Source organism: Papaver somniferum, chromosome 3, assembly GCF_003573695.1.
Source record: "Papaver somniferum cultivar HN1 chromosome 3, ASM357369v1, whole genome shotgun sequence".
NCBI classification, from domain to species: Eukaryota; Viridiplantae; Streptophyta; class Magnoliopsida; order Ranunculales; family Papaveraceae; genus Papaver; species Papaver somniferum.
Window position 1 is genome coordinate 121040667 of NC_039360.1, and position 72089 is coordinate 121112755.

The following is a 72089-nucleotide window of genomic DNA, read 5'->3' on the forward strand; positions in this document are numbered from 1 at the left end:
TTGCTCATCTTTGCAGGTTTGAAGGAGCGAGCAAGATTTTCGAAGTTTTACGCTATTATCAATACAGCTAGTGAAACCATAAATAGGTAAGAGTTGAGGATTACCATTTTGTTGCGAATTTGATACTGGCATATCCATGACTCTTATGTTTCTGGATCCATATAATGGTGACTTCCAGCAGTGACCATTCTTCTAGCTCTTCTGAGGAGGATTCCAAGATTCATAGGCCAGAGATGAAGATTTCTGCAGCAGAGGCACGTGCCAAAATGGATCGGTCACTGAAGAATGCTAAGGAGATAATAAATGATATGCCTCTCGGTAGTATGAAAGTTGTTCGTGATGGATTTCTGAAGAGAGAATTCGAGGATGAGAAGTTAGCCACTTATCAACAAAAAATGCGTCGACTTCGGCAGAAAAGGCTAGCAGCTGAGGATGAAATTCGATATCGTGTTGATGGTGTAGCCTCAGATTCAGATGGGGAGGAAATAGAATCTGCTTGGGAGCTTGTTGAACGCAAAGTTAACCCACACCCGCCTAGTATAAGGGTTGAGCGATTGGATAGAGTTGATTTCAAAGCCGAATGTGAAGAAGACAATTACTTGGATGCAATGTACGGCGACCCTGAATATCATCTAGAAGAATTTCTTGATTCTGAAAATAGCTCTAAAGAGGAGTCCAATAAAGACTCTACAGAAGATGGCGATTGCAGATACGGTGACGAGCCTTACGAATCTGAATCTGATGATTAAGTTTGCTTGCAAATCCTCCTGAGATCATTTATTTTCTGTTGAAGTAGATACTATTCTGATCATTTGAGCAACTAAACTATAGAGACGTTGCATTAGGATTTACTTTTTGAATAATAATCCCTTATTATGTCTTATGTTCAATCCTTCTCATGTTTTCAGTGGAATGATATGGACCTATGTCCATGTATGTGAAAGTTAATCAAAATCTTTGGAAGTATGATTGCACGAGAAAACTAAGGAAGCGCGCGATTCACACAGATGATCAATTCCTGGTCAGAGTATTGACCGCACACTGTCAGTCCCCAGTATTGTCGTTTTTCTTCCACATCACCAATACAATCTAGTTTGAAATCTAGAGTCTCAGTAAAAATCGTAACTGATTTGACCATTCGTAGAATATAAGTATTCACCGTCTTGTGTATTGACCTTCAACACTTAGGGTTTTTTAATCATACGACACATATTCTTCTACTTCTGTATATTATCAGAAGAAATTTTGATCACAATCATACCTCTCATTATTATCATGTCTGGTAGCAGTGTTTCTTCCCAAAAAGGATCCCTGACAAAACATGGGGTTGGGGCGTCCATCCCGGTAGGTTGCACACGTTTCTTTTATTTTCATGTAATCAGAATGACTAACCAAAGAAAATGATTTGTTGCAGGTCAATCAAGGGAATCGACTTTCTTCTTCCTCTTACAGTTTAAGGCCCAAGCGGACTGTTAAAGCTCGCTGGAACATCCGTGAGTTTCTGACTGAAAATTTCCTCTAATCAAGCGTTTATCCGATTTTACTGAAAATGAATATTTCGTCGTCGCAGGTTGATGTTCATGTTGTTGTCGAGGCTAGGAAGAGAAAGAATGGAAAGTCTGTGATTGTAACTGATGGTGATGGTGACAACCATGTTGACGAAAACTCAACCAATTTTGTAGATGCTGATTCCAGGGTTTCTGTTCATGAGTACCCAGCGTCTGGACTCCCATTCGATACTTCCATGGCCAACGCTTGCCCATACAATCAACTAGTCGGTAGTTTCATCGTCCCCAAGTGTTATACATCCCTTTACACAAAAATTTGGAGGAAATATGGACACATTGCAACTCTGTCGACTTTATTGACCACGGTTGTTGGGTTATTGCCCATTATTGATGAAATGAACAAGATAAACCTGCGAGATGTCAAAAACGAAGAGTTGTGGGATAATATGATCTCGAACTGTGAGACCCTGTGGTTTAATATAAGATGGCTCCGTCGTCGACTCGAGATTATCAAGGTTGATAGGGCGGCTGTTAGTGCAAATCTGATTTCTGCTACAACTGCCATCATAGAAGAGGAAAAGGCACTCGCTCTGGAGTGGGCAAGGGTTGAGAAAGTTGTCCAGGATTTGTGAGTGAAGAACGAAAACTTTCAAAAGAAGCTTGACATGGCCTTCAGTAAGAACTACTTGTTGTTGGATGGTTTGCTCTGAGTGAGCATTTGAGAGAGATTTTTTTTCCTTTTTTGTAGGTTTGAGGCGTGTTTTTGAATAAAATAGGATGATTGGAAGAATTTTGTGAGATTCATGAAATATATTTTGAATTTCGAACGAATGAGCATACTGCATACTCTTTGGAGGAATATAAATTACATTTTGAAATTTAACATATAATTGTTTGCTGATCGTTCAAGCATAATATGCCTTGAGCCACTTGCCATTGATGATGTTTCCTTCCACCCCTCCATTAGCATCTAAGATTTTGCAATATCTGCTGGATATTTCCTTAATGATTACATAAGGCAATTCCCATTTCGGAGAGAACTTTGGAGCGGACATGTCTTGTTGAATATGCTTTGTTGTTTTCAAAACCAAATCTCCTACTTGAAATGTTCGAGCTCTTACCATTTTGTTGTATGCCCTGGAAATCCTTTGTTTGTAAGTTTCCACATATTTTTCTACTTTGGCCCTTCTTGACTCGAGCATGTCCAATTCAACAATTCTTGAATTAGACACTTTCAGCTTCATCCCACTGCACTCCACTGGCTGCTGCAATTCTTGCATAGGGAATCTTGATCTCGGCTGGGAGAATAGCATCGGCGCCATAGACGAGAGAATATGGTGAAGTCCCAATTGAGCTTCTTGGTGCGGTGCGGTAGGCCTATAAATCCATGGGAAGTTCTTCATGCCACGTTCGTGGATTGTCATGAATTGTTCGACTAAGAATCCGGATCAAGGTTTTGTTGGTGCTCTCTGCTTGTCCTTTTCCTTGGGATAGTATGGTGTGGAGAAAACTTGTTTAATACCATATTCCTCGAGCAATTCTGCAACATGTTTGTTGGCGAAAGGAGTTCCATTATCCGTGATGATATGTTTAGGATCGCTGAATCTACATATGATGTATTCCTTTATGAAGGCTGCAATCGTGACTTTAGTGGTGCTTCGAAGAGGAATAGATTCAATCCATTTTGTGAAATACTCTGTTGCTGTGATGATGTATTCATGCTGCTTCGAAGACGCTGGATTGATTTTTTTCGATGATATCCAGTCCCCAGCTGTAGAAGGGCCATGCTCACAGAATGTAATGGGAGACAAGGAGTGTGAATGAGGTTACCATGAACTTGGCAATGATGAAATCTCCGAACATAGGCAGCCGCATCGTCTTCCATGGTCGGCCAATAATACTTCTCATGGATCTGGAGAAATAATTTCTTCTTTACTTGGTGTTCACCTTCATGCGTCTCTTTCAAGACTGTGGGAATTTCATGCCCGGCCAAGCATCTCAGAAGGTTCAAACCAAAGATTTTGCGATACAAAATCCCTTCCAGGTAGACAAACCGTTTGGCCCTCTGGGTGAGTTTGATCGCCCCTTTCTTCTCTGATGGTAAATCGTTGTCACGAAAATATTTTATGTAAGGTTATCTCCAGTCCCCAGTGTGGTGGATTGTTAGAACTTCCAAATGATGAGGTGGTGTCTAACAATTGGGACATGACCCTTGTAACATTCTCGACTGAGCTTCCATGGAGGGTCAATAGTACCCGAGCCTTTGAAATCTTCTGTAAAGTGTGACCACCAGGGTTTGTCCGTGTATTTTCTCATGTATGTGTTTGAGTAGATCGATCGCTTCCTCGTCTCCATGGAATCGTGACAAGGATCCATCAGGATTGCGATAATATAATGCTCCATGTAGCAGAAAAAGTTTTTTTTAACTCCTTGGGGCTGATTTTCCCTTCTGTAAGAGAACTGCTCAATTCATGATGATGGGTGCCCCCCAGTCGCTCGCTTGAGCATCTTCAACTTGAGTAAGCCAGGTAGATGATACAGAACGTCTTTTCACAATAATGGATTTCTCTGACCCTTCAAACTGCAGTTTGGACCCAAGAGTCGCTAGATAGTCAGCGTGTCTGTTGTTGGTACGACTAGTATGAACGATTGTTGCAACATAACAATGAGCTAATAATCGTTGCGCTTCGCCCCTGAATTGAGCGAGTGTTACTTCTTTGAGGGAGTACACGTCATTCATTGATTGACCAACAACTTTGAGTCTCCTCTTATCTCCATGTTCATCGCTCCTGCTTGCTTGGCCAAGGATAACCCTAGGAGGAAAGCTTCATATTCTGCTGAATTGTTGGTGCACTGGAAATCCAACTTGAATGAATGTGAGAAGACTTCACCGGATAGAGATACTAGTACAACGCCTGCTCCACTAGTATCATTGCTCGGAGTGGCGGATCCATCAAAGTACAATACCCATGTTTCTTCCTGAATGATTGAGATCTCTGGAAACTTACCGGGCACTTCTTCATGCAACATTGTGATGTCTTCTCCAGGAAAAGCAGCAAGTAAGTTTGCAACTGCTTGCCCTTTGATTTCTTTAGGCGGGACACATGCTATGTCAAACTCTGACATCTGAAGTAGTCGTTTTGCCGGTCTTCCAATCAGAGCAGGTTTCGACAATAAGAATTTTATGGGATCAACTTTGGCCACCAGCACAACTCTGTTTGATAGTAGATAATGCCTGAACTTCTGGACCGCGTGAATCAATGCTAGACACGCTATTTTGGATTTTCGGTATCGGAGTTGAGCATCCCTCATCGTACGACTGAAGTAATAGATTGGACGTTCGATGCCTTCTTCATCTTCTTGAGAGAGAAGCTCTACGATAGCGACGTCACTGGAAGCTGTGTAAAGTATTATTGGTCGTCCTTGCACCGGAGATTTCATGACAGCAGGTGATAATAGTATTTGATGTATTTTCTGGAATGTCTCCTGTTGAACAGTCGTCCATGTAAAACTTGCTCCTTTCTTCATCAGAGGAGTGAACGAAGCAATGAGTTGAGCCAACCCGGGAATGAAATACCGAATATAATTTACCTTGCCCATAAAAATCTGGAGCTCTTTCACAGTGCGTGGAGGAGGCATGGTAGTGATGGCTTCTGTCTTGTCTAGATCGACCTTGATTCCTTCTGTAGTGACCATGAATCCTATATACTTTCTGGAAGAACACCAAAAGCACATTTCAGAGGATTCATCTTTAACTTATATTCTCTGGATCTTTCGAAAACTTGTCTCAGAATTTCTATGTGGGATGCTCAAGTTTTCGATTTCACCACCACATCATCGACATAGTCTTCCACTTGGTTGTGCATCATGTCGTGGAATATCGCAGTCATAGCTCGTTGATAAGTGGCTCCTGCATTCTTCAGGCCGAAAGGCATCACCGTGTAATGAAAGTTTCCAATGGGAGTCCGGAACGCGGTCTTGTTAGCATCATGTTCGTACATCTTGATTTGGTTGTATCCGCTGTAACCATCCATGAATGAGAACATGTCTTGACCACTGGTTGCATCAACGAGCATATCAATGTTGGGCAAGGGAAATTCGTCCGTCGGGAAACATTTGTTCAGGTTCCTGAAGTCCACACAGCATCGGATTTGACCATTTTTCTTCTTGACTGGGACAATGTTTGCCAGCCATGTTGGATGTTGAATGGGTCTGATGAACCCTGTTGTTAGTAGCTTCTGGATCTCGACTTTGATTTGTTCCTCGAAATCATGTCTGAACTGCCTGGGCGGTTGCTTGACAGGTTTGGAGCCGAGATTAATGTGCAGATGATGAGTGACTCATTTGTCATCTAGGTCGGGCATCTCTTCGTACGTCCAGGCGAACATATCTTGATACTCTTTTAACATACCTATCAACAATCCTTCTCGTTCCTCTGATGAGAGAGCAGAACTGATTAAAATCGTCCTCGGGATTTCATCTGTTCCGATGTTGATAGTCTCAAGATCGTCAGTGGTGGAATCCGTGCCATCTTGTAGCTGTCGTGGTGCATCTTGAATTTCTTTGTCAGGCGATTGCTCGCTCTGACATGATTCTTCAGGGCGAGGAGACTTTTCATTGACCTCCCCTGCTAATTGCTAATATTTTCGTCGGAGATAAACGACTCTTCCTTCTGCATCATGACTAGTAATAAAGTTGGATTTCTTATGAATCGTACCTTGACCCTGACGACGCTTGAGCGGTATTGCAGATGGCTTGACCGATTTAGCATCTGGTGATGGTGGTTTGCTAGTTTTATCAATAGATTTACAACTTGGGAGTGGAGTATTGTAGATCTTTCTTGGAGGTTCGGGGATGCTCTTTGGTGGTTCCAGGAACTCAACATCATAAACCGGAGCATAAGGAGACGTTGAAGCTGCAATGCAGACAATTTTGTTGTTGAGCAAAGCTTTCATACATTGATGGTATGTCGAAGGGACAACCTTATTGTCATGGAGCCATGGTCGTCCGAGTATCATGTGATAATCAGGATATTTGTCGATCACATGAAACTTAACAGTAGATTGAATTGGTCCCACTTTCAGATCCACATAGGAATATCCGTATGTGTGACTCTGGCTTCCTTCAAAACCCGTCATCAGTATGGGATGATGAACGATTTTTCTTTGTGGAACTCTGGCTTCCTTGAGGGTCTTCATAGTGATGAGATTTATAGAAGCGCCTGTATCGATGAGAGCTCTCCTGAATTCGGAATCCTTGATAGAAACAGTTACGAACAAGGCTCGGTTATGTCCTTCTTCCGCCATTCGGTCTTCCTCAATGAAGGTGATGTTGTTGATAGAATGTTCAGATACCATGGACACTTCTTCAACTGCTAGAGATGACGGAACTATTCGCGCATCCGATGATATTTGGTTGAGTGCAGCAAACGTGTTCGTACGTTGATCTCTGGAGAAGTGCAGGAGTTCACATATATTCTCAATTAAATGTGTGACTTCCTAATCCACCGTCTTCTCATAAGTAGTGAAACTGTTGGCTTGAGGATGATGATTAGTTGAGGGATTATCCCTTAGTGTCAGAATTCCTTGAGCAGGGGCGCCACTCAAATCTGATGTCAACCTGACGAGGAAATTCAGTATGTTGTTTAGCTTCTCTTTCATGAGGTCCATGTTCCTTGTATGAATCTCATGTACTCGTCTAACTCGATCAAGGTCGGGATTCTCCGTCGACTGTGCCATCGATGGAGTGTTGGAAGGAGGAACATTTCCATTCGAAAGATTCTGACTGGAATTTGGAGTAGTTGAGTTAGACCTAAGACCAACCATCTTTATGAAAACTTGAGATTGCAACCGAGAGATTAATCTTCCACTATGGTCGCCAATCTGTTGATGGAGAAAAACAATTTGCTGGTTTTTAGGGATGGAGAGACGACCGAGCGGATGGAGGCTCCTCAACTGATCAAACTTCCTAACCTCAAACAGATGCACTGCACGGGTGTGCTTTAAGTTCGAGAGATCAATCTGTAGGACTCCGGCCTAAACCAAGACAATGGCCGTTTCAGAGTCAATCCGATCACAAAGAGGGAAGAGGGTTGATCTGTAGGAGGGAAGCTGAGAAGTGTGTGAGATCAATGATGATCAAGGATTGTGAATGTGTTTAAGTTTTCTGTGAACTGTTGATCTCAAATAAGTTCTGGTTGATTTACTGAATTCTTGAGAGTGATTGCTCGATAGAATTCTTACAAACGCTGTCTTGTTTTGTTCTGTTGTTCAATCGTGGATTTCGAGACTTATTTATATTGTCAGAATAGTAAACACATTGATCCCAGTAAGTGTGACGGTTTCTTGCGTGAAAGAGTGGGAAAGTGGGATATTTTGGTAAAATCAGTTTCATGTCGTGTGGAGACTTGATTGATCGTACACCCACTACTTTGCTAACTCCCTCAACCGCTTGCACAACTTACTCATGTTTGTCATCGTGGATGAACACACGTGTCGTAGGCCGCCAAACCAAAACCCTAATTAATATCCCCCATGTGACGTGATTGATGTCTTACGAACGTGGAGTATGCAAGGCAAACGTATATTTAACTAGTTAGTTGTTGACTTGATTAGACGGTGAGTCTAAGTTTCGTTGAATCGAGCATGATTGATGAATGCTCAACGATTCATGGATTGAACATGTCTGTTGAGACGTATAGCTCTTGAATCAACATGATGATAGTTTGAGCAAATATTACTCGTATGATAAATCGTTGAATATTGATAGTTGAATCAATATTACCATTCTGAGCAACGTTGCTCGCGCCTGAATAAAATTATTGAATATTGATAGTTAAATCGATATCCCTCGTTTGGGAAAATATTGTTCGTTTGAGCGAATATTGCTCGTTTGATGAATTATTGGTAGCATGACCAAATAAAATATTAATTAAAATATTGGTAGCTGGACCGAATATTATATAAGTAATTAAAATGTTGATTGCTGGATCAACATAAAATTATTAGTGTTTAAACTTTCTCAAAATTATAATTTGCAAAGCATTCAGTTCAAAACCCTAATTTTGATCGATTGCTCATCGTAATGTCCATGTCTCAGTCCTGAGAGTTTTGGTATTTTCTGGTGTGCGTTCGAGCAATATTTTGGATTTTCAGAAGAGTTTGATCTTTTGACTGAAATTCTTGATTTTGCTCGAATGAGCAAGCATAACTTTTCCCATTTGATCAATACTTTGAGAATATTAAAATAATAATATTTTAATATTTCTCGTGAGTAGGCTAGTCGATTACGTGACCATTTTACTTTTTGGCCTTTTCACCGTTTGAGCAATATTCGAGAAAATATGGAAAAACCAGGGATTTTTCTCAAACAGAGGAGTTTCGTGAGATGAGGGAAATAATAATTATGAAAACATGGGATTGCAAGGTGTGGGACCGGCCATGGCTAGGGCATGGACGACCGGCTAGGTATCCCGGTCCCGTGACACCTTCCCCTATTTTTATTATTTTTCATCTTTGAAGGAAAATATGGAGAAACCGTGAGTTTTGCTCAAACAAGGAAAGTTGCTCGAATGAAGGAGTCTTCATGAGATCATGAAAATAATAAAATAAGAAAAAATAATGGAAGAGGCGTGGGGACCGGCCACAACGGCATTTCCGAATGGCTGGTGGGCCCGGTCCCTAGGCGCTTATTTTGTTTTTTATTATTACTTTCTCTCTCCTATTTTGCGTGGGTTTCCTCGTTTGTCCAAATTTTTGAATGCTCGTTCGTGTATTTGGGTGCTCGTTCATGCATCATCGTTGAGTACACTGCACTATTTTCTTGGGGCTTACTCGGTGATAGTCCAGACGCCTGATTGTTGGATATTTATTAATAATTCATGAAATTCAATCGATAATGATTCATGAAACGGAATGATAAAATGAATTGAGTGTCTATTATAATCCATGGAATTCAGCCGGGGAACTCAAGGAACAGAGTAATGAGATAAAGTGGTTATCTATTACTAATTCATGGAATCTAGCCGGGATAGCCATGGGACGGAGTAATGAGATATAATAGATTATTTTCTAGGAATTCAGTTGGCGAATGACACTAGAGTTAATCTATGCAGAATCGAGATATGAGATAGTTGAAGCATCATATTCGTTCTGAGGTGTGTATAGTCAGGTAACAACGAACGGCGTGACGTCCTGAAGGCGTTCAGCTCTCTAACAAACAATTATGTCTAGAGAACCACCCAATCATCAAGATTCTATACACGGTCTCTCTACATAGTCAGGGAACAACGTGCAGCGTGATGTCCTGAGGGCGTTCATCTCTCTAACAAACAATTATGTCTAGAGAACCGCCCAATCATTAAGATTCAATGTAGAGGCGGGTCTCTCCATGTAGTCAGGGAACAACGAACGACGTGACGTCCTGAAGGCGTTCAACTCTCTAACAAACAATTATGTCTATAGAACCGCCCAATCATTAAGATTCTACATAAAGGTGATGATGAAATGTGTGAAGCATCGAAGACTCAGCCGGGGAGGCCTTTCGAGAAACATATTCATCGTAGCTCTCTGAGAGGAACGCGCACTCAGTCAGAGATCGTGAAGCGGTTCATAGATCATAAAATATGACTCATCGCATGCGTTCCTGAAGCCGGGTCAGAAACATGCAGTATCATGATTTTACGATTTTGTCCTTTGTCGAAAATCCACCATCAACAACATGTTTGAAATTTGTTCAATTTCACATTTTGGTTTGTTTCATTAGCTTTAGCTGAGATCATGTGGGTGTATCCATTAATTTGGGTAGTACGTGCAAGAGTCGATAAGACATCATAGACTATTTTAATCTTGCTACTTTCTTCTTCATGGTGTTCTATCTTCCTCTTAGTTTTTTTGGGAAATTTGGTGAATTATCACATCTTTGATTTGTCAAATATTTGATCACATTGCTAAATATGGTTAGTGATTTTATAGTTTAGGAACAAAACTGCTTTATACTAAGGTACAATAGATATTATCACCGAATACATGTTTAATTCCGTAAAGCTACTACAGTGGCACTTTATGTCTTTAGAAATAAGTTTTTTAGTTTTTTTTCCTAAGTCCAATGATATATTAAAGCAAAAAAATGTAATTACAAGAATTATACGGGGCTCAAGACCCCCACCCCCATGAACCAAAGGGGTTAAAGAAAGAAAATAGCTGTAAAGAAATAACAAAAAAAGAAGAAAAAAAGAAGCTACCAACGTCTATTGCCAACTCCTCTCAATTTTCTTCTTTGGTTACTAACTTTATATGGTTTAATCTTGGGAAAAATTGTAGTCATAATGTCCATATCCTCAAATACATTATAAAATTCATTGTCTTCATCATCCTCCTCATCCGAAGCATAAGCACCCGACACAAGCTTAATTGGAGATTGAGCCGTTTTCTTAGAAGACTGATTCCTTAAATCCTGCTTTTCCTTAAGATTTTCCTTTATAAAAGCAGGAATCCTAATGAATTTTATACGAATTCCATCATTTTTTATTTTGCTTACCTCATCCAATTCCTCTTTTGAAAGAAGCGAAATATCACGTTGTTCCTTTGAAGGCCTAGGGGACACTCCCATAGGAACCTTTTTACCAAGCTCGTAATTATCATCTTCAACATTGTTACCCGCATCTGAACCCTCATCTTCTTTATGGCTCACGGAGGCAGGCCCAAGCCCAGAGTCACGGTTAGGAGAAATTTCCAAACCGTAATCAAGATTGGAATTTCGGAATTTGGCAGCCTTTCTAGCGAATCTCCTTGCTTCCTTCCTAGCTATAATATCAACATCAACATCACCCCACTTCTGCGAACCAATACTATCAGCTGAATCGTCACTTGATTCCTCAATTTCCTGTTCACTCTCGTTTTCCTTATTCCAACTAATATCATCATTATCAATGCCTAGAATAACCACTTAAAATAATGGTTGATAGACGAACCAAATTTTGGTTAATGAACCAATAAAATACTGATAGCTGGATCAGTAGTAAATTCTCAGATATTGATAACTGGATTAACATGAGAAATACTGCAACTCGAATATCGATAGCTGAATCAATAGAAATATTGCCCTGAGCAATTAAATATTGATAGTTGAATCAATACTGCCAGAAATGGCGGTTCTGAACCTTGTTGGTCGTGACCCATTGCTAGCTGAAGCAATTAGGGTATTGCCAAATAGAGCATTGATGATTAAAGAAAGTATTGCTAGTCAGAACAAATATTGTTAGATCCATGAATAATTGGTAGCAAGACCAAATAAAATATTAATTAATTGAATATTACTTAATTGATTAGTTTAAATATTGTTTGTTGGATCAATATTAAAATATTGGTGTTTGAACATGTTCAGAATTATGCTAGACATAGCATTTAGTTCAAAACCCTAATTATGATCAATGGATGATCGACTGAGAGTCAACCGACGATTGAGAGAGGGACTGCCTCTACTAGTGATTGACCGGCCATATAGTATTTGGATGCTAGACTGAGCATTTACCAAACTCCTTTGTAGAGAAGTTGGTGAAAGGATGATTAATTGCTATTTAATCATTATTAAATTGTGCTTGACTGAGCAATAGGTAGTAGAACCTGATCATGGAGAGAAAAGGACCGACCAAGAGGTGTAAAACCGGCCCTTGGTGGTCGTGGGACCAGCTGACGGTGGGTGGATGACCATTCCTAGTTGCAAGAAGGAGTTTGAACCAATTATGGACTCTAGATGATTAATTATGTCAAAAATCATCAAAAGAGGTGAGACCGGCTTCCGCAAGCCAAAGGGACGGCCATGACCGGTCATGGTGGCGTGCCCTGTCGCCATGCTCTTCGCGGACCAATCCTGAGCATTTTGGTATCTTCTGATGGTCCAACGAGCATTATTTCATCCTTGTATGAAGAATTTGAGTTTAACTGAAACTCTTAATAGTGGTGGAAGGACTTAATATATTAGTGGTGGTTGAGTTTATTATCATAGGGAGGTAGACCAATTTTTTTTTTTGCTAATTCAAAGCGTGTAAATGATATTGGATAATGTGTATACATATTTGCAGTCTTAATACACAAATACATATATTCATGTATGAACTTATAAGACCTTTAAGAATTTTTTGATACTTTTCTAGCCAATTCAATGTGTGTAAAAGATATTTTGAAACGAATTGAAGAGCATGTTTCGAGAACATCAAAGATATCCATCTTAATGGAATTGTAAATGAAGTTGTTTTAATCGAATAATAAATCGTCGATGGAATTAGATAAGAAGTGGAGGGAAATAAGTACGGAGATACTAAAAGCTTCATGCCAAAAATCTTTAAACATGCACAAAAAGTTGGAAATGTTTTGGCTTCAACAAAAAGGTGTCAATAGTAATGATATCTTACACATCCTCAAATTAAAAGATGCGATGACAATTCAACAAGCTACATCCTTGTCTAAAACAACTATAGATAAGTATTTTTATTTTTGAGCATCCTTGTTCATTTCTTGGCAAAGATAAATCTACGACCAGGGTGAATTCTTACGGCTCTTAACTCATTGAAACGTGCATTAATTCATCTTTGATTTTAAGATTCCGACCAAAATAGAGAACAAGGAAAAATAAGGAAAGGTTCATAGTCTTGATCTTCAAGATTCACTCTCGCTTTCAGTTTGACCAAGTTTGCGTATGTTAGCGACGGTCAGGGTTTCATTCTGAATACATAAGTCTATGGCTAAGGTAATGATGGATTTCAAATAGTGATTGTAGTTGTAGTGGTAAAAAGGGGTCTTTTCAGACTTGTGAAGAAAACAATTTTTCTAGATTTAAATTAAACAGGCAAATAAATAAAATAGTTCAAACCTTTAGAGAAAATACCAAGACTAGGATTCCACCATTGAACAATTAAATAGTAAACTCTAAATAATATTCATGCAATTCTATCTTTAAAAATAATTCTAATATTTGCCTCAAATATATTTTTGAAGTAATAATTGTAATCACAAAGTATAAAACATCAAAAGTTTTTAAAACCCAGCATGCTTCATCAAAATAATTCACAACTATTCAATAAAAACTAATATTTCAAATTCAATTCCATGCAAATAATCAAATAATAATATTGCAATAAATTATACCAATCAATATGGATCAATGGCTTCCTCCGTCGTCTCGGCTAATGGGTTTAGCTCCTCATCCCAAAAACATAATCATAAGATGTATCCATGGCTTAATAATGTGTTTTTATTGATGAAAATGGTGTAAAAAGAAGTTTGCAACGCTGTATAAATGTTACATCGTCACTGTTACAATGCTATTGCAGCTTATAATCGACACAAGTGAACTGCAGTAGAAAAACGACACCTATTTCTCGCTGTAAGCACTGTTGAAGAACGACACTTCAGAAGCGTGTTCTTCGTCTTCTTCTTCCTCCTCGAGCAGCAGCAGCAGTAACAACAAATTCTCTGTAACTTCTTTGTTTCCGGCTCTAAACTCCTCCTAACTCTCCTCCTAAAACTTTCTAACCCCTCTAAGACTCGAAGCAATGCTTTATATAGCCAACAGAACCAAAATTCTCGTGCAAATCCGAGAGTATTTCTCTTTTTTTCTTCTCGAGCAGTTGAGAGAATAATCTCTTTTCTGTTGCTTTGTACGCGTCCTCTGGCCAGTTATTACGCTCCAAACTTCTCTTAAGACTTGAACAAGACTAGGTGCATAGTTATCTAGCGTAAAAGTCTTCCACAAATCTCTCACAAATATTTGAAAGTGAACAACACGGTACGTCCTGTTGACTTTGATTTGATCCATCTCCCGGTCATTCCAGCCCAATTGGTTGGGTGAATTGCTTATACTGATCTTTTTAGTCTAGGAAGTCCAGCCCATGAAAAGTCCGATGTTGAATTTCCTTAAAACTGCTCAAATTCGAACCCCTAAAACTGTTCTTCTGCAGAGTTCTTTTCCCGCCAAAATCCAGTTTTGAAACTTGAAGATGACCTCCCCTATCCAGTTCCGGTGTCCCTTTAGTACATGCCCTGAAATGGGTGCCCCTATCCAAATTAGGGGTGCCTTTAGCAATTCTTCTGGGATGTTTTCCGCACTTTTTCGGGGTTCCTCCGGGGTATTTCTGGGTACTTCCGGTACACTTCGGGGAGCTTCCGTATGCTATCTACGGAGGTCCAAATGCCATATTTTAGCCAATTCGCCACAAAGTCTTATTCTTCCAAAAACACCTACAAATAAATAAAATAACCAAATAAGTACGATATCGAGCACTAACAATATATACAAATGAGCTATATTAGACACATAAATGCGTCTATCAAATACCCCCAAACTTATTATTTGCTAGTCCTCGAGCAAATCAAAATACAAAATAAAATCCTAACTCACTGTCGCAGGCATCGTCGATTGCATTTAGCGTATGCAATAAGCCTTTAAACCCCTAGGTGGCCCTAGTGGCCGAGTTATAGTCTCGGGAGGGCTTACTAGAGATATACCCACAAAACCTTTACTCCTAATTGGTCACAAGTATCCAAAGAGCTATGAGGACATACATATTCTCAACCTATCTCCAAGTAACTAGAATGCCAGAGAAATTAAAGGTGTCAGCTCTAAAGCTAACTGAAGAAAAGGGGAGACACATCCACACGACTGCTAGATAAAGAGATATCCGCTATACAGCTAGATAAACATTGTAAGATGCGTCCGCTGCTTTACAGCTGGATAAGATTAGGAGAGAGATAAAAATGAGAGGGACATCTGCTATACAGCTGGACTAATTACGTGTGATGAGTTAAACCAGTGCTAGAAAGATCTTGTGCCAGATTGAAAGCAGACTAACAAAGCAACCAAAATGCATCTTTCTTCGACTCTCTCACAGTGCCCAGTAGAAACAACGCCTTCTTCGGTCTTCAACTGTTGATGATAAACTCTCGAACCCATAGAACCTTGACAATTAACTCTTCTCTTCGATTTCTTGCTTGACTTATAAATTTCTTCTTCCCTATGGCCTTATTGAACAAAAGAACGTAATGATTTCATTTTTTTTTTTTTTTTTTTTTTCATTTTTTTTTTGCTTTTTTTTTTTGTTTAAAATAAATAATAAAATTACAAGACAAAAATTTACATGGCCATGAGAGAAGGACTTTCAAAACTTAGATCTTCGCAACTTGTGATGTCTTGGTATCATGGATTCCAACAACTTATATCATTTGCTCTTATAACTTCAACTTTGATTTTTGAATTATTCTCTTCTATTGTTGCTTCTAAACCTAAAACGTCTTCACTTTCTTCATAGATTTTGATGTAGCTCCGCTTGTTGATGATGATAAGTTTCTACTGAGAGAGAGTCGCAATCCAGTAACTAAGACTACATTGTGAGGTTGCTTTGTCTTTCTGGCATTTCCTGACCTACTTGCCTTTCCATCATGTATGGTTAGGTCCATCACGGTTACCCTCTAAAAAGAACAAGTTCTCTCCTGAATTTCAAGGATCTCAATGTCTTTTTCTCTAATGTCTCAATAAGTTGTTATCTGTAGCATTCCAATTTCTATCTTTTCGGTGAGAAACAGTATGTAAACTTAGCTAACCGGATACCATGTGACGCTAGAAGTTTCAAAAGTGCAACTAAAAAGTTTCTCCCATACCCCCAAACTTAAATCTAACATTGTCCTCAATGTTTCGCATGAAAGAACAGTACCAAAAATATAAGTAACATGAGGAAATAGTAAAGAGAGAGTTCGGAAAGATAGTACCTGAGTGAAGTGAAACCAAAAACTGAATACAAAAATTATACAACATACAAATCGCCTCGATGGTCAATCAAGGGTAAACAGGGTCCTCCAGAGGGACCTCCTCAACATCATCTGTAGGAAAAGGCTCTAAAAAGGGCTTCAATCTCTGACCGTTAACCTTTGAAGAACTAGTACCATCTGATGTCTCAATCTCAATAGCGCCATGAGGAAAAACAGTACGGACCACAAAAGGACCTGTCCACCGAGAGCGCAGTTTCCCGGGGAATAGATGCAAACGAGTGTCATACAGAAGAACTTTTTGACCTGGAGAAAATGACTTCCGTAATATGTTTCTATCATGCACAATTTCATTTTGTTCTTATACTCCTTCACTATCGTAAGCATCTATACGAATCTCGTCCAACTCATTGAGCTGGAGTTTCCTATGGGCTCCTGCCTTGTCAAGTGAAAAATTTAGCTGCTTAACAGCCCAATAAGCTCTGTGTTCTAACTCAACAGGTAAGTGACATGCCTTGCCATAAACAAGCCGATAAGGCGACATTCCAATGGGGGTCTTAAACGCAGTACGGTAAGCCCATAAGGCATCAGTAAGCCTAGACGACCAGTCTTTCCGATTAGGATTAACTGTTTTCTCTAATATACGTTTTATCTCCCTATTGGAAACCTCTACCTGACCACTAGTCTGTGGATGATACGGGGTAGCTACCTTATGTGTAATACCATATTTCTTCATCAGAAGCCTAAAAGTCCCATTACAAAAGTGCGACCCTCCATCACTAATTATAGCTCGCGGTGTACCAAAACGTGTAAGTATATTATTTTTCAAGAACTCAATCACAACCCTATGGTCATTGGTTTTACACGCAACCGCCTCAATCCACTTAGAGACATAGTCTACGGCGACAAGGATGTATAGGTTACCAAAAGAATTAGGAAACGGACCCATAAAGTCAATACCCCACACATCAAAGACCTCAACAATTAAAAGGGTTCAAGGGCATCATGTTCCTACGGGAAATGGTTCCTAATTTCTGGCATCGTTCACAAGTAACGCAGTAACTGTGGGAGTCTTTAAACAACGAAGGCCAATAGAATCCACACTGCAATATTTAGCAGCAGTTTTCTTAGCACTAAATGACCCCCACAAGCATGATCATGACAAAAGGAAATAATACTGGACTGGTCACTCTCAGGTATACATCTCCTAATAATCTGGTCTGGGCAATACTTAAACAAATAAGGATCATCCCAAAAAAGTGCTTAACCTCAGCTAAAAATCTAGAACGATCTTGTTTACCCCAATGTTGGGGCATTCGACCAGTACAAGATAGTTCACTATTTGCATACCAAGGTAATTGGGTAACAAAGAACAATTGTTCATCAGGAAAGCTATCCCTTATAGGAAGGGAATCATCTGGGGAACTAACAACTAGCCTAGACAAGTGATCTGCTACAACATTTTCGGCACCCTTTTTGTCTCTAATGTCTGGAGAAAACTCTTGCAACAACAGAATCCACCTAATCAATCTAGGTTTAGTATCCTTCTTAGACAAAAGATATTTTAAAGCAGCATGATCAGTATATATGATGATCTTAGAACCTAAGAGATAGGGTCTAAACTTGTCTAAGGCAAACACAATGGCTAATAGTTCCTTCTCGGTAGTGGTATAGTTCAACTGGGCATCATTCAGAGTTTTGCTAGCATAGTAAATCACATGAAGTAACTTATTTTCTCGCTGACCTAGCACAACACCAATAGCATAATCTGAAGCATCACACATGATCTCAAAGGGTAGGTTCCAGTTGGGTGCCTGGACTATGGGGGCGGGGTGTAGTGAGTAATGACTTAAGCTTCTCAAAAGCCTCTAAACAAGCATCATCAAAGACAAACTTAACATCTTTTGCAAGCAAATTGCAAAGAGGTCTAGACATCAAGCTAAAATCCTTAATGAAACGACGATAAAAACCAGCATGCCCTAAGAATGACCTAATATCTCTTACGGTTTTTGGGACCGGTAAAGTTTTAATAAGGTCAACTTTGGCTCTATCCACCTCTATACCCTTTGAAGATACAATATGCCCTAAACAATTCCTGAACGAACCATAAAGTGACATTTCTCCCAATTAAGCACTAAATTTTTTCCTTACACCTAGTCAAAACTAATGACAAATGATGCAAGCACTCATCGAAAGACGAACCAAACACTGAAAAATCATCCATAAAGACCTCCAAGAACCGTTCTACCATGTCAGAAAATATGCTCATCATGCAACGCTGAAAAGTCGCAGGGGCATTACATAGCCCGAAAGGCATGCGTCTATACGCAAAGGTACCAAAGGGACAGGTAAAAGTGGTTTTCTCCTGGTCTTCTCTGGGGCAATAACGATCTGATTATATCCAGAGTAGCCATCTAAAAAGCATAGTGACTATGTCCAGCTAATCTCTCTAGCATCTGGTCGATGAAGGGAAGGGGAAAGTGGTCCTTCCTAGTGACCTTGTTCAATTTCCTATAGTCAATACAAACACGCCAACCCGTGGTCACTCGAGTCGGGATTAACTCATTGTTATCATTCTGGACTACAGTAATACCAGATTTCTTGGGAACAACCTGAACGGGGCTGACCCACTTACTGTCTGAAATAGGGTAGATAATGCCTGCATCTAATAGCTTAAGAACCTCAGTTCGAACTACTTCTTTCATATTAGGGTTTAGTCGACGTTGCATCTCCCTAGAAGGTTTGGTGTCTTCCTCTAAATAGATCTGATGCATACAAACAGTAGGACTTATACCCTTAATGTCTGCTATGGTCCACCCTAAAGCTTCCTTGTTGTTTTGAAGGACGGTTACTAGCCTACTTTCCTGATCTCTATCCAAGTCGGAAGAAACAATCACAGGTAAAGTCTCAGACGGGCCTAAAAACACATACTTCAGGGTATCTGGCAATGGTTTTAGGTCCAACTTAGGAGGCTCTTCTAAAGAAGGAACTAGGGTAGACTTAGAAACTGGTAGTGGTTCGAACTTAGGTTTCCATCCATTACTAGTATCTAACAAAGGGGTTGAATCTAACAAAGCATTCACCTCATTAATTACATTATCATCATCAAAATCAATCCCAAAGTGAGCTAGGCATTTTTCTAATGGATCTTCTAACAAAGTGTTTGGTAATGACTCCTCGACTAATGTTCCTATCATGTTCACCTCTTCTATATTCGAGTCATCTAGTTCAGAGGGTAGCTTACTAATATTAAAAATGTTCAGCTCAATAGTCATATTACCAAAAGACAAATTCATAATACCATTTCGACAGTTAATGATCGCATTGGATGTAGCTAAAAACGGGCGACCTAAAATCACTGGTATTTGGTTCTCTGGGTCAGGGACAGGTTGGGTATCTAGGATAACAAAATCCACTGGATAAATAAACTTGTCAACCTCTATGAGAACATCCTCGATCACACCACGAGGAATTTTAACGGACCTATCAGCTAACTGAAGTGTCATCTGGGTAGGTTTCATCTCACCAAGTCCTAGCTTAAGGTACACATGATATGGAAGTAAATTCACACTGGCTCCTAAGTCAAGCAAAGCTTTCTCAACACGGTACTTACCTATTGTACAAGCAATGGTAGGGGACCCTGGGTCTTTATACTTAGGAGTAGTGGTAGTATTCTGAATAATAGAACTCACATGACTAGCTATGAAGGCTTTTTCTGGACACTGAGCTTACGCTTTCGCGTACACAAGTCCTTAAGGAACTTGGCATAAGAGGGAATCTGCCTAATTGCATCTAATAATGGAAGGTTGATATTAACCTGCTTAAAAACCTCCAATATATCATTAAAGTTGGACTCCCTCTTAGTCGGAACTAGCAGCTGGGGAAACGGGGCTCTGGGAACAAAGCCGGGCTCATCAGGACCCTATTGGTCTCTTTGGAGACTCTATCAGTCTCCTCATTTTCTGGCTCAGAGGGTGAACTATAGCATGTTCACTATCAGGCATGGCAACCTTGTTATCAACTTTCTTTCCACTCCTAAGGGTTGTAACAGAGTTCACATGATTGTACGATTTCTCTCCTCTAGGGTTAGGATCAGTATGACTAGGGAACCTTCCTTCTTCTCTCTCATTGATAAACTTAGCTATTTGGCCGACTTGAAGCTCTAATTTAGCAAAAGACTGGGCACTATTCTTAAAATTCTGTTTGGTTTCCTCTTGAAAATTACCCTGGCTTTTTACTAACATTTCCTGGCTTTGTGATAGCATCTCCTGGCTCTTCCTTAATATACTAAGGGTTTCCTCTAAGCTAGCTATTCTATTCTCAGATGGGTTCTGGGTCTGACCTGAAGAGTTCTTAGTATAACCAAAACCTGGGGGAGGCTGAGAATTGCTAGACTGGCCTTGATTCTGGCCCTTAGACCAAGAGAAATTAGGATGGTTTCTCCAACCAGGGTTGTAGGTCTCTGAGTAGGGGTCAAACTTCTGACGGTTTTCAAACCTAGCATTGTTATAGACAGCTGCTTGCTCTTCACTAACCTGACCTTCCCAGAATGAGTTATCGGGCTCTATTCCACAACTAGAGACTTGAGAGGCTCTATTAGGTTCAACAAGGGACCTATTTTTAGACTGACCCATTTCTAAAGCTTCTAACCTTCTGGACAAAGCAGCAAACTTAGCATCTGACGCAAAACTCGTATCTACCATATTGGTGCTACTTCTATTGACCAAGAGTCTTTTAGGGGGTTCAACACAAGATTCCCACTGTTGGGATTTTTCAGCGATAGCTCCTAAGAAGGTAAAAGCATCATCACATTTTTACTAGTGAACTCACCAGCGCACATAGACTCAACCATGGCTTTGGTCGAATAGTCTAAACCATCATAAATAATCTGTACGAGTTTCATATTATCAAATCCATGGTGAGGACACTGAGATAGGAGATCATTGAATCGCTCTAAAAACCTATAAAGAGACTCTCCCTCTTGTTGCACACTAGCACTAATTTTCTGCCTAACAGCTGCAGTTTTATGCTTAGGGTAGAACTTCATATAGAAGGCAGCGATAAGTTCCTGCCATGTTTCTATGGATTCAGACGGTAGGTTGTTCAGCCAGGTCTTGGCTTTGTCTCTCAAAGAAAAGGGAAACATCTTAAGTTTCAAGACTTCATCGGTAAGGTCCTTTATCCTAATTGTTCCACAAATTTACTCAAAGTCCCTAATATGAAAATAAGGGTTCTCGTCATCCTTTCCTAAGAATATAGGGATCATCTGAAGAATACTAGGTTTTATCTCAAAATTAGCCGTAGTGGCTGGAAATTTAATGCACGAAGCTCGGTTGGTCCTAGTTGGGAACATGTAATCTTTCAAAGTTGCCATCGTTGGCACAACTGGAGTACTAGGGGTACTTTCGTCACGAAGAGACAGATTCTCAAAACTGAAGTTTCCAAAAACAGGGCTCTCCAAAGAAGAGTCTTCGATCTCCCTGCTTAAATCAGAAGAACTACTAGGTTTTTCACTAATCAATCGACCTAGAGTATCTCTTTTCCATTAACAAAATCGGGCATACACTAAAAAGAATTCAAAAAGAAATAAAAATCCTAACAGGAAGGTTTTAGCAATCACACAGCAGGCTGACTCGACTTTACCACAGCATACCTAAAGATTTCTAGCAAACAACAAGCATGATGGCTCCACTTAGATTGTTTCTAGACCAACTTCTAATCCTTCGAAAGGGAATTCGTTACAATTTAAGCAAACCCCTATGGAATCAATCCGAGTTAAAGTAAGTTGAATAGAGGCGAGGGAAGCTCAGTGGAGCTTTGATACCCAAAACCTCACCGATCCAATGCGGCGCAGTCACGCATTCAACTCGCAGAAACCGTCAAGAACTTTGAGGTGTGCTTAAAAGAGTAACCAATATTTTTCGAATGATTGTCCTGTTAAGCTCGATACCCTATAGGTCTCTTTCTAATCAATTTTAAAGCTTGGGTTCGCGTTAGGTTTTGTTCTCCTAAGCGGGCAAGAAGGGAGCGGTGATGAAATCCGAACCCTTATCTTGTTTAGGCCAGGCCTTGCCCTTTACTAGGAATATAAAAACAGTCCGGTTCGTCCTCAAACAATTATCACCTTAAGGAATACAGTAACTCGCTTGCAGGGATTCGCGAGTGTTTCGATTAGACTTACCTCCCGTACCAGACGGGCGATGAACCGTTGAAGTCGACTCGGGCCACGACTCCTATGTCGTGTGCGAACCCGAGGGGCCGAGGTGATATGTAATCACCGTCCTTCCCTGCACAGTTTATATTAAGGGTACCCTTCCGTAGGGTAAAAAAAATTAATGTCCCAAAATTAATGTCCAAAGTCCATAAAAAAAATACAAAAGAAAAGAAAGTCTAAAAAAAAATTACAAAAATAAAAATGTCTCTTTTTTTTCTCTCTTTTTTAAAAAATAAATAAAATTCTTCTTCTTTGCTCCTTTTGCTTTGCCTTTTACTCCAAGTCTTTAAATGTCCACCAAAAACTTTGGCAAAAATTTCTTTCGCTCCAACTTCAAGAATCTGAAAGAAAAAGACAAAAAAACCAGAAACGTAAAGAAGAACAAATAATAAAAAAAATAAATCTAAAAAAATGCTAACTAAACACAGGTCCGCGTCGGCGGCGCCAAAAATTTGATGGATTTCAAATAGTGATTGTAGTTGTAGTGGTAAAAGGGTCTTTTCAGACTTGTGAAGAAAACAATTTTTTAGATTTAAATTAAACAGGAAATAAAAAAATAGTTCAAACTTTAGAGAAAATACCAAGACTAGGATTCCACCATTGACCAATTAAATAGTAAACTCTAAATAATATTCATGCAATTCTATCTTTAAAAATAATTCTAATATTTGCCTCAAATATATTTTTGAAGTAATAATTGTCAAAAGTATAAAACATCAAAAGTTTTAAAACCCAGCATGCTTCATCAAAATAATTCACAACTATTCAATAAAAAATATTTCAAATTCAATTCCATGCAAATAATCAAATAATAATATTGCAATAAATTATACCAATCAATATGGATCAATGGCTTCCTCCGTCGTCTCGGCTAATGGGTTTAGCTCCTCATCCCAAAAACATAATCATAAGATGTATCCATGGCTTAATAATGTGTTTTTATTGATGAAAATGGTGTAAAAAGAAGTTTGCAACGCTGTATAAATGTTACATCGTCACTGTTACAATGCTATTGCAGCTTATAATCGACACAAGTGAACTGCAGTAGAAAAACGACACCTATTTCTCGCTGTAAGCACTGTTGAAGAACGACACTTCAGAAGCGCCTGTTCTTCGTCTTCTTCTTCCTCCTCGAGCAGCAGCAGCAGTAACAACAAATTCTCTGTAACTTCTTTGTTTCCGGCTCTAAACTCCTCCTAACTCCCTCCTAAAACTTTCTAACCCCTCTAAGACTCGAAGCAATGCTTTATATAGCCAACAGAACCAAAATTCTCGTGCAAATCCGAGAGTATTTCTCTTTTTTTCTTCTCGAGCAGTTGAGAGAATAATCTCTTTTCTGTTGCTTTGTACGCGTCCTCTGGCCAGTTATTACGCTCCAAACTTCTCTTAAGACTTGAACAAGACTAGGTGCATAGTTATCTAGCGTAAAAGTCTTCCACAAATCTCTCACAAATATTTGAAAGTGAACAACACGGTACTGTCCTGTTTGGACTTTGATCCATTCTCCCGGTCATTCCAGCCCAATTGGTTGGGTTAAATTGCTTATACTGATCTTTTTATAGTCTAGGAAGTCCAGCCCAGTGAAAATCCGATGTTGAATTTCCTTAAAACTCGCTCAAATTCGAACCCCTAAAACTGTTCTTCTGCAGAGTTCTTTTCCCGCCAAAATCCAGTTTTGAAACTTTGAAGATGACCTCCCCCTATCCAGTTCCGGTGTCCCTTTAGTACATGCCCTGAAATGGGGTGCCCCTTATCCAAATTAGGGGTGCCTTTAGCAATTCTTCTGGGATGTTTTCCGCACTTTTTCGGGGTTCCTCCGGGGTATTTCTGGGGTACTTACGGTACACTTCGGGGAGCTTCCGGTATGCTATCTACGGAGGTCCAAATGCCATATTTTTAGCCAATTTCGCCACAAAGTCTTATTCTTCCAAAAACACCTACAAATAAATAAAATAACCAAATAAATACGATATCGAGCACTAACAATATATACAAATGAGGTGTATTAGACACATAAATGCGTCTATCAGGTAAATCCTACGGATCTAACTTATTGAAACGTGCATTAATCCAGCTTGCGTTTAAGATTCTAACCACGATAAAGAACAAAGAAAAATTAGGAAATGCTCGTAGTCTTGAACCCATTCAGTGATCTGATTTGAAGATTGGTTTCCCTATTGTAAAAACGGGTCTCCATAGGTTAATTTGCTCATTCGTGTGCTTGCTGTTTACCACTGCCCAAAATTGAATTTAACCATCCACATGGATAAGCAAATTATGAGATTTGGGTAGTCCCATCGGACTTGCTCTAACGAACCTCGGGGCTGTTTTCTTGTGTACGCATCAGGCGACCCCATAAGGGCTGCCTATTGGTGTTCGGTGCCTATAGAAGAATTTTTCGTGATCCCTATTCCCCTAAATCTATCTATAAATAGTGCTTTACTCTTCCTTTCTTTCACTCTTTCCGCCTCCATCCATCCACAGTGAGAAGACGGGAGATCTAGAGGTAGAGAAAGGGCTCTTCTACTTCTTTTCTGTCTGTTGGTTTGGAGTTTGGTCTTTGGGATAGTTGTCTTGTGTTTGGATTCGGTTGACCTTTGTAGAGCGTTTCAGATTTGATTGAGAGATGTCTAGATGTTATCCATACCCACCGCCTTTTCTTCTTGAATCTGAAATAAGAAAGAAGAAGGGTGATGAAAAATCACTCTTCTTAACGATGAAAGATGAATCCATTAAGAAGGTTTGTTAAGAGTTTTTTAGATTTTTTTTTGTATTTTTTTTGTATGAATCTGAACACTGTTAATGTTCTAACCCTCAAAAGCAAAAAAAAAAAAAAAAAAAAAAAGAAAAAGAAAAGAAAAGAAAAAGAGCACAGATGAGATGTATGTAAGAAATCAATTCCATTGTTTTATTGTAACTTGTATTTAATTGTGATTAATCTTTGTGTGTTTATTTTATTAAATATTATTTGTGACAAAATGCCGTTTACTAGCAATCTAGCTAGCTTGATTCAGGGTTTTTGCCTAACTGAATTAGTATCCTTATTTGTTTAACAATTTACAGCCATTGGGTGTTGTAATATGCCTAGAAATACTCATGCTACCGACACTTGTTCAGGGCATGAGAAACAATTGGTTAGATTCGGAGGCATACTTGAGTATGCTTATGGCCTCTTTTGTGGTCTTTAGGTTTTCTTTACTAATATATTTGACCCCGTTAAACAAAACTTAGCAGAATGCTGATGACACGAAGCTGTTTTGATTATATTGAGCATATAATTTAACAACTGAATTGATATGGAGTTGCACATCACATTGTGTTGCATGCTAATTGAATATGTGTTCAATATATGCCTCGTGGGTTGTTCTTGGATGTGTTTTTCGTCTTCCTTAGTTGTCATCTTTGAAAATTGATGGTTGCTCTGGTGATTTGACTCTCCAGAGAGAGGAGACAGAGAAAGTGAGGAAGAAAGAAAGGAAGAGGGAGAACAGAGAAAAGAAGGAGAAAAAGAAGAAAGTGCAAAACATCAGGGTAAACAGTGAGTTTGAGAATAAGGAACACACTCATAAGGAGAGGTGCAAAGATGAAGGGAGTAAGATAGACCATAATGGACGCAACCATCCAAAGAGAAGAGAAGATGACGAGGAGGAGGTGGAGAAAAGCGGCCTTACTGAAGAGCACGACCAACCTGCTAGCCTTCAGAATCTCGGCGACATTTCTGATAGCTCCCAGGACAGCAGGAAAAGGAAAAGGACGCATATACCAGTGCCTAACCTTGGTGAGTGTGTGTACGTTTTTGTATTTTGGGAGAAGGCTCTCCTACTGCTTGTTGCCCGTGCCTGTTATGCTTCTTATATGTGCTCTGACATTCTATCAAAAACTCTATCGGTTGATTGAATGAAGGGAATGTGCTTCGATTCCGCTTGTCGCTGTCTAAAAACAAGGATAATAAGAACCAGATAGTGGTACTACCGCCATCCAGCATGGTTGAAAAGTCTTCTTGTTGTACTTCTGAAAGACTTGAGGGAGTTGTGCAAAATGGGATTGATGATAACAACTCTTGTAGATCAGTCTCGTCACAGCTGTGTTCTACCTCAGGAACAACTGAGGTTTTACTAACAAAACACAAAAGCACTGAAACAGCTGCTATGGCAAGAACCAATTGCTTTGATGAGAGTTGCTTTCTTGATACAGTGGAGGATACACAGTACAGAAATTTAATTGAGAACTGGACTCCTCCTTCCCAGAGTCTGGCAGTGTGCTGCACTGACTTGGATGATCAAGATTGGCTATTTGGTTCAAAACAAACAGCGTACGACAGACACAAACTAGCCTCATCAAAAAGGGTTAAAGCTACTAGTAGTGTTGAGGAGAAGCCTATGGTTTCACCAGGACTGTGGCCATCTGCTTGTTACCTGGCTGATGCTGATATGTATGCTTTACCTTATACTATCCCATACTAAAAATTGTTATAGACTAACTAATTGTGTCTAATTCTTTTTTCATGTCCTGGCTGCTGTGTACTGCCCAATTCTGTAGCCAAGTATTTTGGCTACTTCTCTGGGATCATTTACTTACCATGATTCTTTTATTAAGTTAATAGGATTAGGAAGAAGTTAGTCGGTTATAAAGAAAATGGTGATCAGTCCCAAATATTGCTCACGATGTTTCCATGATGTATTCGTTTCACAGAAAAGAAATCAATTGTTTGTTGTTTTCGTATTATTGAAAGCAATAGTAACGATAATGAGTTTAAATCCTGATGCTGTCTAAACCAGTCAATGGATGGTTCTTGCTTCGTCCCAGGACCAAGTTAACATGGTGGTTCAGTTTTTGCATGAACAACAGAAACAGAATCAGAAAATCATTTGGTTTTCCCAGTGAAAACTATCTCACTAGGAGATGGATATATTGATTAGAAGGATGCTTTCAATTAGGTAAATAAAATTTAAGAACAAATTTAAAAAGCTTTAAAGCTAGACCGGATAAAGTCATTATTTCTTTGTTGGCTGCTGCTGTTGAAAGGAGTTCAATAAACATGACATGCTTCTCGACTTTCAACCCATCATCGCATATTTTTGAGTCCAGTTTCTTGCAGTGGAATCGTATCGCAGTTTGTCCGTCTTGCACATGTGTGCAATTTCAGGAACAAGCGGGTCATCAGGGTTCGGATCCGTCAGAAGTGAGCATATGGAGAGAAGAACCTTCGAAATAGTGAGAGCCGGACTCCACTGCTCCTTTAGTATGTCCAAGCAGATGTTTCCGTTGCTGTTGATGTTTGGATGAAACACCTTTGTCCTGAAGGCAACCTGCAGTATATATCCGTGAAGTATGCCATCAAGATACAGATCAATCAACAAATGTATATGCAGAGAGATTTTGTGAAAGACATGTAGTCAGTACCTTAGGAGGCTTGAAAGGGTAATCGGGAGGGAAGTAGATGGTTACAAGGAAAACGCCACCGGAGTAAGGGCTGTCATTAGGGCCGATGATGGTTGCTTGCCAGTGAAACATGTCATCTGCAACTGGACCTGCACTGCATGAAGTAGGTGGATCTCTCTGCAAATCTTTGAGCTCCTTGATTATTCTCTTTGAAGCCATTAGTCGAGATGCTGATAGTTTATAATTGCTAGCTTCAGTTCTCTACAAGTAACTATCTGAGATATCACAGTTTTAAACTCCAACAAGAAGAGGAGGATTATAAGAATGTATTTATAAAACCAATAAACGATAGAAAATATCGTCAAGATGCTTGCGCTAGTGCTAGCTGGTGGCGGTGGTGGTGCAAACTGAAGACCACAGTATCGAATGAAATGGGAAAGTTAAGGTCCACACGATGGATTCTCTTTCTCTTCCAATAAAGAAATTGAAGGCAGAGAATGTTGAAGAAGTAGGACCAGTGTTTATTATTCCAAAAAAAACAACCTTGGTATAGGGCGGCATGGTTTGGTAGTGTGGCGGCATTCTAATAAGACAAAAGTATCATTACACGATCATTCAAGGTGTCCCTTATCAAAAAATTGGATATGACAAATTAACCCTCATAATTGATAACCTAGTTTAGGGATGATAATCAAGTTTAATGTTAATGATTAAATTCACTTATATTAACTCAAAATCAAAACAAAATCAGATTTTAGAGTTTAAAAAAAAAAGTTTGGAGATGGTAGAGAAGTTTTAACCTAAAGTGAAGGTCAATCTCAATCAATTGAAGAAATTAACCAACAAAGTGAAAACCCAATGCCTGAAAATGACAAGGTATACTTCTAAATTAGTCCCAACTAGCTTTTTGTTGCTCAAATACGTAAAAAAAATTCAATTTCTTACATTTTAAGGGCTAATTATGGTTGGCATTTCGCTCGTAACCAACCGTAATTCATAGTTACGGTTCGTAAAAGATGGAACTACCAACCGTAACTGGTTAAATTTGGGGAAAAACCCAATTGTAAAACCAGTTACGGCCGGTAACCAAATGCTCGATACCAACCGTAACTCAGTTACGATTGGTAAATAAAAATGGTTACCAACCGTAACTGAAGAAAATTTTCAGATATAAGAACATACGGTTGGTAATTGAACTATTACCAACCGTAACAACATCAAATTCTCCAGTTACAGTTCGTAATAGAGTTAAAATCAACCGTAGCTCACATAAACCCAGAAATTTGAATTTGAATTTTCACCTAAAACCCTAATTTCTGATAGAAACTAAACTTAAATCGAACAAAATAAACTAAACCCTAACTGGGTTTTTCATAATATACCTCATATAAGTCATTACACTTGATTAATTTTCGAATCGCTGATTAATCGAAGACGATGAAATTTCCAGTTTTAATGGAGGTTACAGTTGATGGAGGAGAAGAGAAGATGAAGAAGAAGATGAAAAAAAAAACTGGTTTGATTTTTTCTGATTCATTAGGTTTAAAAAAAATTGATTTGATTTTGGTTGATTTAAGGTGAAAAGGGTAATCTAGTCAATTTACATCCCCTTTAGGACATCCATGACCAACTAAAGGGACAGTGCCTCCCCTCTACTAAATCATGCCTATACCAAAGTTTGAAAAAAAAATATTTGAGAAAGGAACTAATCAAATCAAATAGTGGCGTCTCCGTGGGATGGTTCCTAACTTCCTAATGGTTGGTCCATTCAAACAGCAACTTCGTTTCTCATCACAATTCTAGTGCTACTTGATGTTTGGACGAGAATAACAAATTAACAATCTTTACATCCACTTGCAAGTGGACACCGTTCTTTCTAGCCGTCCTTTAATTGTTATTCTTACCACTATGGGCAAGAGAAACCGAAAGAAGAGCCAAGGAATCCATACATACACCACACGTCTGTTCGGAGTCTGTTCAAAATTCTAAAATCGAAGATATATTTTATCCTGAAGGAAAAGAGAAGGAAAAGAGAAGGAAAACGATATTATTCCTTCTTAGCCTTGCCTAACTGGAGAACTCTTTTTTGTCCTTCGGGTGAGTAGAGTATCCTGGAGTCTTGAGTCCATTAGTTTGACAATCCGGGATTCAGGTCCATCAGAAGTAAAAAGAGTGAATCTCAAATTCAGAAAACACAAGTTGCAGGAAACTAAACCGAAACTCAACAACACATTCAACTATACGGACCATAGCCATGATTTTGATTTGTGGAAACACAAACCGATTTAAAAGAAGAAAATATACAGATACAGAAGAGTATAATAGACAAAGGAGCCAACCAAAAGCCAAACAAAGTCTTCTTGCCAACAAATTTTAAACAACAATGTATACAAGATATGTCGAATTTAACACAACCACATGTAGTTTCTTAGTAAGCTGCTTTCCTAGAACACAAATCTAAAACATAAAACGTAAAGAACGAAATGTATTCCATGTTACTACGTAATGTAATGCGTCATCAGTTACAGGTCACCAACAAAGACGAAAAAGCAAGAAAACAATGCCACAACCACCTGATTTGATGCCTGCATTTTCCACAATAAGCACTTCCTCTTTTTTTAAGTACCCATCTTCGTTGACGGACACTGCACACTAACAACGCCTGCCTGCTGTTGTTTCCTCAAGGAGGGGAAAATAAAATGACAATGACAGTGAAAGACCAGATGGACTATTAGTTGGTTATTCTTTTTTCAATTTTTCCTTCCACGGTTTTTTTCCTTTCAATCACAAAATGGAGCAGCCTCCCTTTTGCGCTTTCTTCTTCTTCTTTTGCTTCGGTGGCTGGAGCACCACCTTAATTGCTGCATCGAAGACTGCCTTGACATTCTGCAAAAAACAAAAGACCCATAAAAGTGTGTGAGTCTGCATTACTCATTCACCCCTGTCCTAACCGAAATCCCAGGTAGATGTAATAGAGAACAGATTTTACCTGTTGTGTCTTAGAACTACACTCAATATAGTAAGGAGCTCCAATCACCTTCTTTAACTCCTCTCCCTTCAACAAATAATGAAAAAAGCAGCTGAGAAATAAGGACTTCCTGTAAGGCTCTTTTGAGATGAACCACACATCAAAACAATAAAAGGTTTACCTGAGCTGTAGTAATAGGGACGGCACCAGGGTGGTCAACAAAGAATTGTTTATCATCCCGGAGATCTACATGCCACAAATACAACAATTAAAAACACATTAACATATCTTTCTCAAACACATCAGAATCTGACAACACTCGACTCTGTTTCAAATTCCAAATGTAATTGACCAACTAGGGAAAAGGAGAAATCATGATTTCCAGAGAGAAGATTGACAAGCAACTAAACCAGGGGAAAAACATCAAGAACATTAAGAAAAACAATCTGGCGGAAATAGCTTACACAAGCAAAAGAAACCACAGAATGAAACAGCATAACCAGAAGTTTTAACAATCCAAAAGGTGGGGCAGTGGGAATACCCACAAAGGCTAGATTTTAACATGTACAGTAGCAACTGATTGATATAAGAGAGACATCAGCTAGTAACTAGCATGGAAAAATGACCACCAGGATATATCTCAATTCCAGGACAGGGCTGCGCATCCAAACCTTGATCCTCAAATTCAACCAAACTAGTGAACAAAATCAATTGTTCAGTAATAGCACAGTTATATCCTATGTTATCGATTGATATGTCAATACCAAAAGAAGTATTATACAGACGTATTAATTACCCACCTAGTCTCATCAGTCGCCATAAGAGCATAAAGGCTTCCAACAAATCAAACTGGGTTATTTGGCGGCAAGGATTGAAGGGATCACAGTGAAATGATATATCATCTAACATAAATTTAACGCCCATATCAAAATGGTATTGACATTTAGTGCAAAAGAGTTCTCTCTGGACCCAGGGGGTACAGAGATCATCATATATTCAACCTTGTGGACTTCCCAAGAAGCATGCCATGATGCTCATATGTTCATATTATCAATTTTAAGATCCATGGCAATTTCGTTTCCCAAAGGATTTCAGTCTCTTGATATTACTAGTTGAATGCTTAGGCTGTATCGGACTATGTTGTTTGGGGCAAGGTGTAAGACATTGCTCGGGGTTCAAACACAAGGCCCAAGAGTTAGATATAACAATACTCCAAATATTAGCAAATTATCATAAACAGACAAGGTAGAAGTCTATATTTTGCTTTAACCTATAATGAAGTCCTTATAAGTTGAAATTATGGATTGTGAATCCTAGGGCACACAAACAACGTCCAGGTTAAAAGCAACACCGACGCTCTTGATTGTCGCCTCTCTGAGGAGACGTCCTGGGACTTCATTTTTTTTCAAGTGGTAGTCTTTTCCAAGGGCATGGCGCTAAACAGAAAAATACTACCAGTTGGGAGTCGTGGCGTAGCTTCTAGCAGATGGGCACAATTCATTTCTATTTTAATACTATGGATGGGATCTAAGCTTCAGTGACAAAGCTCAAAAAGTGTGCCACTGCTACTTTGCTTTGCCATTCCCCACTAGGCTGAATGCATGGCAAAAGGAAGGATGAGAATGGCTATGTTTGATAGATAGTTTTGATGATAATTATGAGATGATGATCAACATAACAAAAGGGGTTTCATGAATTTGAGAAAATGGGTTATCAGTACCTGCCCGAATAAGAGCAATAAGAACACTAACACTAACAGCAACAACAATAATAGCACTCTCCTAAAGAAGCGAGAACATAGCCATACCATTCAATCCTTTACGCATTAACTTATATTGGCCTACCAAAATTTCTCTTCATTGGGCTGCAAAGACATGTACTTAGCAAACAGTTATATTTATACAAAAAAGGTTTGGCCCCACTGGATGCAGTTTCTGTGCTAACACACACACATATATATTTATTGATCCAAAGTTTATAAGGTGTTCTTTAGCATCTAATTAATAAACTGCTGAAAATGATTAGATCACTATGGACATCAGAAACACCATGTTCCATGTGGATACATTCAACATTATGAGATATCAATGTGTTGGTTAAGTTTGAAACGCCATAATCTCAACAAGTAACAAAAACAAAAAAATAAAACACCCAGCTAATAAATAGCGTCAAATAGTTGATGGATAAGAGAGACAATCAAGGAAATGAGATGGAAAAGAGAAGGGGCAAACAAGGAACTTACCAAGCTTTGTTCCCACGAGAATAATTGGAACACCAGGTGCATAATGCCTTAGTTCAGGAATCCACTGGAAAATTAGAACCCAAAAGACAAAGGACGGATTAGAAATATTCCAAAAACCAAATCTACTAATTTAAATAAGTTGGAGTGAACAATTTTCACACCTTCTTGGCAACATTTTCATAGCTAGCCTTGCTAATGAGAGAGAATGCCAACAGGAAAACATCTGCACCTCGATAACTTAGAGGTCTTAATCTATTATAATCCTCCTGACCTGTCGAATAAATTAAAAACTCGAATCACTGCCACCGAATTGTATCATATTGATCATTTGATTGTACGACATATGGTATAAATGGAAAACTAAAATAAAATTTGTGTCATTTAGTTACCAGCAGTATCCCATAATCCAAGGTTAACAGTATTTCCATCTACAACCACATTTGCACTGAAATTGTCAAAAACAGTCGGCACATAATCCTGTCACCAGAAAACACAGATGTGTATCACATCACATGATAAAGGGGGAAATAAGCTGGCTGCTAGTACACAAACATTCAAGAAAACCCCAAAATAAAATCAAAATGATCCTAAAAATCAAAAGACAAAACTGCGATGGAAAATGAAAACAAACCGTGGGAAATGTGTTGCTGGTGTAGGAAATCAACATGCAAGTTTTACCGACAGCACCATCTCCGACAGTGACGCACTTTATAAACCTAGAAGCACTCATTTCTCCTCCCCGCTAAGAGGACCTGATCGCCCTCTTTCTATATTCTTCTTCTTCTTCCTTTAGTTTCTGTTTTTGGCCCTTGTTTTTTCCTGTTTCTTTCTTCTTGAATTTCAAATTACAAATCTAAGAAGAAAAATACCATAATAATAAATAAAAATAATAATTTCTGTTTTACGAAAACAAACAAAACAATTTCTAGATTTGGAAGAGGAATGAAAAATTCATCAGCAAAACAGAAAGAAACCCTAACCCTAGAAAGAAAAATGAGAAATGTGTAGAGTAGAGTAGAGTAGAGAAGAGAAGAGAGAGATCAAAAAAATGAGAGAGAGGTCTAAGAGAGAGAACGAAAGACAGCTTAAAAGAGCGTGAATAAATGCGGATGAAGCGTTCTCTCTCTCTCTCTTCAAAACAACAACCAAAAGAAGAGAAGAAAGACAGCTATTTCATTTCCTATTTTTGCTTCCTTATTACCTTCTGTCTGTCTTTCCCTTCTTCTTCTTCTCTCTCCCAAAAATAAAGAATGAACCCCAAAATCAATGCCCTAAATTTTTGTTGTACAACAAACTCAAAGACAAACCCACCACATTCTCTCTACCAATCCATCCATCGATTCTTTATAATTGGAATTCATTTATTATTATTATTATTATAAAACATAAATATCGCAAAATATGTATTTCCGGTTAATACGTTTAACCGCTTTAATTCTCCCGTTTTTCAAGGACCCTTTCCAATACTATCAAAAAATTAAACGGAAAAAAATAAACCAAGTAATAGAAAGGTCGTACGTACGTTTTCCTTCTCCTCTTCCCCCTCTTTCTTCTTCTTCTTATCGGTTTCTATTGAGTTTTCCTCTTCTTCTTCTACTTACTCTCTGTCAGATTCTTAGTTTCATATTTATCTCTTGGTGTTAATCTGTTTCCCTTTGTTTCTCAATTGGCTCCTAATCCGGTGGGCAGCCATGGGAGACATCGTGAAGCAGATCCTAGCCAGACCAATTCAAGTGGCTGATCAAGTCACCAAATGGGCAGACGATGTTCAATCATTCAAACAGGAATGTGCAGAACTTAAATCGAAAACTGAAAAATTAGCCGGACTTCTGAGACAAGCAGCTCGAGCCAGCTCCGACTTATACGAACGTCCAACACGACGTATCATCGACGACACCGAGCAAGTCCTCGATAAAGCATATCTCCTTGTTGAAAAATGCAGAGCAAATGGGATGAAACGTCTCTTTACGATTATCCCTGCGAATTCGTTCAAGAAGATGTCTGCTAATCTGGAGAATTCAATTGGAGATGTTTCTTGGCTTCTCCGTGTCTCTGCCTCAGGCGATGATCGAGATGATGAATACCTTGGTCTTCCTCCTATTGCTGCAAATGAGCCCATACTCTGTTTAATCTGGGAACAAATTGCAACCCTCTATAAAGGATCTCTTGAGGATCGGTCCGATGCTGCTGCTTCTCTTGTTTCTCTTGCTCGTGATAACGATAGGTATGGGAAATTGATTATTGAAGAAGGTGGTGTTGGTCCGTTACTGAAATTGGTTAAAGAAGGTCGTTTGGAAGGTCAGGAAAATGCTGCGAGGGCGATCGGGTTACTCGGTCGTGACCCTGAGAGCGTCGAGAATATGATTCATGCTGGTGTTTGTTCTGTGTTCGCTAAGATTCTCAAAGAAGGACCTATGAAAGTTCAGTCGATGGTGGCTTGGGCTGTTTCTGAGCTTGCAGCTAATCATCCTAAATGCCAAGATCATTTTGCTCAGAACAATATAATTCGTTTACTCGTGAGTCATCTCGCGTTCGAGACGGTTCAAGAACATAGTAAGTATGCTATTACTAGTAATCACAAATCCATTCATTCACTTGTAATGGCAAATAATGACAATGCTGGAAACAACGTCAGTAATAACAACAACAAGGGACATGAAGACGAAGAAAAGACGATCGCACATCCTATGGGGAACCAAAATCCTAACCAAATGCAGAATGTGGTTGCTAATACCATGGCTAACAACACAATTACTAAATCTAATAGCAAACCATCAGCTCATGGTCCGCAAAGCAAGCCACCGAATCCACACCACCACACCAAGAGCAACCCAATCCCAAAACATACCCACCAGCAAAATATTAATTTAGCTGGAACTAGCATTAAAGGGAGGGAATTCGAAGACCCTGTTACAAAAGCCACCATGAAGGCAATGGCTGCAAAAGCCCTTTGGCATCTTGCTAAAGGTAATTCCGCTATATGCAAAAGCATTTGTGAATCAAGAGCACTTCTATGTTTTGCTGTTCTTCTTGAGAAGGGAGTGGATGATGTTCAGTACAATTCTGCAATGGCATTGATGGAAATTGCTGGCGTAGCTGAATATGATACTGATCTTCGAAGGTCTGCATTTAAACCCAATTCGCCTGCTGCAAAGGCTGTATTTGATCAACTACTGAGAATTATTCAAGAGGCTGATTCGGATCTTCTAATCCCTTGTATGAGAGCAATGGGAAATTTGGCGAGAACATTTAGAGCAACAGAGACAAGGATCATTGGGCCATTGGTAAAGTTACTCGATGAGAGAGAAGCAGATGTTTCTCGGGAAGCTGCAATCGCGTTGTCGAAGTTCGCTTGCTCGGAGAATTACCTCCACGTGGATCACTCAAAGGCCATTATAAATGCAGGAGGAGCAAAGCACTTGATACAGCTAGTATACTTCGGGGAACAAATGGTTCAAATACCCTCATTGATTCTACTATGTTACATAGCTCTGTCTGTTCCAGACAATGAGGCGCTCGCACAAGCAGAAGTACTAACAGTTCTTGAATGGTCATCTAAGCAAGGGTACATGATACAAGACGCTACTGTAGAAACTCTATTGCCTGAGGCCAAAGGTAGGTTAGAACTCTATCAATCTAGAGGTTCAAGGGGATTCCATTGATCCAAAATTGACACAATCAAATCCTGGTTAAAAAATTACACGATTCCTTTGTTTAGATTTTTTTTTTCTTTTGTAATTTATAATTTACTTTTGGTTAAACCCCTTATGGTTCTCAAATGTAGTGTACATACAGCTAGTACAAAAAAGAAGTCACTTAAACAAACCATATTACCCAACTTTGTGTTCTATACATTTTTTATCTTTTTTGTGTTGTTGGTGGTGTTTTAGTTATTTACTGATACCACCTAGTTTTTCTATCTCTTGGATTGGTTCACTTGTGAACGATTTATTTCTCAATATTCTTTTGAACCATAGCACCTTGTTAACATTGTTAGGGTGAGTGATCCACCGGGATAACCAAACCATCACCTTATTATGGGATAACTTAATAATCAGAACTCGTGGTTTGATTGTTAAGGATAACGTATAGCCGCTCGGCTGTGTTGTAGCTGCTGCCATGTCTAATTGAAGAACTTCTATTCATGCATTCCCACGTCTACTATTAGCTCATTCCCACGTCTACTGTTAGTTCAATCCCACAGATACTATATTCTTTGTTGAGCACTTAGCAACATCTTTCATTTTCTAATAATTTTCCTCTAGAACTTTTCAGCTATGATCTGTTTTACAAAGAAAAATAACTTTGGGATAATTTGCGATACCTCCCCCGTAAAGATTGGTAATTTGCGTTGCCTCCCCTGCAGAAATGAAATTAGAAAAAGCTCTTCTCGCCAATAACTCCGTCTATTCCAAGTTAGCTGACCCAGCACTAACTTATACGTGTTTTTTTTTATTTTTGGGGGTAATTTGCGTTACCTCCTCTGTAAAGATTAGTAATTTGAATTACGTCCCCTGTAAAGATTGGTAATTTGCATTACCTCCCTTACAAAAAATCACGTATAAGTTAGTACTGAGTCACCTAACTTTAATAGACAGAATTATTGACGAGAGGAGGTTTTGCTAATTTTATTTTTGTAGAGGAGGTAATGCAAATTACCAATCTTTACAGGGGAGGTAACGCAAATTATCCCAATAACTTTACTCTTAATCTTTTTGGGTTAACGAGAGTGATGTATATATGATCTGTTCTCTACTTTACCATATACACTAATATAATTCAATGTCAGATATGTTATGCCACCAATAACAACATTTTTTTTTTGGCTTAATCATGAATTTTATTACTCATTCAAAAATCAATGATTACAAAAGAAACCGAGATATGACTGTTACAAGCAAAAAAAACATAAAAGATCCAAAATCTATACGGTTATCCAACAAGAATTAGGAAAATAAACGGAGATACGAGAAATGTTCACATTCTAAAGCCCCTAAAAAACTCGATTTCTCCTCATAATTCGCAACTTCTCCTCTCCCAAGCAGGGTCCCTTTCTTAACCAATTTATCTGCTGAAAAATTTATTTCTCTAAAAGAATGTCTGAAGGATATCTTATTTATGTTGCATACAATTCTCTGCCATCTGTTTATTACCATCCAAGGGATCTTTCCGGATATAAAAGCCATCAACACTGCCATTGAATCCAGACTAAAGCGTGCATCCATAAACTGCATTCTAGCATCCCAGTCACCTGCACCAATTAAAGCCATCACTTCTGCTAGGAAATTCGTAGCTACTCCTAATCCACCAGAAACTGCACCAACATAGCCACCATCATTACTTCCAATGAAACTATAACCAGAAATACCTAGATTCCCCTTTGGAGCTCCATCACAACAAATTAGGATCTGATTGTTTACAGGAAGTCTGAAAAAACATTCATTGACTTCAGTTATGCTAACTTTGACTCACTTTATATCAAAAATCATCATAGTATGCAGATCATAAACAAAACCACTTATTTTTTTTCCTTTCATTCTTACACTGCACTCATTTACAAAATTCAACACCCTCTGCTTAATCTTCTCCAGATTTGGTCTTTCCTCATCATAGAACATTTTGTTTCTATTGAACCACATCTCAACTATCAGAGCAATGCTCGGTTGAATGCACAAGTTTTGCTATCTCAAGCTTGTTGTCAATGTTAGTTGAACAAAACTATATCTTGATTTCTATTCTACTAAGTCAAGTCTTAGACTAGGTTAGAATTTGGTAGTTGAGTATCAAACATCACCCTCGAAGACTAAAGATCAACGAAGACATTTGGAGAACTTCATCAACAAGGTATGTGAAGATTGAACCATTCTATTTTACTCACTATTTTATGATATTATGTCGTATGACTTCTAGTAAATTCATTGAAAAGAAGAAATGTCGAGTCAATCTTGTCTTGTTAAGCATCTTGAAATATGACTCAAGCATTGGATGTTCAAAGGTCCTTAACAATATTATTTCGAAACAATTTATTGTTCAAGAATTAATTTGTGGATCAATTTGATAATAACCAAGCAATGATTTTAGCATTTGGGAATACTTCAAACATCAAAAGAGAGAAATTCAGAACTTCTGATATTTCGACTTAGGGTAAGTTGGTGAACCAGTTCGCAAATCATATATATTTGGGTTTCTGAAATACAAGAAGGTTGGCGAACCTGTTCGCAAACATTAAGTTTAGAAGGGAACTGTTCACGAACCGTGGTGATCTGAATTTTTAATGTTGGTGTAAAAGGCCAATCAGTTGGCGGACCTGGTCCACGAACCGTGTCCATCTTAGTTAACAAGACGAATAGGGTTGGAGAACTCGGTTCACGAACCGTTTCACCAACAATCCCATTACAAGTTTAGCAGATGCTTAAAGACTTATCTTTTAAATATGTTTAGCATTACTATGACTCTCATAAACACCTCTAATACATCATTTATCACAAAAACACTTGTGTATGTGTATCATGATTAAATTCTGTTTACATGAACATCAAATTTCTTATAGTTCATAAGGCATATTTTCCAAAGAACATTCATTGTACACAATTCACATATCTGGACCACTGTATACATTTTTCTATGTGATTTCAAGACTAATTCCCACATACTTAATTGAAACCCTAATTAGAGTTTCATCTAAACAGAGAAAGTGTTTGCTTGAATCTCAAGTTATCTTAACTTGAATTCTAAGCAACCCTTGGTCTTGAACATCTATAAATAGAGATGCTCTTTCAATTGGGAAAATCAATCCCTGACACTCATGTGTCCTAGTTGTGAAAAAGCGGGGTCTAACAACCTCACTCAATATTTCGTTTAGGAAATCTGTATGCACAAACTCCAACATAATTCCAAGAGAATCAACTAGACAGTCAGACTCAATCAATGGAAATATTTCCAAGAGTTGTATCTCAATTTCTCAAATCAATCTGCAATCAAACAGATAGAAATTTGGGAGCCGGATTAATATGAGAAATAACTTGGATGGTACCAAAGACCAATATCCAAGTGTCAATCAATTTATATCAACAACCAAATGTTGGATTATCTAATTGATTGAACTACGCACAACCTGTGATATTTCAATTATATAAACAAATATAATTGGCAAAGGTACGAAAATTGTGGGATCATAATGAAATTCTCAAAGAGATTATTCATGACTAAAAGAGAACATATCAACTTTACTTTAGATGATGTCATAGAGTAGAAACTTAGTGACTTCATCAAGGAGTTTATTAAGATACAACTTAACCCCTACATGTTCCACAACCGCTTCTCCCCTGAAAGATATAGCAATTAAATACAAGTTCAAATAAGAACTCTCCCTCATAAAATGTCATTCCCGAAAGAACAACAAGAGTGACCTTACTCCAGAGAGAAGGATTTATATATTGGATTTTAGAAATCCTACAAGGAGATACGAACTAAGAACCAATCATTGAAAGTCTCTCATAAGATTGTGTTACTAATAAATATAACTATCTCATGGTAACAATACACAATATGTAATCATGAAGATCAAGTATTGTGATCATCTTTTCTGAGATACAAACTTGTATAAACAAGAATTAATATGCTTAGAAGGAAGAATAACCTTTTCCACAAGGATTTACACCAAGAATGGTTACCATAAGTGTATGAAAAAGTTTCTTTGATAATAAAAACCACATCCAATGGCTTTGATTATTGCTTCTAACCTGTTATACTTAAGAATTTCAATCACAAATCAAGTTAGGTAATTAAGAATCATACACGTGGTATTTAGCCATATTCATCTTTATCACAACTAGTTCAAATGACTCAAATGAAACTAGTTAGAGAGTTGTTTAATTGATTAAATCTCATAGAAGCATACAAGACACAATTGAATCAAAATCGATTTTGATTCACTCGAATCACTTCATGAATATTATAGCCACGATTTGCAAAAGATTGCATTCCTTAATTTATTAAATGTATTGTTCATAAACAAATCGATTTTAGAATATAACCTACTCAAGTATGCAAACGGGTATGCGTACTTAAGTAACCGGACCGAGTTTGGGTTTCGCCAGTACACGAACTGGTACGTATACTTGGTACACTTCCAAACTCCAACAGATATTCACGGAATGTGAACTTCCGCCAGTACGCGTACGGGTACGCATACTTGGTTTCCGGACTTCCATAACCAACCAGTTTATGTACGGGTACGCATACCATGGTTCATGGAATGTGAATACACACACTATGTTGATATCCAATCCTGGTTATATGTTCTAAACCCTCATTTCAATCATTGAAACTTTCTTAGAGGATGCCAATAGTTGTAATTCACGAACTATTAGCATCAAAGCGATTTTCAAGTTATTGAAATAATCAATATGAAACATTCCGAGTTACATCAAATGATTGTCTCACACAAATCATAGAAGATGTTATAAGGTGATTTTCATATGATCATCTTTTGACTTGCGTCAAGAATAAAAATGAATCTAGCTAAAGCAAAAAGCTTCCACGTATATAAAAAATACCCAACATGATATGTGAGCCCCAATTATTTTGCAATCCTCACCGCATTTATAAGGGCTTCTTGGTGAGGATGCACTTCAACACAATCAAGTTGTGTTGAGGTGAACAAAATCTTTCTCGCCACAGTTATTCGAAACAAAATCATGCATAAACTCTAGGAATTTAACAACTTCCTTGAAACTTTCAATAATTGTTCCATACCTTTTTATGATGTTATCCCTTGTCGAACTCTTGTCTGGGAGATCCTTCTTAATAGTACTTGTTGCTTTATTGATCATCTTTGGTACCCATTTTTGAGCAGCTTTTGGAGCAACGTATTTCTTTTTCTCCCCAATATAATTGTGAAACTTCTTGGGGGGAATACTGGAAAAACTGATATTTTGAGACTCAGTTTTTCTCCAGTTTGGAATATCAGATCTTGTCATCTTAACAGAATCAGATCTGATTTTATCTCATTTAAGAAATCTGCAATTCCTTTGCAAGTGACCTGGTTTTCCACAATAAAAGCAATGTTTAGTAGAATGGAAAAACTTATGTTTAGTGTTGCCTGAATGTGTATGTACTTGCTTTGGATCTTCATTTTCGGCAATTGCTAGAAATACTTCATTTTTGTCAACCGTGGAAGGTTTTGGTTGAGAAGAATCTTCAGCTCTGACAAATTTTACCTCTTTGCAAATACCAGGAGCGTTTATTCATTTATAGCCCAATCCTCGTGTATCACGATAAATTCTACATGCTCCCAATATTGAGGTTAATTTATCTGAGTTGTTATTTCTAGACAAACTCTCTTTTAAGCTCGAGTTTTCTTCTTCCAACCTTTTGACCTTTTCAAGCGCAATAACTAGATCATTCTTGGATGATTCACATTGAACTTTGAGATCTTCTCGTTCTGAATCAAATAACTAGTTTATCTCGATATTCTCCAAGTTATCTACCTTTGCTTGAAGAATAATTTCCCGATCTCGACTTCCGGGAATTTCTTCTTTAAGCTTTTGTATTTCGTTGAGATAATCTCTTGCACCAATAGAATCAAGTTGGTCTTGCAAGTCTTTATTCCGACTACGAAGTCTGTTATATTTAACTTTCTCACTGAAAATGGTGCTTTCAGCTTCCGAGAGTTTCTGATGACATTCCTTAAGAAAATTATTAGCAACTGGATCTACATGGAACACTTCTTCGTCAGAATCAGAATCAGTATCCGAAAGAATTTTTCTAGAAGATAATGCAACCTCGCCTGCGTACTCTTGGTGATCATAATATTCAGGTCCATCATCAAGAGTACGCAAAGCTGTTGCATATGTCGATTGTCTACAGCTCCAGCTAGGGCAATCGAAGAAAAGTGCCCGAAACCACGACAGTTAAAGCATTGTACATCATCATTAGGAGATGTTGTAACTTTATAAAAACTCTTTTTCCTGTTGTTTGAGGGTGAAAATGGTTTCTGCTGATTTTGGTAATTTCGGGTGTGTGGGTGAGAAACGAGTTTAAACCCTAAACAATGTACTGCAAGGGATTACTTTAGATTCGAGAGATCAATCTGTACAAATCCGTCCTAAACCAAGAAATGGCCGTCCTAGACTTGCTTCGGTCACAAAGTGAAGGAGAAGGGTTGGTTTTGCGGAGGGAAGCGAAGAGAGTGTTGAGACCAGAATAGTTGATTCTGGAAGAGTAGTTGTTTCACGACTTGTATCAGAAAGTGGGAAGCTAACAGATGGAAAGCTAGCAAATGTTTTCTGAGTGTTGTATGCTCCTGACCTGAACTTGTTGTTCGGTGGAAATAAGTAATGCCTATTTATACCAGTCGAAGTGAAACGTACTCTGGTCTCACTAAGAAATGGAAAACGGGTGAGTAAATGGGAGGAGGTGGTAACCGGTAACGCCTGGAATTGATGTTCCATAAAGAAAGCGTTTCACCATTACTCCCTGTATTTACTAACCGCCTCATCCTTATGACACTTTCTTATAACGGGCGTAGTGTACGTCGCACGCTGTAAACCGCCAAACCAATACCCAATGAGCATCCCCCAGTTTGTGACATGCGTTGATGTCTCGAGTGTTTTCATGGAAAACATGTAGCACGTTGTTGTTATTTGGTAAGTTGAGCTTGGGAGACTTGCCGGCTCGGTGGTGACCTTCGACGGTCGAGATTTTATATCTTAAGAGGAAAGGTAGCCAGTGACATGAAAGCATGATCAGTATGGCTTTAATATGGCCTAGTTTAGGCGCGGCCAAAAGTTAGGGTTTTGGCTTTGTTTAGGCGCGACCAAACTAGGGCCAAAGGTTGCCATGCGTTAGCTGGTAACCTTGGACGGCTAAAATCTGCACCTTAGATGAAAGTGTGACCGTTGATTGTTGCAGGCCTTCGTTTTGGTAGCCGCATAGGGAAGGCCGGAATGGTATGGCGCGACAAGGTGGTTGGCATGCCATTGGCACATGTGGCATGGCATGCCTTGGCGCGGTTTGGCGTGGCCAAAACTAGGGTTTTGGGACAAAGGTTACCATGCGTTGTTTGTTGACCTTGGATGGCTAGGATTTGCATCTAGGATTGAAGGGTGGCCGTTGATCGTCGCACGCCTTCGTTTTGGTATCTGCATAGGGAAGGCCGCCATGATATGGCACGGCGAGGTGGTTGACATGCTATTGGCACATGTGGCATGGCCGACATTCCTTGGCGCGGTTTGGGCGTGGCCAAAATTAGGGTTTTGGCGTTGGGCCAAAGGTTACCATGCGTTGGTTGGCGACCTTGGACGGCTAAGATTTGTATCTAAGATGGAAGGGTGGTCGTTGATCGTCGCACACCTTCGTTTTGGTAGCCGCATAGGGAAGGCCGTCATGGTATGGCGCGACAAGGTGGTTGGCATGCCATTGGCACATGTGGCATGGCATGCCTTGGCGTGGCCAGAACTAGGGTTTTGGGCCAAAGGTTACCATGCGTTGTTTGGCAACCTTGGACGGCTAGGATTCACTTCTAGGATTGAAGGGTGGTCGTTGATCGTCGCACGCCTTCGTTTTGGTAGACGCATAGGGAAGGCCGGCATGGTGGGGCCAAGGAAAATGGCACATACGGGTTTGCATAGTGGGGCCAAGGGTTTGGCACGGACGGCTTGGCATGGTGGGGCCAAGGAAAGGTGCGGTTGGCTTGGCATGGTGGGGTCAAGGATTTGGCATGCCATTGGCGCATGGTGCGCCTAGCATGGTTGGGGCCAAGGCAAGGTGCGGTTGGCTTGGCATGGTGGGGCCAAGGGTTTGGCATGCCATTGGCGCATGGTGCGTCTAGCATGGTTGGCATGCCTTGGCGCGGTAGACGTGGCTGACATGGTTTGCTATTGGCACAATGGTGCGGCTGGCATGTTTGGCATGCCTTGGCGCGCAGATGTGGCTGGCATGGTTTGTCATTGGCACGGTGGTGCGGCTAGCATGGTCGGCATGCCTTGGCGCGAAGATGTGTCTAACATGGCATGCCATTGGCACATTGGTGCGGCTGGCATGGTTGGCATGCCTTGGCGCGTAGATGTGGCTGGCATGGCATGCCATTGGCACAATGGTGCGGCTGGCATGGTTGGCATGCGTTGGCGCGGAGACGTGGTTGGCATGGCATGCCATTGGAACAGTGGTGTGTCTGGCATGGTTAGCATGCCTTAGCGCGGAAACGTGGCTGGCATGGCATGCCATTGGCACAGTGGTGCGGCTGGCATGGTTGGCATGCCTTGGCGCGAAGACGTGGATGACATGGCATGCCATTGGCACAGTGGTGCGGCTGGCATGGTTGGCATGCCTTGGCGCGGTAGCATGAGAATTAGGCTTTGGCGTAGATGATGTCAGTCAATGTTAAGGGTTCTGCCGTGGAACATGACCCTTGTAAAAAAAGGTACCCCAGTAATTCTTACGTAGGCATGCTGATCGATTCAATAAATGTGCTAATGGTCATAGTGACATCATGTTAGATGTGCGGTTTTACGATTTTAACCCTAAGCTAAAAACCACCATCAACATTAAGTCCCCTGCTTAGCTCGGAACAAGAGCTTTGTTGCGAGGTAAGCATAAGATGGTGACGGGAAAGGACAAAATCGAAATGATAAGGCGTGGAAAGACGGTCAAGAAGGTCCGACTAACCTTTTTCCAGAGGTAGGGAGAGTTCATGGTCCTCGTGTTTGGCGGACTTGCATAGATCATATTTGCGGTGTAGACCGTGAAGTGGTGAGATGAAAATCGTCGGCTTAGTCTGGCCATGCCTCATCTTGGCTGAGTTAGGGAATACTGAGATGCTGGCTTGGCGAGTTCTTGGTGTTGGTGCATCTTGGAAGGGGAGTCGCAGGCATTGCGTTGGCTTGGACTTAGTACGACGCGAGTGTGGGAATGGGCTTGGTCGATGGTTGTGCATGGACGTTGGCTGGCGTGCACGTTGGATCGGCGTGGACGTTGGCTCAGTGTTGGCGTGGTTCGGACTCTTGGCACGGTGCTAACTCGGCATGGCATGGTATGGCGCGGACTGTTAGGGCATCGTGAGGCAAGGCATGACGTGGATTATTAGGCGCCAGATCGTCTTGGAATGAAGCCGTTAATGTTGGATTGGCTTGGAATGGAGTTGCATGCGTTGTACTGGCTAGGAATGGAGCCGCATGCATAGACTTGGCGCGGGCACTGGCTTGGTGTGGCGTGTCCGTTGGCATCATGTGGTTTGCCATTGCGGGCCCGGATGCCTCTTTTCGTTCGTGGCTAAAACGGGAAATCCCTTCCTTAATCAAATTCCAAAAGTGTCACACCTATGAAAGGGTTTTCTCTCCTTTTTTATTTTGTATCTTTGTTCTCATGTCCTTGGGCTAGCAGCAGAACGGTAAAGCGGGAAAGCATATTCCAGGTACGTACTCCAGCGCATCTCTTTTGATCTCTTCTCTCTGTTTTTTTTGTATCGTGGAAAACCCTATCCATAGGTGTACCTTTCATGAATTTGTATAAATATTGTTCTTCTGTGTTGGTGTAATCCCTAGCCGTAGGAGTACCTTCCATAAATTTGTAGAAATATCTTAGAGTGGACACCGCGATTATGTTAGCCACCTCAATTATTATGCTAAGTATGTATGCATGGGCAGGTGACTGACACCAATTCATGTCCAGCGAAAACCTAGTTTTTAGGGTTTCCTCCTTTTCCTAGGTGTGGCCGTGTGCATTGTCTCCACGGTGGGGGCGCGCCTTCTTAGTCGGGTGCGTACTTTCTTCTACAAGGTACGACTTTGGTAAGAGGCTAGTTTTTCGTGGTGTTGTAGGGTTTGCTGGCCTCCATTTACTCGGTAGTGCATGTTATGACTTGCGATTTAAAAACAAAGTTGGCTCGCGCCTGAAATGGATTCTTCATTGCCGACAAAATAGCTTTCGTGCCCCTTATAGTAACTTCTCTTCGTTTTTTTTTCAGTGTAGTCACTTTGATAGCAAGGAGCGTAGGAAATTTTGTTAGGATGTCACCTGAGGAAAGCCTTGTCGTCCCAAAGGACGTTGGCAACTCCAAGCCAAACGTGGATGATGAATTCTTCACGATATTTTCTTCCAGGATAAATCATCCCAAGCATGTGCCGATTCTTCTGACCGGTCTAGAGAGTGAAGGAGGGGCTCGGTCGGTTCCGCCGGTAGACATAATACGGTTTTGCCTTCAGAGGAAAGAGTACTCCGCTTCTCCCGTTGTCTTTAAAACCCCCGTGAGTCCATTGCGTTCCTTTGACAAGTGGATGCAATTCATGATAAGCCAAGACTGCGTAAGAGCTAGCTTGACTAAGGCACCAATCATTGATGCTGTTGCGGCTTCTGCAGCACTCCAAATTATCAAAGATATCCCGGGTTTGGTTGCTTTCATCTCCAGATGGTGTCCAGATACCCATACGGCTATATGCAGGTGGGGTGAAATGACTATCTCCTTAGAAATCTGTTGAATCTTCCCATAACAGGAAACCTCAATATCAAGTTGTTAGAAGAAGAAGAAGAATCTCGTGCCGCTCTGGTTGCAAAGTCGAAAGGGTTCGTTCGGAAAGAAAACAAGACAAGGTGTTTCTACAGCTGGTGGGTATCTCAATGGTTTCCTGATGAGTTGGAACCGGATCAAAAGAATAATATGCTTCATGTCGCTGCATTCTTGGATCTTTGGTTATCGAGAGATATTTTTGATGATGGCTCTGGTAAGAAGGAGATAAGGCCAGAACTTACCAAATTTGCCATAAAATTAGCAAAAGGCCTCGTTCTCCCTATTAACGGCTTGTTTCTCGGTTCTATGTACACACACTTGGATCATCTGGTTGCGGACATGCGCGCTTCAAATGATTACATGAAAGTGGACTCGTATGTTCATGCTGCTTTCCTCCAGTCATGGTTATGGGAGAATTTCGAGAGATACGCTCCTAAACCGTTAGCCTCACTTCCCGAGTCTTGTGGTGGTTCGAGGATACTTCCCTGGTCGAATAGGCGCCCAAAAGCCGGTTCAAACCTGGTTGATTTCCTCGACAATTCGTACGCGGTCAACTTTCGTCTGTGAGCTCCGGTGCATGACTCCAGAGTTCAGGTTAACACTTTTGCTCCTGATCCGAACATGTCTTTGCTCTCTGACGAAAATAATATGTGCGCTGGAGAGGTTGTATTCATGCAAAGTTGTACGTCTGGTTATGTACCGTCTTTCTTTCGAGGATCGTGTCAGGCAGTCTCTTACAATATTGATTGAGCAACTCGGCATATGGGTTTCGACCAAGGGGTCCCTCTTGTTCGTCAGCCGGTAGCTCCATATGACTCGTTACCATCCGTTCTTGATGCTAGTATTCTCATGCCGGGTAAAAGTCTCCCATTTCTGTTTTCGGAAAGAAATCCTTCGACTACCTCCAAGTATAACGCATTCTGGCAGAGTGAGTTCCTTGTCATCCAGAAATTTGTGAAAGTTGCGGAGGAGAATACCCGTGGTAAGCCTACTCCTGCGATTTTGGCGAAGTATCCATTGCTGAGGGATTCTTCTTTAACTAAACGCAAGTTGCCCAGTCAAGGTACGGACATCCCCCAAGCGAGGGAGCGACGATCAAAGAATCGTGCAGGTGGATTTCGGTCGATTTCGGCAGATCCGACGGCCCTCGTGACTTTCACTTCTCCCAACATCCGGGTAGGCATCACCTTCTCGCTGGCTTAACTGAATTGTTAAATATTTATTTCATTCCTGAACATCCGTCTTGGCGCTTTTTTCAGGGTCTCATCAGTGTGAACGTCTTCACCAAACTTGCAAGTAGTCAGAAAACAACGTTTCTCGAGACGAAGGGCGGTGATGCTGAACCTATCATGGTGAAGGGGAATCCTAGAGGGAAGAAATTTTGGAGTCCAGTGGCGGCGAGAATAGTTCTTCTGACAGCAGTGCTGAATCTTCTTTTAGTCAGTCTGAAAGCGAATCAGTGAGTTTCCTACACGTTTTTCCTTCTTCCATCTCTCTCTTCTTTTTGGAAAATATCTAATCCGTGATATCATAAGGGGAAGCCGTTTCTGAAGATGGTCCCGAGACAAAGACTTGCAGAGATACGGCTTTGTCTTCAGTCGTGGCAGCTGCACCTGGTGACCTTGAAACAGAGGTTGATCGAGATGAAAGTGTTGTCGCGACTCAGACAATGGAGAGTACTCTAGTGTCCGCTGGCGCAATTGTAGTTAGGATTCCCTTGCTGGTTTCCGATTCAGTTCCGGGTGCTACCTTTGCTCCTCCATTCCTAGTTTCTTATCCAGATCATGTGTTGGTCGGTGGAATCAGCGTGCCAGCCAAATACGAGACGTTATATACCAAGATATGGGAAAGGTATGGACACATCTCCACAACCAAAAGGGTCACTAGTCGGTTTGCGCTGGTCAAGCGTGTGGAGGAATCTTTATCTTCGATCGACGACATGTGCAAGGTGACTGGCCATATCTTTTCTGAGGACGTGGTCGCAAGCTGGAAGTTCCATCGTGATGTGTGCGCATAGCATGGGTTCAACGTTCCCTGGTTTCTTGAAGGTTTCTCCGAGATCGAAAAGTTGCAGGTTACGGAGGTTGAAGGTCCTTCAGTGGATGAGGTCGCACAACAAGAGGCGGAGATCAAGAGGTTGTCCAGGGAGCTGAAGCTGAAACGGGCGGCTCTCGAAAGTACGAAGGAGGCTTTCTCCAAGAAGAGAAGGACGTTGTTGAGTGATTTTCCTTAGCGTTTTATTTTTTATGAACCTCCTTTCCTAAATAATGTACTGCAAGGGAGTACTTCAGATTCGAGAGATCAATCTGTACAAATCCAGCCTAAACCAAGAAATGGTCGTCCCATACTTGCTTCGGTCACAAAGTGAAGGAGAAGGGTTGGTTTTGGGGAGGGAAGCGAAGAGAGTGTTGAGACCAGAATAGTTGATTCTGGAAGAGTAGTTGTTTCATGAATTATATCAGGAAGTGGGAAGCTAACAGATGGAAAGTTAGCAAATGTTTTCTGAATGTTGTATGTTCTTGACCTGAACTTGTTGTTCGGTGGAAATAGGTAATGCCTATTTATACCAGTCGATGTGAAACGTACTCTGGTCTCATTAAGAAATGGAAAACGGGTGAGTAAATGGGAGGAGGTGGTAACCGGTAACGCCTAGAATTGATGTTCCATAAAAGAAAGCGTTTCACCATTACTCCCTGTATTTACTAACCTCCTCATCCTTATGACACTTTCTTATAACAGGCTTAGTGTACGTCGCACGCTGTAAACCGCCAAACCAATACCCAATGAGCATCCCCCAGTTTGTGACATGCGTTGATGTCTCGAGTGTTTTCATGAAAAACATGTAGCACGTTGTTGTTGTTTGGAAAGTTGAGCTTGGGAGACTTGACGGCTCGGTGGTGACCTTCGACGGTCGAAATTTTGTATCTTAAGAGGAAAGGTAGCCGTTGATTATTGCAATCCTTCGTTTGATAGCCAGTGACATGAAAGCATGATCAGTATGGCTTTAATATGGCCTAGTTTAGGCGCGGCCAAAAGTTAGGGTTTTGGATTTGTTTAGGCGCAACAAAACTAGGGCCAAAGGTTGCCATGCGTTACCTGGTAACCTTGGACGGCTAAGATCTGCACCTTAGATGAAAGAGTGGCCGTTGATTGTTGCAGTCCTTCGTTTTGGTAGCCGCATAGGGAAGGCCGGAATGGTATGGCGCGGCAAGGTGGTTGTCATGCCATTGACACATGTGGCATGGCATGCCTTGGCGCGGTTTGGCGTGGCCAAAACTAGGGTTTGGGGCCAAAGGTTACCATGCGTTGTTTGGCGACCTTGGGCGGCTAGGATTGCATCTAGGATTGAAGGGTGGCCGTTGATCGTCGCACACCTTCGTTTTGGTAGCCGCATAAGGAAGGACGACATGGTATGGCGCGACAAGGTGGTTGGCATGACATTGGCACATGTGGCATGTCCGACATGCCTTGGCGCGGTTTGGGCGTGGTCAAAACTAAGGTTTTGGCGTTGGGCCAAAGGTTACCATGCGTTGGTTGGCGACCTTGGACGGCTAAGATTTGCATCTAAGATGAAAGGGTGGTCGTTGATCGTCGCACGCCTTCGTTTTGGTAGCCGCATAGGGAAGGCCGGCATGGTATGACGCGACAAGGTGGTTGGCACGCTATTGGCACATGTGGCATGGCATGCCTTGGCGTGGTTTAGCATGGCCAAAACTAGGGTTTTTGGCCAAAGCTTGCCATGCGTTGTTTGGCGATATTAGACGACTAGGATTCACATCTAGGATTGAAGGGTGGCCTTCGATCGTCGCACACCTTCGTTTCGGTAGCCGCATAGGGAAGGCCGGCATGGTGGGGCCAAGGCAAATGCTCGCGAACGGCTTGGAATAGTGGGGCCAAGGGTTTGGCACGGACGGCTTGGCATGGTGGGGCCAAGGCAAGGTGCGGTTGGCTTGGCATGGTGGGGACAAGGGTTTGGCATGCCATTGGCGCATGGTGCGCCTAGCATGGTTGGGGCCAAGGAAAGGTGCGGTTGGCTTGGCATGGTGGGGCCAAGGGTTTGGCATGCCATTGGTGCATGGTGCGGCTAGCATGGTTGGCATGCCTTGGCGCGGTAGACGTGGCTGGCATGGTTTGCTATTGGCACAGTGATGCGGATGGCATGTTTGGCATGCCTTGGCGCGGAGATGTGGCTGGCATGGTTTTCCATTGGCACGGTGATGCGGCTGGCATGGTCGTCATACCTTGGCGTAAAGATGTGGCTGGCATGGCATGCCATTGGCACAGTGGTGCGGCTGGCATGGTTGGCATGCCATTGGCACAGTGGTGCGGCTGGCATGGTTGGCATGCCTTGGCGCGGAGACGTGGATGGCATTGGCACAGTGGTACGGCTGGCATGGTTAGCATGCCTTGGCGCGGAGACGTGGCTGGCATGGCATGCCGTTGGCACAGTGGTGCTGCTGGCATGGTTGGCATACCTTGGCGCGAAGACGTGGTTGGCATGGTTGGCATTCCTTGGCGAGGTAGCATGAGAATTAAGGTTTGGCATAGATGATGTCAGTCAATGTTAAGGGTTCTGCCGTGGAACATGACCCATGTAGTAAAAGGTAACCAGTAATTCTTACGTAGGCATGCTGATCGATTCAATAAATATGCTAATGGTCATAGTAACGTCATGTTAGATGTGCGGTTTTACGATTTTAACCCTAAGCTAAAAACCACCATCAACATTAAGTTCCCTGCTTAGCTCGGAACAGGAGCTTTGTTGCGAGGTAAGCATAAGACGGTGACGGGCAAGGACAAAATCGAAATGATAAGGTGTGGAAAGACGGTCAAGAAGGTACGACTAACCTTTTTCGAGAGGTAGGGAGAGTTCATGGTCCTCGTGTTTGGCGGCCTTACATAAATCCTATTTGCAGTGTAGACCATGAAATGGTGAGATGAAAATCATCGGCTTAGTCTGGTCGTGCCTCATCTTGGCTGAGTTAGGGAATACTGAGATGCTGGCTTGGCGAGTTCTTGGTGTTGGTGCAGCTTGGAAGGGGAGCCGCATGCATTGCGTTGGCTTGGACTTGGTACGACGCGAGTGTGGGAATGGGCTTGGTCGATGGCTGTGCATGGACGTTGGCTGGGCGTGCACGTTGGCTCGGCGTGGATGTTGGCTCGATGTTGGCGTGGTGCGGACTCTTGGCACGGTGCTAACTCTGCACGGCATGAAATGGCGCAGACTGTTAGGGCACCGTGAAGCAAGGCATGAAGTGGATTATTGGGCACCGGATCGGCTTGGAATGAAGCCGTTAGTGTTGGATTGGCTTGGAATGGAGTTGCATGCGTTGTACTGGCTAGGAATGGAGCCGCATGCATAGACTTGGCGCGGGCGCTGGCTTGGTATGGCGTGTCCGTTGGCATCATGTGGTTTGCCATTGCGGGCCCGGTTTCCTCTTTTCGTTCGTGGCTAAAACGGGAAATCCCTTCCTTAATCAAATTCCAAAAGTGTCACACCTATGAAAGGGTTTGCTATCCTTTTTTATTTTGTATCTTTGTTCTCACGTCCTTGGGCTAGCAGCAGAGCGGTAAAGCGTGCAAGCATATTCCAGGTACGTACTCCAGGGCTTCTCTTTCGATCTCTTTTTTTTTTTTTTTTTATAGTGAAACCCTAGCCATAAGTGTACCTTTCATGAACTTGTAGAAATATTGTTCTTCTGTGTTGGTGCAAACCCTAGCCATAGGCGTACCTTCCATAAATTTGTAGAAATATCTTAGAGTGAACACCGCGATAATGTTAGCCGCCTCAATTATTATGCCAAGTAGGTATGAACGGGCAGGTGACTAACACCAATTCTTGTCCAGTGAAAACCTAGTTTTTAGGGTTTCCTCCTTTTCCTAGGTGTGGCTGTGTGCATTGTCTCCACGGTGGGAGCGCGCCTTCTTAGACGGGTGCGTACTTTCTGCTACAAGGTACGACTTTGGTAAGAGGCGAGTTTTTCGTGGCGACGTAGGGTTTGCTGGCCTCCATTTCTTCGGTAGTGCATGTTATGACTTGCGTTTTAAAAACAAAGTTGGCTCGCGCCTGAAATGGATTCTTCATTGCCGACAAAATAGCTTTCGTTCCCCTTGTAGTAACTTCTCTTCGTTTTGTTTTTCAGTGTAGTCACTTCGATAGAGAAAGCAACGTAGGAAATTTTGTTAGGATGTCACCTGAGGAAAGCCTTGCCGTACCAAAGGACGTTGGAAACTCCAAGCCAAACGTGGATGATGAATTCTTCACGATATTTTCTGCCAAGAGAAATCATCCCAAGCATGTGCCGATTCTTTTGATCGGTCTAGAGAGTGAAGGAGGGGCTCGGTCGGTTCCGCCAGGGGACGTAATACGGTTTTTCCTTCAGAAGAAAGAGTATTCCGCTTCTCCCGTTGACTTTAAAACCCCCGTGAGTCCATTGCTTCCTTTGACAAGTGGATGCAATTCATGATACGCCAAGACTGCGTAAGTTCTAGCTTGACCAAGGCACAAATTATTGATGCTGTCGCGGCTTCTGCAGCACTCCAAATTAGGAAAGATGTCCCGGGTTTGGTTGCTTTCATCTCCAGATGGTGTCCAGATTCCCATACGGCCATATGCAGGTGGGGTGAAATGACTATATCCTTAGAGAGTGCGGCTGTTATGCTGAATCTTCCCATAACATGAGACCTCAATATCAAGTTGTCAGAAGATGAAGAAAAATCGCGTGCCTCTCTGGTTGCAAAGTCGAAAGGGTTCGTTTGGAAAGAAAACGAGACAAGGTGTTTCTATAACTAGTGGGTATCTCAATGGTTTCCTGATGAGTTGGAACCGGATCAAAAGAATAGTATGCTTCATGTCGTAACATTCTTGGCTCTTTGGTTATCGAGAGATATTTTCGATGATGGCTCTGGTAAGAAGGAGATAAGGCCAAAACTTATCAAATTTTCCAGAAAATTAGCGAAAGGCGTCGTTCTCCCTATTGGCGGCTTGTTTCTCGGTACTCTGTACACACACTTGGATCATCTGGTTGCGGACATGCGCGCTTCAAATGGTTACATGAAAGTGGACTCGTATGTTCATGCCGCTTTCCTCCATACATGGTTATGGGAGAATTTCGAGAGATAGGCTCCTAAACCGTTGGCCTCACTTCCCGAGTCTTGTGGTGGTTCGAGGATACTTCGCTGGTCGAAAAGGCGCCCAAAAGCAGGTTCAAACCTGGTTGATTTCCTCGTCAATTCGTACGCGGTCAACTTTCGTCCGCGGGTTCCGGTGCATGACTCCATAGTTCAGATTAACACTTTTGCTCCTGCTCCGAACATGTCTTTACTCTCTGACGAAAAGAATATGAGTTCTGGAGAGGTTGTATTCATGCGAAGTTGTACGTCTGGTTATGTACCGTCTTTCTTTCGAGGATCGTGTCAGGCAGTCTCTTACAATATTGATCGAAGAGCTCAACATATGGGTTTCGACCAAGGGGTCCCTCTTGTTCGTCAGCCGGTATCTCCAGAGGACTCGTTACCAGCCGTTCTTGATGCTAGTGTTCTCATGCCGGGTAAAAGTCTCCCCTTCCTATTTTCGGAAAGAAATCCTTCGACTACCTCCAAGTATAACGCATTCTGGTAGAGTGAGTTCCTTGTCATCCAGAAATTTGTGAAAGCTGCAATGGAGAATACCCGTGGTAATCCTACTCTTGCGATTTTGGCGAAGCATCCGTTGCTGAGGGATCCTTCTTTAACTAAACGCAAGCTTCCCAGTCCGGGTACGGACATCCCTCAAGTGAGGGAGCAGCGATCAAAGAATCGTGCATGTGGCTTTCGGTCGATTTCGGCAGATCCGGCGACCCTCGTGACTTTCAATTCTCCAAACATCCGGGTAGGCATCACCTTCTCGCTGGCTTAACTGAATTGTGTAAATCTTTATTTCATTTCTGAATATCCGTATTGGCGCTTTGTTCAGGGTCTCAGCAGTGTGAACGCCTTCGCCAAACTTGCAAGTAGTCAGAAAACAACGTTTCTTGAGACGAAGGGCGGTGATGCTGAACCTATCCATGGTGAAGGGGAATCCGAGAAGGAAGAAAGTTCGGAGTCCAATGGCGGCGAGAATAGTTCTTCCGACAGCAGTGCTGAATCTTCTTTTAGTCGGTCTGAAAGCGAATCAGTGAGTTTCCTACACGTTTTTCCTTCTTCGCTCTCTCTTTTCTTTTTGGAAAATATCTAATCCGTGATATCATAGGGGGAAGACGTTTTTGAAGATGGTCCCGAGATAGAGACTTGCGGAGATACGGATTTGTCTTCAGTCGTGGCAGCTGCACCTGGTGACCTTGAAACAGAGGTTGATCGAGATGAAAGTGTTGTCGTGACTCAGACAATGGAGAGTACCAGTGTCCGCTGGCGCAATTGTAGTTAGGAATCCCTTGTTGGTTGCTGATTCAGTTCCGGGTGCTACCTTTTCTCCTCCATTCCTGGTTCCTTATCCAGATCATGTGCTGGTCAATGGCTTCAGCGTTCCAGCCATATACGAGACGTTATATACCAAGATATGAGAAAGGTATGGACACATCTCCACAACCAAAAGGGTCACTAGTCGGTTTACGCTGGTCAAGCGTGTGGAGGAAGCTTTATCTTCGATCGACGACATGTGCAAGGTGACTGGCCATACCGTTTCTGAGGACGTGGTCGCAAGATGGAAGTTCCATCGTGATGTGTGCGTAGACCATGGGTTCAACGTTCTCTGGTTTTTTGAAGGTTTCTCTGAGATCGAAAAGTTGCAGGCTACGACGGTTGAAGGTCCTTCAGTGGATGAGGTCGCACAACAGAAGGCGGAGATCAAGAGGTTGTCCAGGGAGCTGAAGCTGAAACGGGCGGCTCTCGAAAGTACGAAGGAGGCTTTCTCCAAGAAGAGAAGGTCGTTGTTGAGTGATTTTCCTTAGCGTTTTATTTTTTATGAACCTCCTTTCCTTAGTTTTTTTATTTGAAAGGAAAAGAAACGCCTAGTTTATGGTTCGACTTTTTCTGGTTTTTGGATTGGTAGACAAGTGTTACCTATGAGGGTTTTGGATTATTATTCGGGATGAACTGTTTTAGGATGATGCCGTTTTTGGTTATGATTGTAACTGACACAAACATCCCAGGGAAGATATGGAACCGTGAACGTTGTGTGTCGGTAGATGACATGGGATGAAGTATAACATGGCTATAGATTTTATCATTCCCGTGAAAACTTGAAATAGTAAACCATGTATTTTGTCTAGGCAAGACTTACTCGGTTTTTTGGATCTGCTGATGAAAAATGAGTCAGGTGCAAGTCCGAGTTTTATGGGAAGAACCGCGATTGTGGAAAGTCCCCCGTCGTCCATGAGTCATTTGATAATCGAGTCGTCGATCCTTGGGCAGATCGTTTGCTTTTAACCTCTGGGAAGTCCCCAGTCGCCCCTTGCGGTGTCATGACTGGTAATCGGGTCGTCTGGTAACTGAGTCGTCGATCCCTGAGCGGATCGTATCGGTTCGTCTGGTAGCTGAGTCGTCGATCCCTGAGCGGATCGTTTTCCGCTACCGTCTTGACGTCTGGGTCGAAGTATGAGATCGATGATTGAAAATTGACATTGTAACCGAAAGCTAAATCTCCCACTGTGGTCGCCAATTGTTTGAGGGTGAAAACGGTTTCTGTTGATTTTGGTAATTTCGGGTGTGTGGGTGAGAAACGAGTTTAAACCCTAAACAATGTACTGCAAGGGAGTACTTTAGATTCGAGAGATCAATCTATACAAATCCGTCCTAAACCAAGTAATGGCCGTCCCAGACTTGCTTCGGTCACAAAGTGAAGGAGAAGGGTTGGTTTTGGGGAGGGAAACGAAGAGAGTGTTGAGACCAGAATAGTTGATTCTAGAAGAGTAGTTGTTTCACGACTTGTATCAGAAAGTGGGAACCTAACAGATGGAAAGCTAACAAATGTTTTCTGAGTGTTGTATGCTCCTGACCTGAACTTGTTATTCGGTGGAAATAAGTAATGCCTATTTATACCAGTCGAAGTGAAACGTACTCTGGTCTCATTAAGAAAGGGAAAACGGGTGAGTAAATGGGAGGAGGTGGTAACCTGTAACGCCTGGAATTGATGTTCCATAAAAGAAAGCGTTTCACCATTACTCCCTGTATTTACTAACCGCCTCATCCTTATGACACTTTGTTATAACGGGCGTAGTGTACGCCGCACGCTATAAACCGCTAAACCAATACCCAGTGAGCATCCCTCAGTTTGTGACATGCGTTGATGTCTCGAGTGTTTTCATGGAAAACATGTAGCACGTTGTTGTTGTCTGGCAAGTTGAGCTTGGGAGGCTTGCCGGCTCGGTGGTGACCTTCGACGGTCGAGATTTTGTATCTTAAGAGGAAAGGTAGCGTTGATTATTGCAACCCTTCGTTTGGTAGCCAGTGACATGAAAGCATGATAAGTATGGATTTAATATGGCCTAGTTTAGGCGCGTCCAAAAGTTAGGGTTTTGGCTTTGTTTAGGCGCGACCAAACTAGGGCCAAAGGTTGCCATGCGTTGGTTGGAGACCTTGGACGGTTAAGATTTGCATCTAAGATGGAAGGGTGGCGGTTGATCGTCGCACGCCTTCGTTTTCCTAGCCGCATAGGGAAGGCCAGCATGGTATGGCGCGGCAAGGTGGTTGGCATGCCATTGGCACATGTGGCATGGCATGCCTTGGCGCGGTTTGGCGTGGCCAAAATTAGGGTTTTGGGCCAAAGGTTACCATGCGTTGTTTGGCGACCTTGGAAGGATAGGATTCGCATCTAGGATTGAAGGGTGGTCGTTAAGGTCAAGGCAAGGTGGGGTCGGCTTGGCATGGTGGGGCCAAGGCAAGGTGCAGTTGGCTTGGCATGGTAGGGCCAAGGCAAGGTGCGGTTGGCTTGGCATGGTGGGGCTAAGGCAAGGTGCAGTTGGCTTGGCATGGTGGGGTCAAGGGTTTGACATGCCATTGGCGCATGGTGAGGCTATCATGGTTGGGGCCAAGGCAAGGTGCGGTTGTTTTGGCATGGTGGGGCCAAGGGTTTGGCATGTCATTGGCGCATGGTGCGACTAGCATGGTTGGCATGCCTTGGCGCGGTAGACGTGGCTGGCATGGTTTGCTATTGGAACAGTGGTGCGGCTGGCATGTTTGCATGCCTTGGCGCGGAGATGTGGCTGGCATGGTTTGCCATTGGCACGGTGGTGCGTATGGCATGGTCGGCATGCCTTGGCGCGAAGATGTGGCTGGCATGGCATGTCATTGGCACAGTGGTGCGGCTGGCGTGGTTGGCATGCCTTGGCACGGAGACGTGGCTGGCATGGCATGCCATTGGCACAGTGGTGCGGCTGGCATGGTTAGCATGCCTTGCGCGGAGACGTGGCTGGCACTGCATGCCATTGGCATAGTGGTGCGTCTGGCATGGTTGGCATGCCTTGGCGCGGTAGCATGAGAATTAGGGTTTGGCATAGATGATGTCAATCAATGTTAAGGGTTCTGCCGTGGAACATGACCCATGTAAAAAAAGGTACCCCTGTAATTCCTATGTAGGCATCCCGATCGACTCAATAAATGTGCTAATGGTCATAGTGACATCATGTTAGATGTGCGGTTTTACGATTTTAACCCTAAGCTAAAAACCACCATCAACACCTGTTTCTCAAGAGTTTTCTAAATTGTCGTGGGGTAACATCCTTAGTATCTGGCGAACCAGATATATCCTTAGAGGATTCAGAATTGTCTGCAGATTTAAGAGAAATCACCTCTTTTCCAGACCGGTGTTCATTATCAAATATCATTAACTTTCCGACAAGAGTATTTCTGGAGAGTGTAGAAAGATCATTTGCTTCTTCAATGACATGTTTCTTAGACTCGTATCTTGATGGTAGAGACCTGAGAATATTGCACATAATAACTTTCTCCGGAATAGTTCTTCCTTACGAATATGGGGAGTTAACTATTTGAGAAAGTCTTTGGTTAAACTCATCAAAGGTTTCATCATCAGACATGCGAAGGTTTTCCCAGTCAAATGCTAGTTTTTGAAGCCTTGCTTCTTTCTCTGTGGCATTCCCTTCAAATACGGTCTCTAAGATATCCCACGCATCTTTAGACTTAGTGCACGTGGTCACGTAGTGCTGAAGATCTGGGGTAATGGCATGGATGATATCATTTAATCCATCAGAATTTTTCTTTGAAGCAAGAATCTCAAGATAATCGTAATCACCAATGTCCTTTATAACAGTTACACCGTCTACTGTAACTAATGGAGGATTATAGCCATTAGCAATACGAACCCATGATTGAAATCTCGCGCTTGAATAAAAGCACGTATAACAATTTTCCACCATAAATAGTTCGTGCCATCGAAGGCTGGCGGTATGTGTATAGAGATAGCACTTCTGTCCATAATAATCAGATTGCTTCAAATACAGACTTATAAGGTCTTAGCGTGTTTGCCTGCTCTGATACCAATTGAAAAAGCGGGGGTCTAACAACCACTGTTAGAGCATTGCTCGGTCGAACTCGCATGTGTTGCTATCTCAAGCATGTTTGTCAATGTTAGTGATCAAAACTATAAGTCTTGAATTCTAGCCTATTTATAGATGTCTCGGACTAGGATATAGATAGTGTAGTTGAGCTTAGATCTCTTGGCGTTCATCTCTTGAAGATGGAGAACTACTAAGGGGGCTTGTGGAACTTCTTCGACAAAAGGTATGTGGAGACTTGAACTCATCTATCACTTGGAAAGTCTATTTATACTATCTCTTAAATTGAGATATAAGTCGTGTTACGATATAGTTTTCTCTATACACATTTGAGATTTCGAGCTGAGTATATCTCGCTTACATATTTCTCGAAATATGTGTTGGTAAGATTTCGCTTCGACCAAGTTCATCTTATATCATGAGAAAATTGTTGAGTAACATCTTACATGGTTTGTGTGATACAATCATTTGATGTAGGCTTGAAATGTTTCGATAATGATTATTTCAATATCTTGAAAATTGCTTTGATGCTAATAGTGTGTGAAAACGGCTATTATCGTTATATAAGAATGTTTCAATGATTGAAATAAAGAGTTGATGATGTAACCATCTTTGGGTATAAGCATATATAGTGTGTTCGCACATTAGTGTAGAAATCCATAAATCGGGAACCAAGAGTATGCATATGTGATGCATGGCGTAACCACAACAAAATTAACCAAGATATTTCCCACTAATTAACTGGTAATATAGTGGTAGTAAGGATCGTTCCCACAGAGAGCTGTGTAATTGATATGTTACTTATATTAGCATAACAAAGGAAAACACAAAGGGGGGTTGAACTAAAGTAAAATAAAAATAATGACAAATAAAAAAAAGAGATGATTAAGGAATCCTTCGCCGTTACCAAGCGACAACTGGGTTAGTATACTTATCTATCTTCGTTAGAACCATTCATCACCAACCACAGAATAGCAGCTAGCTCAGTGCTATCCCAAAAACTCCTTATACCAAGGATACGGAAGCTCTCCAATATCAGATTCTATCCAACCGAACCACCAAGTAGTATCTCACTCAAGGTATAATACAATCGAACGTTTTAGGCTTTGTGAATTAGGTTGATCCCAGTAGTTAAACTCTTAGTTCAAGGTCCACTTGCTGGTGTTATCTTCACTCGCAATTTCTCCACATAATCCCTCTGTAAGGTCTCGCGATTTCTACTTGTGTATGAATTATTCGACGATTACTTATCTCCTAACTCAATACTAGCAATAGAACAATTAGTAAATCAATCTAGCGTGTCTAGCGTGCGCTCCAAATCAATCCAGTAATCACTCATATACATTAAATATGGTAAAGACAAACGATAAGATGATTAAAACTCTGAACAAACTTGTATAATAATAGAGCTTCACGCTAGAACATTGAATTCATCCTTAATCAATAAAGTTTAGCCTCTCGTGTTTACACCGTTTCATGGTTCCCCCTAAAGGGATAAACCCTAGAATTTTAATGAAGAACCAAAATATAATATGAGATGTAGAGATATGTTTAGGTCAAGAAGTGTTTCTTTTATAGTCTCCAAATTGTAGAAGCGCCCGTGCTTAATTCCGTGCAGAGTGGGTTGCCAAAGTCTAGCCAAATTTCCAAATAACCAAAAGTAAGTCACGGCCAAGTCTCTCACCATACAAAGAAGGCGCATAAACACAGCCTAATGCGCTCATGCAGCAGCTATAGAAGCCCAGCCCGCTTAATATTTGGCTTGTCAGTCCAAGGAACTGACAGCCTATTTTCTTCTTCTTTCCCCACGGCCAGGAATTCCCATACGTAAGTTTCCCTGTGACTTTTCTCAGTTTTGTTAATCCTACTGCGTCTGGGACTTTCCAGACGTAACTTCTCCTGGATCTTTCTCATCATTTCTTTCCTTCGGCTAAGTCCATCTCGAGTTGTTCACAGCAACAGCAAACCATCGTCATTACTGCAACCTATCGTTTTCAGTCCACAAAGTCCCATTATCGATAATTCTTTATCGTTGTTTCTCAATCAACTCAGCACTGATCACTATTCCCTGTTGTCTCAAGCTTCATAAACCAGTTCAACTATATCACTTCTTGGTGCTGTTATTAGCTTCGTAAAGATCTCACCTGTCGAAACAAGTCAACAACCCATCAGTCCATCAACTCTGGTCGTTCTTTCTTTCTTCATTAGCCCACATCGATCAATGCAGCACCACCATTTATCACGAGCATCGCCAGCACCTATATCATCCTTATCACTGCCATGGTCCTCTCCTTCCATATCTCTCGGTCTCATAACAGCTTCCAATCCAGCGCCATTCACCTCTCCATTAATCGCTGCCATCACCACGATCTCGATGAACGTCATCATTACTGCCCTTTCCATCATCTCTGCAGCTTCATCACTTCCAGCTTCCTTCATTGTTGAGAATCAACGGCAGCAGCAACTGAACTCGTTTCTAACTTGAGTGCTCATTATTACAGTAGCATCCTTCTTTCGTTACTTCCATTAACCGCCATCGTTTCCGGCATTCACTGCCATTATCATTACTTCCATTCCATGTACCTTTCTTTCGTCTATTTCCGATCAATAATGACAGCAGCTCAATACTCATCCATTTCCTCGAGACCATCTAGCCCATATTACTCGAGCTTCTCCATCAAATTCCCGGAAGTCCATCAATGATAATGGCAGCGACCACTACAGCACAGCTCCTCTTCTCTCTGCCAACAATGAACGATCGCCATCAACTTCGTCCGTCGCTGGCAATGGCAGCCGCCAAATTCCATAATATCAGCACAGCTCCAACTCCGTTAACTACCATCTCTGCCATTAACAGCATCACGGGTTTCCGTCTTTGAAGTGGAGAAGATGATGATGGTGCCCCGAGAAAGTATCTGGAGCCCTTAGTAATGCGCCATTCAACTGTTTGAACTGTCTGTTCCAGAGAACCGACAAGCTTAATTTATAGTTTCGACCATAACTTCCTCGTACGATGCCGGAATGAGTTCATTCTTTCTCCCTTAGCTTCTTCTTTTCGCCCTCTTCGAGATGATGGAAAAAAATCCTGATTGTGAGCGAGTTCCACTTGGTCTTTGGCCCTTCTCCACTTGTAGACTTCACTTTTGTAGCTCTTTTCACTTCTTTTTGGATGATTCACCTAACAAAACATAAATAAAAGAAAACGAGAGTAATATACAATAATTCGCAAGAATACATAACAATTACTAGCATGGATTGGACACTAAAGATATATAAAATATGCACTTATTAATATGTGTGTTTACGAAATTGGTGAAGGAGGCACTCGCGGAATTTTTCGAACCGAAAATATCTGCTGAATTTGGGAATTAGAAACTCCTAAACTAGTCACCATAAGTATGCGTGCCCGTACGCATACTGGCGGAAGTTTTCGAACCGAAAATTTCTGCTGAGTTTGGAAACTTAACAAACTCAAAATCCTGTTGCTTAAGTACGCATACCCGTACGCATACTTAAGCTGGTTACTTTGTCAAATCGGTCAGTTCGTGAACTTAAACATTTAAATCATAAGGAATGCAATCTTTGCAAATCGTGGCTATAATGTTCATGATTGATTCAAGTGAATCAAACCTATTTGGTTTCGATTGTGTTTTTTTCAATACAATTGAACAACTCTTTAACTAGTTTCATTTGATTCATTTGAACTAGTTATGGTTAATATGAATAAGGTTGATATGAGAGTAATCATATGGCTAACCTCGGTTAATTATTTGTGAACCAACCGTGTACACGTTTAGGTACGGTTACATAAACCTAAATGAGGGTACATTTCATTTGTGTGTAACAAGCTAAGTTCGATCTAACAGTTGAAATATATTATCTTGGTTGAATCAGGTTTTTCATCTAACGGTGAATATTGAATGCTTTATTACCAAGGTAACTTGGATTGCAAACCCTGATTTGAAAACTATATAAAGGAGAACTCTAGCAACCGGGAAACAAAATCCCCACACCTCCTGTGTGTTACTAGTTGCATAACTAGAGTCGTTTCTCCTTTAACCTTAGGTTTCTTCTCGAGACCCTGTAGGTTAACGACTTGAAGACTTCATTGGGATTGTGAAGCCAGACCCAACTATTATCTTTGTAGTTGCGTGATCTGATCTTGTTGTTTCTATCGTGTTGAGTGCAAATGAAATAATTGGCTCGAGATTTTATATCTCCGATAGGCAAGATAGAAAAGTAATCACAAACAAACTTCGTCTCATCGTTTGTGATTCCACAATAACTTGTTTCGCCAGTCGATTAAGTTTATTGTGAGGTGATTGATAATTCTAGGCTGTTCTTCGGGAATATAATTCCGGGTTATCAATTGGTTCATGTTCACCTTGATTTATCAAAAGACGGAACAAAACTCTTGGGTATTTCTGTGGGAGGCAGATTTGTCTATCAAGTCGAAGACTTTGGGTCATAGCAACTCTTAGTTGTGGGTGAGATCAGCTAAGGGAATCAAGTGTGTAGTATCCTGCTGGGATCAGAGACGTAAGGAGCGCAACTGTAGCTTGAATCAGTGTGATATGGATTAGGGTTCAACTACAGTCCAGTCCGAAGTTAATTGGTAGTAGGCTAGTGTCTGTAGCGGCTTAATGCAGTGTGGTGTTCAATCTGGACTAGGTCCCGGGGTTTTTCTGCATTTGCGGTTTCCTCGTTAACAAAATTCTGGTGTCTGCGTTATTTCTTTTCCGCATTATATTTTGTTATATAATTGAAATATCACAGGTTGTGCGTTAAGATCAATCAATTAGAATATCCAACCTTGGGTTGTTGATTTACATTGATTGACACTTGAACATTGGTCTTTGGTACCGTTCAAGTTACTCTTCTTATATTCAATCAGGCTCGCAGATTTCTATTTGCTGATTGCGGATTGAATTAAGAATTAGAGATATTAAACTCTTTGATATACTTTATTCTAGGTTGAGTTTGATTGTCTAGTTGATTCTCTAGAAAGTGTATTGGAGTAAGTCCTCTCAGATTGCCAAACGAATTGTTGGGTGTGGTTGTTAGACCCCCGTATTTTCAACCACACCCAATATTTCGTTTTGCAATTTGTATGGAATAAACCTCAATAATATTCCGAGAGTGGAAACTCAATCAAAGAATAATACTAAAGAGTTTATCTCTTTTTCTCAAATCAATCAGCAAATCAAACAGATAGAAATCTATGAGCCTAATTGATGTGATAAATACTTGGATGGTACCAAAGACCAATATCCAATCAAAATCTTATCCAACAAACAAGGTCGGATTTATCAATAATGATTGATCAACGCACAACCTGTGATATTTCAATTATAAAGATAAACAATATAATGCGGAAAAGAAATAACACAGACACCAGAAATTTTGTTAACGAGGAAACCACAAATGCAGAAAAACTCCGGGATCTAGTCCAGAATAAACACACACTGGTTATAAGTTGTTACACCAATTTCCTCGGAATAGATGTAATACCTGCTTCAGCTGTATTCAAGTACTTGTAAAACTCCTAGCAGAACATCAATTCTCTTTAGAAGTTATTCTCGAAATCTGCTCGCAGAACAAAGTTCTCTATTCTCTTCAGAAGCACTCTAAAAAAGTTTTTAGCAGAATGTTAGTTCTCTTTAGAAGATGCAACAACACGTTGATACCATTCGATATTTTGTTTTCAAAAAACACCGGTTTGATTTCCCTTTAGATGTGAATCAAGGTTTTGAAAATCTTGTGTTTGTTTTGAGAAAAACAATTACTAGGTAAAAGTAATATCAAAACAAACTTGTAAATTATGGTTTATTACACTCTTCAAAAATAGGAAGAGAAACCTAATGATTCTACGACAAGAACATTAATCGAAGTTTTCTTTCTAGCTTCCGATTTCGACTAACAAGTGTTGGTATACGACCGGATATAGAAATCTATCATGACCTAGGGTTTATGATCAACAACTCTTGAATGGTTTTATATCAGAAGAGAAAACCTTAGAATAGACAAGAGGTGAAAAACCTAGATTGAAAGTTGTATAATCAATCACGAAGATTATATCCAACTCGGCTTTGTGATACCAAATACAAATACTTTTATCTCACTCTTGTTCACGAAGAACAGAAGACATGGAAAACAACCTTATGAAGCTTACACCAATTTTCCAAAGGGGATGAAAAACGTGTAGCACTCACGAACCCTTTATTTATAGTGAACAATATCATGGAAGCTAAGCAACTCTTGCCAAAATAATGAAATAAATAATTAATTTAGCAAATATTTTATTTATGTGAGTAAATCACAATTTATCTTAGGAAGGAATCACAAACACTTTAATATGGTTATCAAATATGTTTGGAGTAATAACTATCTTGCCTAGATAAGGAAACATCAAAAACTTGACCAAAAATGTCTTCTAGTCATGTAATTGGGCTCAAGCCCGTGAACCGTTACAAACAGTTCGTGGATTGTTTCCTACTAACGAACTGTAACAATTTCAGCAACACTTATAATTGTTACTTTAATAAATCACTCATAACTTCATCGTTATAACTCAGAATTGAGTGATTCTTGGCTCATTGAATTCGTAAGCTCATTCACTATAAAACGAGAACCTTTCCAGGGACAAAGGTCATTGTCACCAAATTCGTGGCTCAACTAACCTCGAGTATATATACAAAAATGTACATTTACCGTCATAAGAATTGTTCCATAGAGTGAACATTTGTTTCGATAGATTAGAAAGGTATAATTGAACAAGAATCCAAATGAAATCAATTACCACATACCTTTGTTTATGAAGTCCTTGTTGATGTCTTCTTGTAGTCTTCAAACTTCATCCTTCAAGGATAGCTTCGATTCTACTTCTTAGACTTAATCTAGTCCGAAACCATCTTTAGTATACTAAATCAATAATGCATTTTGGCAACTAAAATTGACAACTAACTTGACATATCAACTCTAGTGGGTTCAACCGAGAAATGCTCTAACAAAGTCGTTAACTTACAGAGTTTTGGAAAAAACCTAAGGTTAAAGGAGAATCGACTTTAGTCGCAACTAGTATCACACAGGAGGTGTGGAGATTAGGTTTCCCAGTTGCTAGAATTTTCCCTTATATAGTCCTCAAATCAGGGTTCGCAATCAATGTTACCTTGGTAACGAAGCATTCAATATTCATCGATAGATGAAAAACCTGATTAGACTCAAGCTAATATCTTTCAAACATTAGATCGAACTTAGCTTGTTACACACAAATGAAAAGTGACTTCATTTAGATATGAGTAATTGTACCTAAACGTGTCCACTTTGTTGGCTCAACAATAGTTAACCGAAGTTAGCCATATGAACACTTTCATATCAACCTCATTCATCTTAACCATAACTAGTTCAAATGACTGAAATGAAACTAGTTCTAGAGTTGTTATATTGTTTCTATTCTCATAGAAGTATACAAGATACAATTGAAGCAAAATCGATTTTGATTCACTCGAATCAATTCATGAACATTATAGCCACAATTTGCAAAAGATTGCATTCCTTATTACATAAATGTATTAGTTCATGAACAAATCGATTCTAGAACATAACCTACTCAAGTATGAAAACGAGTACGCATACCTAAGTGGCCAGACTTAGTTTGGGTTCGCCGGTATGCGAGCGGGTACGCATACCTTCCAAACTCAGTTGAATTTCCGGAACTTGAAACTCAGGCCAGTACGCATACCGGTATGACTACTAAGTTCTCGGACTTTCATTAACCAACCAGTATGCATACGGGTATGCATACTATGGTTCCCGGGCTTGGAATAACTTGCAACAGTTAGCATACAAGTACGCATACTATGCTATATCCAATCATGGTTAATTGTTCTAAACTCCCATTTCAATCATTGAAACATTCTTAGAAGAAGACAATAGCCGCCTCACACAAACTATTAGCTTCAAGGCAATTTTCAAGTGATCGAATGATCAATACGAAACATTCCGAGTCTACATCAAATGACTGTCTCACACAAATCATGTAAGATGTTACCAGGTGATTTTCACATGATCATCTTTTGACTTTCGTCAAGAATATAAGATGAACTTGGTCAAAGTGAAAACTTACCAACACATATTTCGAGAAATATGTAAGCGAGTTAAACTCAGGTTGAAATATCAAATGTGTATAATCGAAGCCTATATAGCTATACGACTTTTGTCTCAAATAAGAGAGATGTAGTAGATAGACTTTTGAGTGATAGATGAGTTCAAGTCTCCACATACCTTTTGTTTATGAAGTTCCACAAGCTCCCCTTAGTAGTTCTTCGCCTTCAATCGATGAACGCGGTGAAGTCTAATGCTCAACTACACTTACTATCCTAATCCGAGACTTAGCTATAAGTAGACTAGAAATCAAGACTTATAGTTTTGGCAACTAAACTTGACAAACAATCTTGAGATAGAAACGTTTGCGAGTTCGACCGAGCAGTGCTCTAACAATCTCCCCCTTTGTCAATTTCAGTGGCAAAACTATCAATACATATGGATTACAAAATAAATAAACTTTGTAGCTTCTCATCCAAATGCTCGATTTCCTTGGTTCTTCAACATTACTCGAAATCTTCGTCACTTCCAAGTACTCCAGTGATTCTGAACGTGTTCAACTCAGTATCATAGTTGTTGAAGATCCGTAGCTATAACAATGAGAAAACAATAGCTTTCAATCATTGTTATACAGTGTCATAGTATTATTACACAACATCAAAGTCCAATTGTATCACAACTTTAACAACAATACTATGGTGATATGTATCACCCCGCCTTAGTCAATACTTTATCTCACAATGAAAACCACTCCCCTTTACATAATGATCCGTAAACCATATGTATTTGTAGTGTGAACTACACATTAATTCTCCCCCAATATAAATTAGCAAAGGTACGAAAACTAGTGGGATCATAATGAAATTCTCATAGAGATACTTCATGACTAAAAAAGAACATATCAACTTTGTGTCAATGATTTTCACATAGCCGAAACTTAGTGTATTCATCAAGGATTTTATAAAGATACTGGAAAACTCCTACAATATTCCACAGCCGCACTCCTCACAAAGCTTTGGCAATTAAGCAAAAGTTCAATTAAGAACTCTCGCCCATAAAATGTCATTCCCGAAAGAACAACAAGAGCGACCTTACTTTTACAATAAAATAAGGATTTCTTTGGGCATTAACAAATTACATGAAACATGAATTTGTATCCAGAAAAATCAATTAAATTAACCACAAGAGAACCCATGATTAATTTAATCAGAAATGCTCAACATAAGAGAACTTACGGAGCCGTACAGTACTTTCACATAGAAGTGGATCAGGGAAAGATCAATATTGCGGAATATTCAAAGTTTTCATTATATTTTTCATCAATATTTGCATAAAGACATATAATAGACTTAATCTTTGCGATCAAAAGTTCATCCTATCTTCCATCAATATTTGCATAATGACATAATAGGCTTAACTTTTGACATATATGGGACAATCATAGTTCACGGACGTAAACACACATATCCCATAACAATTTTTGCAATATATAAAACCAATAAAGATTAATACTGCAAAATCATCTTCCAAATAAACTTTAGAATTTAAATAAATAAATCTAAAAACATTGCAAGATGAAAAACGTTGGCAATAGCTATGTGTACTCACAATAATTGTTATTCCAAACCCTAGTTATCCTTCTTAAAACGCAAGAATAAATTCTCATAAGAAGTTTTCAAGATAAAATAAAGACAACAAACAAGAATCAAAAGACTCCTAAACCAACAAAACCGATCATGAACGGAAACCAAAGATCACTTCCGGACCCCCCACGAGTCTTGAGTCCTTTGAGCTTGTGATTGATGGCATCCACTGCTTCTTCAAAGAACATATCCTCATTGCGAAGATCTTTAACATGTGTCTCATGAGAACAAGGTTTGAATTAAACTTTTTCAACTCAGTTCTTAACACATCAAGACCCTTCATAGTATTAACAAGTTGCAGTTTTGTTTCCTCAAAGCATTTAAGAAAATCATGAACCACTACAGCAGAAACCATATCCTCATTCTCAACATCCTGATGAGTATAGGCATAGTAGCATGAGGCGTCAGGGTTTTGATCATCATTTTCTACTAGGGTTCTTTTCTTCCTCCCTCTGGACTCGAAACCAATACCTTTATTAAGAAAACCTCTTGCAAAACCATCAGTGCGAGAAGGTGAAGACATTCTTGACAAAATACAATAACCTAGAGTAAGTGTACATGACTCAATAGGTTTGGTATTTAAATGATTTCTTAGGGACGGTAAATTTTAGGGTTTCTAAAGGCAGTTCGTGACAAGTAAGTCATGGGCACCCGTACGAACACAATCCGAACCCAAAAGAAAAACAAAACTAAAACGAAATGTACCTTTTTACAAGGTAATACAAAACAATATAATTTTGCTACGTGTAGATTTTCTTTCACAAATTTTTGGCTCAATAAATTTTATATCTCCACAGAGAAACAATTTAGAGCACAAGAGTAGCAGGCAACTTAGTTGCAATAAAAACTTCTTCGAAACTAAAACGATAAGAAAAAAAAGAAGAAATTCTTGAGACACAAACAATACTTAGGCAGTGCTATCTATAGACAATAGTTTATCTAAGGACGATAAGAAAATAACTCGACTAATTAGAATGCACTTTACCAATAAGTGTACCTGACCATATCTCACTCAACCAGAATTTTTGTGTGAGTGAGATTTCAACCTTGTGATTAATTAGCACAAGTATGAGCCTTAAGATCATTAAATGAATGGTGTTCACGGTTGAGTCTCTTTTTCCTTCCAATTCTAGGAAAGAATCCTTTTTGATGTTAAAAATTATCATAAAACTTGATGTCATCAAAATACGAGACTAAGTTCGAGTTACCAGAAGAAGTTTGTTTGGAGGATTTTGACATCCTGTTGATGAAATCCTTGTATCCTTCAATTATCAGATTAAGGTTATCCTTCATATCTCCACTATTGCTTCCCTCTACAGGAACCTTTTTCACATCTTGAACATCATTCTTCTCATTAGGTTGAGAGGGACCTTTCTGAAATCTCATTGACCAAATTGTATTAAAGCTACAATTTGTCCGAACATTCAATGAGCAAATTGAACTGACCTTCCTGGAAGAATTCACAAGGTAAGTACTAAAACCAATAGGTTTAGACATCTGAATGTCATTTGCACCTTTGAGTATTAAATCTAAGGTGTGTTGAAGTCGAACAACAGAATTGTCATTCAACCTAGATTTGCTTTTTCGTTCAACATGTCCTTTTGAATCACAAAAGAGACACACTTTCTGATCACATGAGTGATTAGAGTGAACAGACTTAACATCATAGTTAGGAGATTTCTTCCTTCTGAGCGATGTGAAGTTTCCTTGATTAGAGGAAGATACAAGCACATCTTTTCTAACCGGAAGGGATTGCGATTTAGCTTCTGGAACTGAATTTACAGTTGTGTCAGAAGCGATTGGTATAGTATACTCTTTAGAACATCCTCGAAGAGAGAGTTTACTCAAAAGATGTTCAATTTCCAAGGCATCCTTTTTGAGTTTCGCCACGAGTAAGGTTCGTGAGGAGCAGACTTCGGGGTTTTTCCTCGCTAAGAGATGTTAGAGCATTGCTCGGTCGAACTCGCATGCGTTGCTATCTCAAGCATGTTTGTCAATTTTAGTGATCAAAACTATAATCCTTGATTTCTAGTCTACTATAGCTAAGGTCCCGGACTAGGATAAAAAGTGTAGTTGAGCTCAAAAACTCCATGGCAATCATCATACAAGACGAAGGACTACTCAAGGAACCGGTGGATCTTCATCGACTAAAAGGTATGTGGAGACTTGAACTTATCTATCAGTCAAAAGTCTATTTATCTCCTATCTTGAGACAAAAGTTGTTTTTCTACATAGACTTAGATTATACACATTTGTTATTTCGAGCCGAGTTTATCTCG

At 40.5% G+C, this 72089-nt stretch overlaps 4 protein-coding genes across 5 annotated transcripts; 2 read left to right on the plus strand and 2 right to left on the minus strand.

Moving 5' to 3' along the window:
- Positions 1–24941: 24941 nt before the first annotated feature.
- Positions 24942–27203, plus strand: LOC113357189 (histone-lysine N-methyltransferase, H3 lysine-79 specific-like). Its single transcript, XM_026600517.1, has 3 exons — positions 24942–25218; positions 25920–26256; positions 26382–27203. The coding sequence occupies exons 1-3, from the start codon at positions 25105–25107 to the stop codon at positions 26939–26941; spliced, it is 1011 nt and encodes a 336-aa protein (XP_026456302.1). The 5' UTR covers positions 24942–25104; the 3' UTR covers positions 26942–27203.
- A 142-nt stretch (positions 27204–27345) lies between these two features.
- LOC113357191 (ubiquitin-conjugating enzyme E2 28-like) lies at positions 27346–28199 on the minus strand. The gene is made up of 2 exons (XM_026600518.1): positions 27882–28199; positions 27346–27787 (listed from the first exon to the last, which is right to left on the minus strand). The coding sequence occupies exons 1-2, from the start codon at positions 28077–28079 to the stop codon at positions 27536–27538; spliced, it is 450 nt and encodes a 149-aa protein (XP_026456303.1). The 5' UTR covers positions 28080–28199; the 3' UTR covers positions 27346–27535.
- Positions 28200–30193: 1994 nt separating this feature from the next.
- Positions 30194–34404, minus strand: LOC113357193 (rac-like GTP-binding protein 6). 2 transcript variants are annotated; one of them, XM_026600522.1, is made up of 8 exons: positions 34272–34404; positions 33702–33923; positions 33460–33547; positions 33232–33341; positions 33071–33134; positions 31010–31074; positions 30850–30915; positions 30194–30746 (listed from the first exon to the last, which is right to left on the minus strand). In XM_026600522.1, exons 2-8 carry the CDS (start codon positions 33798–33800, stop codon positions 30645–30647), a joined length of 594 nt encoding a protein of 197 aa, XP_026456307.1. In that variant the 5' UTR covers positions 33801–33923; positions 34272–34404; the 3' UTR covers positions 30194–30644. The 2 variants fall into 2 exon arrangements, with proteins under 2 accessions (XP_026456307.1, XP_026456305.1); XM_026600520.1 differs by having other exon boundaries at positions 33702–34404.
- Positions 34405–34555: 151 nt separating this feature from the next.
- LOC113357192 lies at positions 34556–36908 on the plus strand. Its single transcript, XM_026600519.1, has one exon. The coding sequence runs from the start codon at positions 34762–34764 to the stop codon at positions 36730–36732; it is 1971 nt and encodes a 656-aa protein (XP_026456304.1). The 5' UTR covers positions 34556–34761; the 3' UTR covers positions 36733–36908.
- The last annotated feature ends 35181 nt before the right edge of the window (positions 36909–72089 follow it).

What these genes read in the sequence shown, in the direction of transcription:
- LOC113357189 (XM_026600517.1), top strand. Translation starts at nt 25,105, where the DNA reads ATGTCTAGATGTTATCCATACCCACCGCCTTTTCTTCTTGAATCTGAA. An exon ending in AAGATGAATCCATTAAGAAG is followed by an intron (nt 25,219 to 25,919) that starts GTTTGTTAAGAG and finishes TTGACTCTCCAG; the next exon opens with AGAGAGGAGACAGAGAAAGT. An exon ending in TATACCAGTGCCTAACCTTG is followed by an intron (nt 26,257 to 26,381) that starts GTGAGTGTGTGT and finishes GATTGAATGAAG; the next exon opens with GGAATGTGCTTCGATTCCGC.
- LOC113357191 (XM_026600518.1), bottom strand. Translation starts at nt 28,079, where the DNA reads ATGGCTTCAAAGAGAATAATCAAGGAGCTCAAAGATTTGCAGAGAGAT. An exon ending in ACCCTTTCAAGCCTCCTAAG is followed by an intron (nt 27,788 to 27,881) that starts GTACTGACTACA and finishes TATATACTGCAG; the next exon opens with GTTGCCTTCAGGACAAAGGT.
- LOC113357193 (XM_026600522.1), bottom strand. Translation starts at nt 33,800, where the DNA reads ATGAGTGCTTCTAGGTTTATAAAGTGCGTCACTGTCGGAGATGGTGCT. An exon ending in ATGAAAATGTTGCCAAGAAG is followed by an intron (nt 33,135 to 33,231) that starts GTGTGAAAATTG and finishes CTAATTTTCCAG; the next exon opens with TGGATTCCTGAACTAAGGCA. An exon ending in TCTCGTGGGAACAAAGCTTG is followed by an intron (nt 31,075 to 33,070) that starts GTAAGTTCCTTG and finishes TGTGGCATGTAG; the next exon opens with ATCTCCGGGATGATAAACAA.
- LOC113357192 (XM_026600519.1), top strand. Translation starts at nt 34,762, where the DNA reads ATGGGAGACATCGTGAAGCAGATCCTAGCCAGACCAATTCAAGTGGCT.